Source organism: Urtica dioica, chromosome 8 (assembly GCF_054948205.1).
Source record: "Urtica dioica subsp. dioica isolate 48M chromosome 8, U.dioica_male_clone48M_v1_H2, whole genome shotgun sequence".
Taxonomy (NCBI): Eukaryota; Viridiplantae; Streptophyta; class Magnoliopsida; order Rosales; family Urticaceae; genus Urtica; species Urtica dioica.
The window spans coordinates 15,749,370-15,821,458 of record NC_142763.1 but is presented as its reverse complement, the minus strand read 5'-3'; the positions used below and the strand labels follow the sequence as shown (position 1 = coordinate 15,821,458).

At 38.7% G+C, this 72,089-nt stretch overlaps 5 protein-coding genes across 6 annotated transcripts; 4 read left to right on the top strand and 1 right to left on the bottom strand.

The window, feature by feature from the left end:
* Nucleotides 1–33,140: 33,140 nt before the first annotated feature.
* On the bottom strand, nt 33,141–34,554 carry LOC149388436 (uncharacterized). The gene has a single exon (XM_089622430.1). It carries the CDS (start codon nt 34,530–34,532, stop codon nt 33,141–33,143), a length of 1,392 nt encoding a protein of 463 aa, XP_089478556.1. The 5' UTR covers nt 34,533–34,554.
* Nucleotides 34,555–37,739: 3,185 nt separating this feature from the next.
* Nucleotides 37,740–38,575, top strand: LOC149388435 (uncharacterized). Its single transcript, XM_089624248.1, has 2 exons — nt 37,740–38,433; nt 38,541–38,575. The coding sequence occupies exons 1-2, from the start codon at nt 37,755–37,757 to the stop codon at nt 38,573–38,575; spliced, it is 714 nt and encodes a 237-aa protein (XP_089480374.1). The 5' UTR covers nt 37,740–37,754.
* Nucleotides 38,576–46,400: 7,825 nt separating this feature from the next.
* Nucleotides 46,401–47,503, top strand: LOC149388434 (putative pinoresinol-lariciresinol reductase 3). The gene is made up of 4 exons (XM_089623548.1): nt 46,401–46,664; nt 46,759–46,893; nt 47,072–47,309; nt 47,384–47,503. The coding sequence occupies exons 1-4, from the start codon at nt 46,479–46,481 to the stop codon at nt 47,401–47,403; spliced, it is 579 nt and encodes a 192-aa protein (XP_089479674.1). The 5' UTR covers nt 46,401–46,478; the 3' UTR covers nt 47,404–47,503.
* On the top strand, nt 47,425–49,053 carry LOC149388433 (putative pinoresinol-lariciresinol reductase 3). Of its 2 annotated transcripts, XR_016300725.1 has the most exons (3): nt 47,425–47,587; nt 47,674–47,908; nt 48,598–49,053. XR_016300725.1 is itself a non-coding variant. In XM_089623547.1 (2 exons), the coding sequence occupies exons 1-2, from the start codon at nt 47,425–47,427 to the stop codon at nt 47,838–47,840; spliced, it is 330 nt and encodes a 109-aa protein (XP_089479673.1). In that variant the 3' UTR covers nt 47,841–48,097. The 2 variants fall into 2 exon arrangements, 1 of the variants encoding a protein (XP_089479673.1); XM_089623547.1 differs by lacking the exon at nt 48,598–49,053 and having other exon boundaries at nt 47,674–48,097.
* Nucleotides 49,054–49,317: 264 nt separating this feature from the next.
* On the top strand, nt 49,318–59,803 carry LOC149388432 (ubiquitin C-terminal hydrolase 12-like). Its single transcript, XM_089621510.1, has 5 exons — nt 49,318–49,612; nt 49,697–49,866; nt 57,735–58,200; nt 58,293–58,462; nt 59,229–59,803. Exons 3-5 carry the CDS (start codon nt 58,082–58,084, stop codon nt 59,444–59,446), a joined length of 507 nt encoding a protein of 168 aa, XP_089477636.1. The 5' UTR covers nt 49,318–49,612; nt 49,697–49,866; nt 57,735–58,081; the 3' UTR covers nt 59,447–59,803.
* Nucleotides 59,804–72,089: the final 12,286 nt, after the last annotated feature.

The window sequence follows — 72,089 nt, the reverse complement described above, 5'->3', positions numbered from 1 at the left end:
CCGATTTCAGTGTACATTTTGGTAACAAACCATGAGGTTGCGACCTCCCATAGAAAGCCCCGTCACATACATAAACATATGAGGAACTCTATATGTGAGCCCGTAGTTCGCACTACTACAAATTAGCATATTGGGTGCGGAAGGGTATTAGGTGCGATATGTCGCACCTAAGCCCATATTAGGTGCGACATGTCGCACCGGATACTCATCCGGATGACTAAAAATTTCGCTAATGTTTAGTGCTATTCGGTGCGACATTGTCGCACCTAATATGAAAATGTCGCACCTAATACCTTTAGGTGCGACATGTGTCGCACCTAATACCTTTAGGTGCGACAAATGTCGCACCCAATGGGTTTCAAATTTAAACTTTTCAGCCGAATCCCGCCGATTTTTTTTTATCATATTGGGTGCGACATTGTCGCACCTAATATGATTATTAGGTGCGACAGTGTCGCACCCAATATGAATTAGGGTTTTTAAACCCAAACTTCCTTCTTTTTCACTCATTCTCGCTCACTTTCTCTCTCACTCGATCTGTCTCTCTCTCTGCTCCTCGCCGCCGTCCCTCCCCGGTACGTCTCTCTCTGTCACCGTCTCTCTCTCATACACTCTCTCTCTCTCTCTCACCGTCTCACACTTTCTCTGCCAGTCAGCCGTCCATCCCGCTGCCCCCTCCGCTGCTCCGCCCCACTGCCCCCTCCCGCGCACCTCTGCTCTGCCCCGCTGCCTCCTCTCGCGCCCCGCTGCTCCGCCCCGCTGCCCCCTCCCGCGCCCCGCTGCTCCGCCCCGCTGCCTCGCCCCGCTGCCCCGTCCCGCGCACCGCGGCCTCGCCCCGCTGCACGTCGCCGTCTAGCCCCGCTGCCCCGTCCCGCCCCGCTGCACGTCGCCGTCCTGCCCCGCTGCACGTCTCGCGTCCAGCCCCGCCAACCCCCGTCCCGCCCCGCTGCACGTCGTCGTCCAGCCGCTGCCCCGCCGTCCAGTTTTGTAATTTTTTTTTTAATTAAAAAAACGTATTAGGTGCGACATTGTCGCACCCGAAAATGTCGCACCTAAAGGTGTGACTATTAGGTGCGACATGTCGCACCTAATGCCTTTAGCGACGGGAGATTAGGTGCGACTTTGTCGCACCTAATGTCGCACCTAATAAACTATTAGGTGCGACTATTGGGCTATTAGGTGCGACATCCGTCGCACCCGATGACGATTTTTGTCCTAGTGTCGGCTCGAGAAATTCCTCTAGTTACCTCCGTAGTTCGAGGCGGTACGACTCTCTTGCTTACTTAACTTATCAACCGTGTATATTACGTTAAAATCATGAGCGACATAAGATAAAAACATACATGATAACATAGCTAGAAAGATAAGACGTGTTATAGATATTCTAATACACATCATAAGATAACATAACATATCGTCATATCATATCATACCAAGCACATTCCGAACAAACACACACACAAAAATTCACACCATACATAAATACTTCATATCACATAATACTTAATATATTTTTGAACTAATCCGTGTTGCAATGAGATTATTCTCACCTGGATATCGGAATTACGATCGAAGACCGTTGAAGGAAAAAGATGCTCTTAATGACTCGGAACCTAAACGGAAAAGGTTGACAATTACTTATCAGGTAAGAAAAGGATTTAATACATGACTTAGTTTCTGAAAATTTTCAGAAACGAGATCCGACGTGAAATTACTAAAATACCCTTGGCTATTAGGGTTTCGGGGAAAACTAAAACTCTGGAAAAACTTTTGTAAAAATTCCAATACGTATAAAATATAATTTTGAGCACTTTTTGTAAAGGCATCACGGACAAAATAAATTTTTAACTATTTATTAAAAATAAAATAAGATGCAACAATTTGGCTAAAAAAAGAACTTGTAAAAACCAATCTGTGCATCGTTTCCAAAATTCTTATACCGTAAAACTTTTTTATTGAAACTTAAAATAAATTACATATTTAGAAAAACGACACGTAGTACTAACCATTGCAAAAACTTTCGAATAAAAATAATTAACGGGCAATTCACACTAAGCGTCTGAAAAATAATTTCTAAAATTTGATCAAAACTGTAAAACTGGTACGCGCACTGATCGGAATTTAATCAGAACATATTTTGTGTTTCATAAAAAAATTAATCGATTTAACATTTAGATAGAAGAAACATAAACCTAATTTTTCCAAAAAGAATCGATGAAAAATAATTATTTTTGAAGCCAGGGTAAGCGTATGAAAATCAGTGTTTGATTAAATCCGAACCAGAAACCCTTTTTTTTTATCTAAAAACCTACTAAAAAAATCACAAACAATATAGAAATTAATTTGAGAAGACCACGAATTTCATACCTAACTTCTCAGATGGTTGTAAAAGAATTAGTCTTTAACGCTCATAGTGTGAGGAAAAGATCTATCTATTTGGTGGCTAGGGTTTTATGGTGGAGAAGAAAGGTGGGGAGAGGAAGATTGGTGGAATGGGAGTGTGAGGAAAAAAAAAAACAAAATCTTCCACGTTTTTCTTTATATAAGGACTTATTCTAACCCTAAAAAAAATCGTGTGATTTTTTTTTTATTATTTACTAATTACTGAATATAAGATAACGCTATAAAACAATATCTACAAAAATCACAGATTCTTTTCTTTTCGGTTACATCCACTAGCACTAGCTTTCCTATATATACTAAAAAGAATATAAATATGTATTATATTGTATAGGCGTAAACCAATATATAACCAAATGACTTTCTATATATAAATAAAACTATTATATATGTTTCTATCCTGATTGTGATTTTCTATCACAGTAGATAAAACAAAACAAAATTATTATTATTATAATTTTTTTTTTGCTTACGATGTATATTATAAATATATACACATGGTTATACATATATATACGTGTACATACTCTGCACTCATTCTTATATATATATATATATATATATATATATATAACTCTATTCACATAACCCCTATATGCACACACTACTACAAAAATAGGATTCTACAACACTTAAAAAACGTTGTAGAATGATTCTACAACGCTTCTTAAGCGTTGTAGAATCCTGCGTTGTAGAAGCTTCTACAACGCTTAAAAATCCGTTGTAGAATCCAACAGCTTTCTACAACGCTTAATTATCCGTTGTAGAAACTAAGCTTCTACAACGGATTCTTAAGCGTTGTAGAAGCTTCTACAACGGTCTAAATCCATTGTGTAATTTTTAAATATTTTCACACATGTCGCCGCGGCGACGTATATTTTTCGCCGCGGCGACAAGCTTCTACAACGGATTGATTTTCCGTTGTAGAAGCACGTCGCCGTGGCGAGAAATATACGTCGCCACGGCGAGTTATTTGCCGCGGCGAGGTACGTTCCGAGCCGCGGCGAGAACATTCTACAACGGATTTTGAATCCGTTGTAGAAGCATGTCGCCGCGGCGAGAAATATACTTCGCCGCGGCGAGAAATTCGCCGCGGCGACGTCAAATCTTAGCCGCGGCGAGATGATTCTACAACGGATATTATGCGTTGTAGGAAGGCGATGAATTTTTTTTAAAAAACTCGCCGCGGCGAGACTAAGATTTCTAATTTGCTTGCTCTCGGTATCTTGCCTCGCCGCGGCGAGAAGTATAGTTCGCCGCGGCGAGAATCATTTATTTTCAATCCACAATTTGTTTTTTACACGATACTAGCACCTGAAAATAATCTTCAATACAAAAAATATCTAATATATACATTCATCTCAAATATCCTCATCTTTAAAACATTCAAAATCTAATATATACATCTTCAAAAAAACTAGCTAATCATCACAGTTAATAAATGTTTGTACATAAGTTACCCATTCTTCCCTAACTCTCTCTAAATCCTCTTTTGTATAGGATTTCTTATTTTCTAATTTTCCTACACCTCCTACGACTATATCACGCATATAAGAAATGACAAAATACCCGCATTCCGTGTTTCCCGTTTGTCTCGGAGCGTCCCAAGCCTTGATGTACGTTGATTGCCCGTTACTTTGGGCGTTTTGATGCTCGAGCTTGAAATCAACAAGAACCCTATATAACACGGAGATTATAAGAGAAAAAACCACTAGAACGATTTATAATAAAAATTATTTAAGAAATCAAATTATTACCTTTTTATCAATCGATTTAAATCCGTTGGAATTTTATTTCTCAACGGGTCAAAGAACATAGCGCTATTTCTCCAAAGGTCGAGGACAACGAGCATCCAATGCGCACCTTTGTTATACGGCATCAAAACTAGTTCACCAAATTTGCAATGTCGTACCACGTTTCCAACGTCCTTGACTCGTTTTGACAAATAAGCCTCCTCGTCGTCATTTTGTATATACGAACTTAAGCTCGGATTTATAAAACAAAAATTTCGAGTCTTCTTCGCCTTTTCTAGCCTCGATCGTAGATAGCTATGACAAACAAATATTTAGTTGATCAAAACACTAAATATTGAATATTGATATTAAAAAACGCATATAAAGAAAACTCTTACTCCATATAAACCGTTATGCTCCCCGCGCCAATTTCCAAGTATTGCAAAAAATCGGAAATGTCTTCAAATGACACCGGAATCGGGATAGCCGCGAGACTTGGACTAACATTGACCATAATCACATCCCGTTCCGGTAACATTACTTTGTTGGCATGTTGAGCGAGCAATCGATACTTGGGATTAATCACCTTGTACGGAATCTTCTTAGCATCATCGATGCTAGCTTCACTCTCAAAACCGAGCTTTGAGAGTTGTTTGACAACCGGACCGCGACTCTCTATTCCCGAGTCCATTTCCATGAGTCTCTTCGGCCACGAGACAAACCCGCCTATAGCATCTTCAACGGTTTGAGCTTCTTCGGTGGGAATTGGCAATTTTGCTTTTTTAATCAAAACCCCCAAAACGGCCACGCGTAAATTTCCTTCCTCCAAAGGTGAGAAATGAACTACGCCTCCATTCATGTACGCTCGCCCATTTGCAACATGAATTGTGCCTCCGAACTCGGTGTCATCAATGAAAAGAAGACACTCGACGCTTTCATCCGAACTCGGTGTCACCGGCGTGGTTGGATTCAAAGAGCAACTAGCACGAACACTATTTGGTTTTTCCATAACAATAGGATCGATCTTCGGACGATCATCAACAATGATAGGATCAATCTTCGGACGATCATCAACATCGTCGTGTTCTAAGCGAATCAAGAATTTTATCAATAACTTAATACCAAAACATTTATCTTTAATAAATAGATAAAAAAAATTGAACATACCTAAAGAGACCGCTTCATTGACGTGTTCTTCAACATTTGCCATCTCTTTATCATCAACAACCTTCGCGTTGAGATTCTCTTTCACTTGCTCGACACTAGGCGACTCGACATTAATGCTACCATTTCCACCGAATGCCTTCATCACCAAAGACTTTAACTCGCTCATTTCCCGACGCATCTTCATTACTTCTTCGTTGGGCGTTGGAGGAACAAAGTACTTAAAACGCGACGTGTGTTTGGATTGACCGCAAACTCGCGACGTTCCCAAAGCTTCTTGCAAAACACTCTTTCCCGATTCCGGCAACCATGTCCCTTGCGATGCTTGTTGTGATAACGTTTTCTACACATAAAATTATTTGAAAATAAAATTACAAGGTTAATTGTTATAACAAAGGTAAAGAACTTACGATTTTTTCTCCCATCAATTTGTCTTTCTCATCCTTGTAGTTATCTACGTCTTTCATTCGCGAGTCAATCCAAAGTTCCTCTTTCGTAGGCCATTCCCCCGTTTCGTCATGCTAGTAAGAAGTAATTATATAATAAATTAAAAAATAATTGCAACATTTGAAATAACTAAAAGAAAAAAATGAATCTAACCTTTTCTTGATCAAGCTTTCGATATCCATTTCGGCCCGTTCGAGATTTGTACACACTTTTTCCGATATTTGATTTCCCATGTTCCGATGTTTGTTTGAACATTTCGGTTCGTCTATACTCAACAAATGCTATCCAATCTTCTTCGGTGATACTTGTATAGTATTTCAAAATACAAGCCGGTCTCTTTAAGGCGATTGGTTCGTTGATTATGTCTTTGAGTAGATCGTTGTATATCTCATGAAGAAATAACCTTGCGGCTTCTCCGACTCTCATAAGGCAATCGTGTTTTTGTTCGATAGGAATCGTAAATCCTTCTTGCATTTCGTTCCAAATCCGTTCTTTAATTTGGGCGTTGTCTTTACATCTCCAATCACGCATCGAAAGTGGAACGTGTTCTCTTGCTAACACGCCAAAGTAACTCGACAACTCATCACCCTCTTTACCGATTGGTTGCCCTTTATCATCAAATTGTACCGGGATTTTTTTACCAAGTGTTTTAGCCTTATTAACCCGACCCATAAGAGTGTTTCTTCGTTTTCCTTGTTCATCGGAGTTAAGCGCTAGTTGTCTTCTAATTTTTCTTTTACCACTACCGCTAGAAGTAGTAGTAGTGGACGACATTGAATCTAATAAACAAAATTCAAATCATAATTTCAATTTTCAACTCAAATGTTATCACAATTTCAACTCAAATGTAACAAAAATCAAATATAAAGTCAACTCTAATCACAATATAAACTCAAATCCAATCCGATTCTAAACAAAAGCACAATTTCAATCCCAATTCAATCTACTATCAAATATATTTCTCAAATCAAATCAATATCAAACTTCAATTCAATAAACTCAAATCCAATACAATATCTCCTAATTTCAAATCAATATCGAATTCACACTAAATAAGTCCATGTAAAAATGTTCAAAAACATTACCCGGAGTTGGACGAGCACAAGGGCGGCGAAGAAAAAAGGTGGTGAGGCGAGGTGAGGGCGCGCGGCGAGGGAGGGCGGCGTGGGCGCACGGCGAGGTGAGGGAGGGGGCTCAGCGAGAGGGCGGCGTGGGCGCGGCGCACGGCGAGGAGAGGGAGGTGAGGGTCGGAGAGAGGGAGAGAACGCGCGGGGCGAGGGCGCGGTGGCTCAGCGAGGTGAGGGACGGAGAGAGAGAGAGGGGCCGAGAGAGAGAGAGTGGTGGCCGGAGAGAGGGGCGGGGCGGCAAGAGAGTGGCGGAGAGAGAGAGGGACGAGAGAGATGTGAGTAATGGAGATGAGAAGAAATGAGAATGAGAAATGAGAGGGAAAAAAACGCTAAGTATATATATGAATGGGCGCGGGTAGTTAAAAAAATTTGAAACTTTCAGATTTTTTAACGCTCCTACAACGCTTATTCTAAGCGTTGTAGGAGCTCGCCGCGGCGAAGTGTATTTCTCGCCGCGGCGAGATGATTCTACAACGCTTAGAATAAGCGTTGTAGGAGCCTCGCCGCGGCGAAACCAAATTCTCGCTGCGGCGAGAGTTACCCAGAAACGTCTCGCCGCGGCGAAAATGTGCCATCGCCGCGGTGAGGTAACCCTAGATGTCCTCGCCGCGGCAGTATACAATTTTCGCCGCGGCGAGACCTTTCTACAACGCTTAAGTAAGCGTTGTAGCTAGAAGCGTCGCCGCGGCGAAGGAGAATTCCCGCCGCGGCGAGGAATACATTCGCCGCGGCGGGAATTGTATGATGCCGCGGCGAGAGTATATGTCTGGAACATGGTGCTCTCGGTAAGTTTTTCGCCGCAGCGACGACTTGTTCCCGCCGCGGCGCAGGACTCCTGCCGCGGCGGGATTTGTACCTCGCCGCGGCGTGATTTGTCGCCGCGGCGAACGCATATTTTTGCCGCGGTGATGACATTCTACAACGCTTATGATAAGCGTTGTAGAATGTCTCGCCGCGGCGAAGTAGAAATGTCGCCGCGACGAGTGACACGAGACTGGTGATATAAATTCTCATTTCTGGTCTTTTTCACTTTGAACTCTCTCATAACCTCACTCGAAAAAATTAGGGTAACCTCATTCTAGAGCGTCCTCGTTTACTAGTCTCATCTACACATTCAAATCTTGTAAGTTCTTCTTTAACTTGTTCTAATTGTTTTTCTCTTGATAGTTTACTAATTAGAATTGGGAATTTTTTGTATAATTAGGGTTTTTCTATGAATATGAGAAAGTGGATGTGGGAGAATAGATTGAATGAGATATATCGAAAAGGTGTAGATGAGTTTTGTGATTTTGCTAGAGAGAACATGGTAGATTTGAAATCTATTTGTTGTCCTTGTATTAAATGTGGAAATCATAGACATTTTTCGATTGATGTCGTTCGGACCCATTTGTTTGCATATGGAATAATGACCTCGTATCAAAGATGGTTCTACCATGGTGAGGTTTTTCGTTCTACGGCAAATGAGGATGATGTTGAAGATGATATTGATGATATGTGCGGAATGATGAATGATTTGGAGGACGATTTTGTTGAGCGACCGGAATTGTTTGAGTCCATGATGAATGATGCGGAGACACCATTATATGAAGGGTGTACAAGCTATTCGAAGTTGTCATTTTTAGTTACATTATTTCATTTGAAGACGTCGGGGGGTTGGACTAACACTAGTTTTACTCTATTGTTGGAAACACTGAAAGAAGCATTTCCGAAAGACAATAAAGTACCTTTAAGTATGTATGAAGCAAGGAAGACTTTGGGTACATTAGGCATGAAGTACGAGAAATTCCATGCGTGCCCAAATGATTGTGTTTTATATAGACACGAGTATGAAGATCTAGATGAATGTCCGACGTGCAAAGAGTCACGGTGGAAGAAGGGTAAAATTCCATGTAACGGGGTTAAAGGAGTTCCAGTTAAGGTACATACATTTTCATCACTTGATTAGGAAATACATGTAGCTCATATTCATTATTTATTACTGATTTTCGTTAAATATATTTCAGTCGTTATGGTACATTCCTCCAATGCCGCGCTTTCGTCGAATGTTTAATAGTGTCAAACACGCGAATAACATGGTTTGGCACTCCGAAAAGCGTATCGATGATGGTATGTTGAGACATCCTGCTGATGCTGCACAGTGGAAATCATTCGATTTAGAGTATAAGGATTTTAGTGTTGATACTCGAAATTTGCGCCTTGGTCTAGCTTCTGATGGAATGAACCCGTTCAGCATGATGAGCAGTAAATACGGTGTTTGGCCGGTTATACTTGTGAACTACAATCTCCCTCCAAAGCTATGTATGAAGAGAAAGTTCTTGATGTTAACGCTTTTGATTTCAGGACCGAATCAACCAGGAAATGATATTGATGTCTATTTGGCACCGTTGGTCGATGATTTGAAGATGTTATGGGAGAAAGAGATGGAAGTTAAAGATGCTTACCGTGGAGATTCGTTCAACTTAAGGGCAATGTTAATGTGGACTATTAACGATTTTCCGGCCTATGGAAACTTGTCAGGATACTCTGTGAAATGCTCGATTGGTTGTCCGATTTGCATGAAAGGCACATCTTCCATCCGTTTGAAGCATGGTAAGAAAACAGTTTTTCTGGGTCATAGAAGATTCTTACCAAGAGATCACTCGTATAGAAGATTGAAACAAGCGTTTGATGGAAATTCAGAAGAACGACCCCCTCCTAGAATTTTGTCTGGTGAAGATGTCTATGAGATGGTTAAAAACGTCAATGAAGTGCTTGGGAAAAGAAAGCGGAGTGCTAGTACTAAAGAATCGTTCAAAGAGAATCCTTGGAAGAAGAAATCGATTTTCTACGACCTTCCTTATTGGAAGACACACTACGTCCGGCATTGTCTGGATATTATGCACATCGAGAAAAATGTTTGCGAATCGCTTATTTGATCCAAATAAATCGAAAGACGGAATACAATCTCGATTGGATCTCAAAGAGATGAATATAAGAAGCATTTTGCATCCCGAGGAGGGGGGTGGGAAAAAAATAAAATTACCACCGGCAAAGTACACTCTAGATCGAAAAGAGAAAAAGAAATTGTGTAACTGGTTTGCTTCTATTAAAGTCCCCGAAGGTCATTCGTCAAACTATAAGAGGTTCGTGTCTTTGAAAGATTTGAGACTTACTGGAATGAAGACGCACGACTGTCATGTGCTGCTACAACAAATGTTGCCTCTTGCTTTGCGAGGAATTGTGCCAAAAGATGTGAGGTTTGCAATATCAAAGATATGTGTATTCTTTAACTCGATTTGCTCGAAGGTCATCGATCCAACTCGATTGGATTTAATGCAGTCAGAATTGGTGAAAACTCTGTGCTTGCTCGAAAAGATCTTTCCACCTTCGTTTTTCGACATAATGATCCACTTAACCGTCCACTTTGTACGTGAAGTGAAATTAGGAGGGCCCGTGTTTTTACGGTGGATGTATCCAATCGAACGTTATATGAAAGTGTTGAAAAGCTACGTGAAGAACTACAATAGGCCGGAAGGGAGCATAGTTGAAAATTACATAGCAGAAGAGTCGGTTGAGTTTTGTTCTGAGTATTTAGCTAAAACAGACGAAATTGGGTTACCCAAGAATACCAATTTTGATTCAAAAGCTCTATCTAAAGGTATTTTTTTAACACTTTATTTGTTTATTTAAATTATATATGAACATTATTTTTAAGTATTTGTTTCATTATATATAGGTACTTATTCGATCGTCAACCGAAAAGAATGGGAGCAAGCAAGTCTCCATGTGCTACACAACGTTTCCGAGGTCAAGCCATTTGTGGATATTCATTTGAATGAGTTGAGAGTGAATAATCCAAAGAAGGGTAGAAATGAAAAATGGTTGCAAGAAGAGCACAACCGTTTGTTTCAGAACTGGCTTGGAAAACGCATATTTATAGAGGCAGGACATTCATCTACGTTGAGTAAACTATCTGGCGGGCCGTCCTCAATGGTTACAAGGTACACTGCTTGGTCTGTTAATGGTTTTACATTTTACACAAGGGAACGAGACAACAAGCATCCCGTACAAAATAGCGGTGTTACATTGTTTGCTGAAGCTTTACATGTTTCGTCGGCAAAAGATAAGAATCCAAAACATGCTTTTATGAAGTATTACGGATACATTGAAGATATTTGGGAACTTGATTATTGCGGGTTGCGAGTCGCATTATTCAAGTGCAAATGGGCAGACAATAATCACGTTAAAGTTGATAATGAAGGAGTTACAATTGTCGACTTTAGACGGATTGGCTACGAGAATAACTAAAAATTAAGGAATTATTAACGGCGCGATTTATTATCATTTTTTGCGTGCCCCCGGAAATTAATAGTGGTTACAAATTCTCCAAATTTATGACCTACCATACGATCTGTTATATAAATAGGCAGATGTTCTTTTCCATTATGAACCGCAACAGTATGTCCTATCATTATCGGTATGATTCATTTATTTTGGCTTCGCAAGCAAGTCAAGTGTTTTATGTTTCAGATCCAGCAAATCCTGAGTTATCGTTAGTGGTTCATATGAAAGCGAGAAACGGTAACGAAGAAGAAGACGAAGACATGTCTAGCATTCCTCCGTTCACATCAGGATTACCGCCAATTGATCAAGAGGTGGATGATTTTAATGATGACGATGTTTCACATCTACTTCGTAAGGATATAGATCCTATTTTTGTTTGATATTGAACATTTAGATAATGTATTTTCATTTTGGATTTTATGTTATTCTCCTGTGGACAACGTTATTTTTCATTCAAAATTTCTCTATACAATGTCATTTACATTTCTCCAACATCGCCGCGGCTGAGTACATCTCTCGCGGTGGCAGGATAATCTCGCCGCGGCGAAATACAAATCCTGCCGCGGCGAGGGACCTTCTACAACGCTTTAACAAGCGTTGTAGAAACCTCGCCGCGGCAACGTATATTCCATGCCGCGGCGAGGTCATTACGCCGCGGCTGGAATATCACCACGCCGCGGCGAGACAAGTTCTTAAAAAACACAGACTCTCGGTATAAAAATATCAAACTCTCGCCGCGGCGAGGACCCTTCAACAACGCTTAAAAAAGCGTTGTAGAAACCTCGCCGCGGCAACGTAGAGTCCATGCCGCGGCGAGGTCATTACGCCGCGGCGGGAATATCAACTCGCCGCGACGAGGATATGTTCTCAAATATGAAGGCTCTCGGTAAGTTTCTCGCCGCGGCTATGTTGTATTTGCGCCGCGGCGACACGTTTTCGCCGCAGCGAGAAGACTACGCCGCCGCGGCGAGATTATGTTTTAAAAAATGCATGCTCTCGGTAAGTTTCACGCCGCGGCGAGTGTAAGTTTCGCCGCGGCGAAGACTTTCTACAACGCTTTTGAAAGCGTTGTAGAATATCTCGCCGTGGCGAGGTAGAAAACACGCCGCGGCGAGAGTTATACGCCGCGGCAAAATTTCTAAGTCGCCGCGGCGAGATTAGAATAGACTCACCTCACCCTACACATTTTTACTTTCTTTCCCATTTTAAACTTGGTTTTCAACAGAAAAATTATCATTCAAATAAAAAACCATCACACATTCAGATTTCACAATTTTTAAATATTAATCAAGTCTCAAACACACATTAACTAAAACACGAGTCTTAAACATAAACAAACCATGCGAGTCTTAATTTAAATTTAAAATGAAGCTTAAACAAACCAAACGAGTCTTGAATTTAAAATTTAAAGTTGGTGTTGTTGGTTTAGTCGTCATTCGGTGGTGGTGGTGGTGGTGAGTGCGCCGGATATTGAGGAGGTGCCATATGCGGTGGCCACTGTGGTGGTGGGTACGGATAATCGGAGTATTGAGGATATGGAGGAAATAACACCTGGTTCTCTTGGTTGATGTCCCACCGAGAGTAGAGATCGTTCAGTTGGTTGATGTGAGAGGCGCCATACTCCGCTTGTTGGTGCATGTACTGTTGCGTGTGTTGGAACCCGCCGACGAGATAGTTGGAGCATTGAGCTATGTAGTCGATGGTGGCGGGGTCGACTACCGGAGGTGCTGGTAAGAACAATCGAGGCTCGTTGACTGGTGGTCCCTCTTCCCCTTCCTCCTCCTCATCCTCCGCTTCCTCCTCTTGTGGTTCCTCCCTAATCTTGTAGCGATCGATGATGTTATTCGTAATAGGCCCCATAGGACCCTTGATCGTATCCCTTTTCGAGCGTCCTACCCCCGCATTTGTACAAAGGCCGGTAATGATCGACGGATATGGCAAACCGTGGCGTTCATTAGTATAGTCTAGACTCTTCATCCAATTGTAGATGAATCGACCGACGTTGATAGAATGAACCTTTATGATGCAGAACAACACCTGGATACGGTCCTCGTCAAGAGTGGTGAAGTGCTTGATCGGATAGAGGCGAGCGCAAACAAAGTAAATCCAAGCTTTAGCAATCCTGGTGAGTTGGTCACGCTTGAGTACCCTTTTCCCTTTTTCAAGGACCCAATCCTCTCCTGGAATGCACAGCAACCTCGCCATCTCTTCGTGGCTGCAAGTTCTCAACCATTCCCGATAGCCTTCATTCTCGAAAGGCACATCTGGGGTCCCAAGCAAATCGTTGATCGCTTCGATGCTCACATCGACCTTTTTACCTCGGACCGTCACAACATCTCCATTGTGATCCGGTAAGTTTGCGTAGAATTCGTACACAAAGTTTAAGTTCGTCTCGAACTCGGGAACGGCACAATACTTCACCCATTCATGACCAAGAATACTGTTGCGGATTGACACTCCTATCTCGGTGTTAGAGCTCACATTGAATCCCCGCTCAGGGATCACACTGCGCGACGAGATTTTGTCGTAACGATCCTCCGCGGCCTTGCTGGTGAAGATATTCGTGTTATAATCTGCTTCAGGGGACGATTGACGAGCTCGCTTACTTTTACTTTTACTAGGACCTTTGGAAGTGCTCGGAGCCGTGGCGCCCGCCGGATTTTTTGTTCGAACCATTTTTCACCTTCACAAAGCATAATCATAAAAAATTCAATCTCGACATCTACAATCAACATAACCATTTTAAATACTAACAATGTCACAACAATCACAAATTCTATATCAATTCCAACTTCATTTAAACATAACAATATCAAATTCATAAACAATTCCATTCTAACACAAATTCTAACTCAAATTCATTCTAACACAAATTCTAACTCTAATTCATTCTAACACAAATTCTAACGTCTCAAATTCATTCTAACACAAATTCTAACTCAAATTCATTCTAACACAAATTCTAACTCAAATTCATTCATAATAAAATAACAAACCCTAATTTTGTTAAATCAATAACCACCTTAAATCAATAACCCTAATTTTGTTAAATCAATAACCACAACATGCAACTCGGGGAAATAACATGAAATCCATATTCAAAAACACGAAATCCATATCAACAACACGAAATTAAATCAATAACCAACTTAAAAACTTAGAAAATCATACCTTTAAAAAGAGAGTGAGAGGCGGTGAGAGAGAGAGAGGCGCGAGAGAGTTGGGAGGCGAGGACGTGGCGAGCGAGAATGGCGGCGAGGATGTGGCGAGCGAGAATGGCGGCAAGGACAAGGCGACGGCGAGAAATCGGGGCGGCGAGGACGTGGCGAGGGAATTTGGAAGAAAAAATGAAGACAGAGTCGGCCGAAATAGTTTGTCTCGCGTTTGTATTTTGAGGAAAATGAGAAAAAAAACTGAAAACTGGTTTATATAGTGAAAACCTAAAAACCTCGCCGCGGCGAGAATATGTCTTCGCCGCGGCGAGAAGATCCTACAACGGATATTCTAACCGTTGTAGGATCATCTCGCCGCGGCGGGAGTCCTACATCGCCGCGACGAGGCAGTTTTCATAGAAAACTGCTAGGCCACGGTATCCTTCTCGCCGCGGCGGAGTATATTTCCAGCCGCGGCGACATAATCTCGCCGCGGCGAGGGAGGACCATCGCCGCGGCGACTCTATTCTACAACCCTTTAAAAAAACCGTTGTAGAATTCGTCGCCGCGGCGAGGTTTAAATCGTGCCGCGGCGAGGTCCATCCTTCTACAACGCTTTGAACTTGCGTTGTAGAAAGTTTTCGCCGCGGCGAAAATCACATGGTGCCGCGGCGAAGGTTCTACTACGGGTTGTTTTAACGTTGTGGGAAATCTGAAATTTAAGTTCTTCTACAACGCTTTACAAAAGCGTTGTAGAATCACCCAGATTCTACAACGCTTATCCATAAGCGTTGTAGAAACACCCAGATTCTACAACGCTTATCCATAAGCGTTGTAGAATCACCCAGATTCTACAACGCTTATGTTAAGCGTTGTAGAAAGTCCGTTGTAGAATCTCATATTTGTAGTAGTGACACTAATTATTTCCAAGTCTAAATTACGTAATATCTATTTATATGTATAAATACCAAAAAAAAATATATCATATCACAAGCCAAATATCATATATATATATATATATATATAATATATATATATATATATTTATATAAAAAAAATCCTACTCTTTGGATTTAAAAAAATTCATAACATAAATTAGGAATCTTTTAGTAAGGTATAAACATTTTTTTTCCGGTGTTTCACAATTAACATCGCGTCGGTTTAACCAAAGTATGACCGGTTAAATTTAACTGCACCGTTATGTTTAGCTGTCAATCATGGTTAAATATATAATCAGCTAACTTTATTTGATCGTGGTGGTATATTATTAATCGGCTAATTAGCCACCTTCCTTCTACCGACCCACTTGATCATACATAAAGTTGGTCATATGGAATCAATGAAATAGGATCCCCAAGTCCATATCATAGTTTGCGGAAAATGAAACCCCCAAAATCGTAAAAAAGGTATCGAGACCATTTTACACGGAATAAAAAATTTCTTGTACCATATTTTACGATTCTATAGTCCCATACTTTTATTTTCTTTTAGTTTGTTATTAATTAATTCAATTTTAATGTATTTTATATAAGCAAAAACCATAAACTACTTGGAAAAACACTACAACATTACGAAATGGGACCGAATGATGATCTCAGTTCCGTCTCAATTTCAACAAGATGGAAAAAAAATCCCGATATCATTGTTTAGAATATTAGTTTATTTTTTAGATGGTACCAATGATACAATAAATGCGTCCACATGATCCCATATGAGATCCGGCACGACTCGTATCTTCTTCCATCGCATCTTTTGTCGCTCGTCCCTTTGGCAGGAATTCCCCCGCCACGTCTTGGCTGTGCCTCCTCGTATAAATTATTTAAAAAAATTCATCAGGTTTTTTCGTCATTTTCTCCCACCGTAATTGTGGCCGTTATGTGGTCGCCGCATTCTCTTTAATCCGTAGATTTAATTTTGTTATTTATGACTGACTGTTCCAAACAGCACTCTACAGTCTACATCAAAATATATTTATATGCCAATTTGCGATCTATAAATGAATACTGACGTAGTTTGTTATTTTCCACTAAGCTTTAATGCATATTTTATATTAAGAAACTAATATGTATTGTCATCACTTTTGACTATTTAATAGTGAAATGAATTGACCAATGATATAACAATGAATATGTGTTAACATTGAACATGCATATAAATACAGTGTATTACATTGCAAACCCTTTTCTACTTAATCTTTCTCTTCCCGTTATATGCTATGAATTGTGTTGGAATCGATCTAGGGTTTGAGAAAAAGTTTAACGCTTCGTTAAGCGGCGGAATTTTAAAAATTTTCTTTTTAAGTAAAACTAGTTTTTACTAACCTAGACAAGAGCATATGCATGTAAATAAAAACTAATATGAGCTATAAAAGTTACTAACCTTTTTGATGCTTGAACGTTGATGAGCCTTTGGAAGGTTGGCAACGTTCGTCTCCCCTCGCAGCACGTCTCTCTTTTCTTTCCTCGGGAACTCGAGCAACCACGATAGTTTCTATCACTAAATCACTCAAAAAGAAGGAATCAGTGAGTGGGCACTTTTAAACACTACGACTTAAGAACGAGTCTCAAAGTCGCAGAGCTAAAGACTAGGTCGAGTGAGGACCTAGGTGCCAAGACAAAAGAAAACCGAAAATAAACTAGAGAGAGAGAGAAGAGGACTTCGGCCAAGTTCTAGAGAGAGAGTCTCTCAAATCTCTTAAACTTGGATGAATGAATTGTGAGGAAATGAGGCTCCTATTTATAGGAGAGGTCTCACCTTCAATAAGGTAGTTTCCTCTTCTATAGAATATCACATATTCATGAGCAAAATAACCCTTATTTCCCATTCCTCTTAGGCGCCCAAGGCAGCCTTCTAGAAGGCTAGGATTTGTTTCCTTTTTTGTTCCTTGGCTTGCCTATTGCTCTCTTGGCCGAAATTCCCATGCTTGTGTGGGAAATTTGTTTCCTCTTTTTCTTTTGGCAAGTATCTAAATACATTTATGCACAAAATAAACTCTCTATCTTGGGTATTATGGGCGCCCAACATGTTCTAGAAAAGGCTTCTAGAATTTTCTTCACTTGTTCATGACAACATAAGAAAAGGCCCATTTAGAATTTTCAAATAAAATTCTCATGAAATGAAATTAATTCACAAGGCCCAATGATCAAGTCATGGCCGAGTGAAACATGTCATAAAATGACCTTGTCAAAAATTTATTGACATTCATTTCATCGTTTGTCTCAAAAGACAAAAATACCCTTTTAACTATTTTCGTTCTTGTTTTGGCTTAGCTTCCAGTTTAACTATTCCTATCGATGTGATTCGTGACAGTGACCTCATGGACCCAAATGAACAAAGCTTTAGCTAAACACTTGGACTCAAAAGTTCACAAACCTTTTCCAAGTTTAGCTTAATGCCAACTGACTCCACTAAAGAGCTGACACTGAAAATCTCTCGGTTCAAATGAATTTATTTTCTACTCAAGAATTCGACCTAATTATGATGAGCGGATCCACTGAATATTATCTATGTTTACCCTTCATGAATGTCATCAGCTAGTCGGGATTTACTAAATTACTATTTTACCCTTCTAGCTGTTATTTCCTCAACTCCTTTGTCGCTTGTGAATAAGTTAGAAACAATGTATTGACGAGGAGCTAACAAGTCACATTGTTTCATCCAAAAGAGTCAAGACTCAATTTGGACACTGGCCAGTTCATTTATTCACACTCCAAGGAACAAAGCATGAGGTGACATACATTGCATTTCAGCAATCTTGTACATGAATTCCATATCTATGAGAACTTCACAAAGTTACTCATGACAGACTCACAACTTAGTACTTCACCAATAGGCCTTGTTCGGAATCACATAGTGAGTCCGAACTTTGACTTTCTCAAATGAGAATACTAAGGTGTGAAATGGCATGTCTCATTTCAGGATTAAGGTAAGCATGATGCAATTCATACATAGTGACTTCGAGACATAAGAGGTTAAATGGTTTGTTCTTATCTTGTCTCTAGAAGTGCACTGGTCAATTCAGTACCTTCGGAAGATACCTAGAAGAACTATAGAGTTCCTAACTCTCAATGCCTCATAACCAGACATCATAGATTCTTCTAACAATCATACTGAGGTCAATAGTCCTTTGACCCTAAGATTGCGAATATATCGTTTTAAGCAAACTACGAAGAGTTTGTTCATGCAAATCTACATTTGTCTCTTCGTAAGTTGTTAAGTTTGTTTATGGACTAAAAGACTATGGTTTTATCATAAAGCTTCAGACAAGGAAGATTGAATGAACGTTTCAACTTTATTAATGAATGAATAGGCAATTACAAGCAAGAGTCTTCATGAGACTTTATTACATCAAATGTTCAAAATAAAGACTACAACTCTTCTTGTGGGCACCATTGACAACAAACTCCCACTTGACTCAAAGAAGGTGTGTGTAGTCCTTCATGCCTAATCCCTCACGATGTTGGTCGAAGACCTTGTTCGCTAGGGCCTTGGTGAATGGATCTGCGAGGTTGTCCACCGTTGAGATCTTCTTCACTTCCACGTCTCCGCGTTGCGCGATCTCTCGAATCAAATGGTATTTCCTCTCAATATGCTTAGAACGCTTATGGCTTCTAGGTTCCTTTGAGTTAGCGACAGCCCCACTATTATCACAATAAAGGGTCATGGGCTCGTCGACGTTTGGAACAACTTCCAAATACTTTAGGAACTTTCTAAGCCATACAGCCTCTTTGGATGCTTCACAAGCAGCCACATATTCTGCTTCCATTGTGGAGTCAGCAATGCAAGATTGCTTAATACTTCTCCACACAACAGCTCCACCATTAAGGATGAACACAGATCCCGAAGTGGATTTCCTGGAATCCTTATCCGCTTGAAAATCGGAGTCGGTATATCCCGTCATAGTCAGGTCAGTACCTGAGTATGTAAGCATCAAGTTCCTAGTTCTTCGAAGATACTTAAGAACATGCTTAACAGCAATCCAGTGCTCGGGTCCAGGGTTGGATTGGAAACGACTAACTACGCCAACGGCGAAACATATATCAGGTCGGGTGCAAAGCATAGCATACATGAGGCTTCCTACGGCAGAGGCGTAAGGAATTTTCCTCATGTCTTCAATCTCTTGTGCAGTCTTGGGAGACTGGTCCTTAGAGAGTGAAACTCCATGCCTAAAGGGTGTTTGACCCCTCTTGCAGTCTTGCATCGAGAAGCGATCCATCACCTTATCAATATAAGATGCTTGAGAGAGCGACAGGGTCCGGTTTTTCCTATCTCGAAAGATTTGGATTCCCAGAATGTACGCGGCTTCTCCTAGATCCTTCATATCGAATTGCTTTGCTAGCCAGACCTTAAACTCAGATAACTTACCCACGTCATTACCAATGAGTAGTATATCATCGACATATAGTACCAGAAACACAACTTTGCCTTCGTGTATTAACTTGTAAACACAAGGCTCATCTATTGACTGTTCAAAGCCGAAGCTCTTTACAGTTTCATCGAATCTAATATTCCATGATCTAGATGCTTGCTTTAGTCCATAAATGGATTTAAGCAACTCACAAACCTTGGTCTCTTGACCTTTATCCACGAAACCGTCTGGTTGAGCCATGTAAATGCGCTCGTCAAGATTTCCATTCAGAAAGGCTGTCTTGACATCCATTTGCCAGATCTCATAGTCGAGAGCTGCAGCTATGGATAGGAGTATGCGGATGGATTTAAGCATCGCGACTGGCAAGAAGGTTTCTTCATAGTCAATCCCTTCTTGTTGGGTATAACCCTTTGCCACAAGTCGTGCTTTGAACGTCTCGACGTTCCCATCAGGACCCTTTTTCTTCTTGTATATCCACTTACACCCTACGGGTTTAATCCCTTCAGGAAGGTCTACAAGTTTCCAGACTTTGTTGACATACATCGAGTGCATTTCAACTTTCATGGCGTCAAGCCAAAGGTTTGATTCAGAACAAGCCATCGCTTGGCTATAGGAAACAGGGTCATCCATGTCGGAGACGGCTACAAGAGAGTCTCCATAAGACATGTACCTGTCAGGCTTTTGAGTAGCCCTCCCACTACGTCTAAGTACTACTTGACGAGATTCTGATGAGTTAGGTTGTGTTTCAGTTGGGGTAAGAACAGTTCTTACAGATGAGGTAGAAGCTTCCTCACCCAACTTTTCTTCAAGCACAATTTTGCTTCTAGGTTTCGCATCCTTCATAAAGTCCTCCTCAAGGAAACGAGCATTTGTGCTAACGAAAGTCTTATCGTCCTCGGGACTATAGAAAGTAAAACCTTTGGTTTCCTTCGGATATCCTACAAACAGGCACAATTCTGACCTACTAGCCAACTTGCTAGTCTTTTGCCTCAGCACGTGTGCAGGGCAACCCCAAATTCGGATGCGGCCAAGATTCACTTTACGGCCAGTCCATCGTTCATAAGGAGTACCAGGAACCGTTTTGGACGGAACTTGGTTCAGAATGTAGGCGGCTGTTTCGAGGGCATATCCCCAAAAGGAAAGCGGGAGTGATGAGTAACTCATCATCGATCTAACCATCTCCATAAGAGTTCGGTTTCTTCTCTCTGACACTCCGTTTTGTTGAGGTGTGCCAGGTGCGGTAAGCTGAGAAGCGATACCTTCTTCTTTAAGAAAGTCATCGAACTCTCCAGACATATACTCACCACCTCGATCAGATCGAAGGGTTTTGATCACTTTGCCAGCTTGCTTTTCCACTAAAGCCCTAAAGACCTTAAATACGTTAAAGGTCTCGGATTTGTGTTTAAGCAAATAGACAAACCCATATCTTGAGTAATCATCAGTAAAGGTAACGAAGTATTCGTATCCTCCACGTGCCTGTTGGTTGAGCGAACCACATACATCAGAATGTATTAGTTCCAGCAACTCAGTGGCTCTTCGACCCTTATCGGAGAAAGGTCGCTTAGTCATTTTTCCTTCTATGCAGGATTCACAAGTAGGTAGTGAACCTATTGCAGAGGCTTGGAGTGGACCATCCCTCACAAGTCTCTTAATCCTATCTAGACTGATATGACCAAGTCTTAAGTGCCAGAGGTATGTTGATTTTGTTAGATCGGAGGATTCAGAAAGTTTGATCCTCTTTGGCTCCCTAATTAGATCATTATCTATTTCGGTGTCTGAAAGAGAAGGTTGAGTGGGATAGATGTAGAAAAGAGCATTCTTCATACATGCATCAGTGACAAAAGAATTATCAGGAAACGAAATACGAATTCCATTTTTAATGAACTTTAAACAATAATCTTGCTCACGAAGACGAGCAACGGATATTAAGTTCTTCCCAAAGGTAGGAACAAAATAAACATTATTCAAGTTTAAAGTGCGGTCTTCAAAAGACAGCGTCACGGATCCCACAGCCTTCGCGGACACCAGGCTCCCATCACCCCATTTGAAACAGAACTCGCCTTCCTCTAAGCTTTTGGTTTTCTTGAAACCATTCAAGGAACAACAAATATGGTTAGTAGCAGCGGAGTCAAGAATCCACGTTGATACATTATCAGCTACTAAGCATGCTTTGGTAACTAGTACAATACTATGTTCCTTTGCTTTGAGATAGGCAGGACAGTTCTTTTTATCGGCCTTGTAAGGTCTCTTCTTAGTTCCAGAGGCGGAGGCTTTTTGCTCAGTAGCATGTGCCTCTCCTTGATTCCTCTTTCTCTTAGTAAGACCTACAACAGTGTGAAGTTCCTCCATAAGCTTGGTAACAGTGTACTCTAGCTTGTTAATGGAGTAGTTCATCTTGGAGGTATCAAGAGATGCGGGGAGAGTTTCTAAGATCACATCTATGATATTCTTCCCATCAATCTCAGATCCTAGGATTTCCATTTTATTTAGAAAACTAATGATCAGTATCATAAAGTCTCTAACAGGAGTCCTAGCCCTCATATGACAGTTCATAAACTGTCGGACTGCTTGTTGCCTTGTTTGACGCCTTTGCCTTCCAAACATCTCAAGGAGATTGTAGAGCATGTCAGCGGCAGTCTCGAAGTCACGATGTTGCTCTTTCAGCATATTGTTCATAGATGCCAAGATATAGCACCTCACAATCTCATCGGATCGAAGCCAGGCCGCTAAGGCGTCATTGTCCTCTTGAGTTGAATCATCATTCGTCAGAGGAGGACACGGGGTGGTGAGTACCCATTTGTGCTTGTTAACGGTAGGTATTATGTCGAGGTTACGTTTCGAATCTACGTAGTTTTCGTTTTCGAGTTTGTTCGAGGAAAGAAAGATTGAGAGAGGGTTGAGAGACATGTTGCTTATTTAAGTTGAAACAAGTTTATGATTAGTCTTTGGTTTAGGATTTAAGTTTCATTAAGACTTTTGTAAAATCCAAAGGTGTTATGAACGAAATGACACTTTACTCCTTCGAGGGAAGGCCGCAACGAGTCTCCTTTCATAAGTAAATGACTCATCATTAATGCATAGCCAAGATGTCAATACATCAACTTTGACTAGCCACCTTGTAAATTGGTTTGATCACTCACATCCTTTCGCAGGGCCTCGAGGGAGGATTACTAGGGATTGAGTCTAAGTGTGTAACCAACCACTTAGTCCAAAAGATTGACTTTGAAAAACAATCCGCCGAGGGGAGGTCTTGTCATCATCGTCTCACTCTCGGACGTAGCTCATTGAGCAATGATCAGAGCAAAGCGCCCTTGAGTACTCTCATTTAAGAGAGGGCCACGAGGGTGACTCTTAGTCCGGCGACACTTGCACTTTTCATTAGTGTTGGGGATCGTGGGTTACAAACAACAAGTATAACCCTCCCACTTAGTTTTTGGAGTTGGTTCATCGACTCTTTTAAGTTCGGAAACAAATTTCCTAGTTAGAGAGCGACAGAGCGGACAACTAGAAGAGAATCCTAGATCGACATGTTCAGAGCAGTATTAGTGCATAAAGGCACAAGGGACATACTCGATCTTTTCCTATTTTCTATTTCGGGAAAGTGCGTGAGGGAAGTGTGAACTTCAACTCACTCGAACACTTGAAAGTTTGAGATTACACATCTTTTTATTTTTCGGCTTTGTCTACTAAGAGACCTCCCACTCAAAATTTCAAGAGCATATAGATTTTGAACATATGTGATATAGATATAGTTTTGAAAACATTTTGAAAACTTATTTGATTTGGATGACAAAATATTTTCAAGTTTGAAAGTGAAAACGGTTTTTCAAAATTCAAACTAGTTTTGTAAAAAATTCAATTTCAATTAAACTTTCAAAATCAAAACATTTTAATCTTACACATCATGTTTATAATCATATGAAAAACATTTTTGCTCAAGAAAGTTTTCTTATTAGAGTTCTATAACTCATGGTAGTGGGGTTTGAAAATCCGGATTTCTAAAAAACTGGAGTTTCAGACAGCCGCGCACCTCAGAGTAAAATCGCCATAACTGGCGGCTCCGATGTCCTTTTGAGCCGAAACCGGTGGCATTGGACAGAGGACAGACAGAGCTTTAATTTGATTCAAGAATCATTAAATTTCGATTTCTGAGCAGAGAGTTATGCCGCTTTTAATGCGGGTTTACATTCCAGCTCGAAGAAAAAGAAATAAATTAAAGCTTCGTCCTTTTAGGTGCGAAAAAGAATCGAGTGTAACAGAACGTTTTAAGATGTTGTTTAAAGCTTTTATTTGTGTTTTATTAGCAGGGTAATAACATAGAATAAAAGAAATAACAACATGCATAAAACGATTCAAGTAAATAAACGAAACTAGGAAGAAAATAAAACTAGTCACAAAATTTACTCGAAAAATCTCAAACCTTTAAAACACGTTTTTCAATATAAAAAATTAAAAACTTTTAGAACTGATTCTAATGTGTTTTAACATCATCCCAAACTCATAGAAAATCAACATGGTTTTTAATTTAGAGACAAGAGCAATAAATTAAAAATAATCTAAGATTACAATTCTAACTTGTCACAAAATTAGTAAACTTTCGAAAACGATTTTCAAGCTCATAATTTAAAAACATGCACATGCATTCCTTTGACCATAGCTCTGATACCATTTGTTGGAATCGATCTAGGGTTTGAGAAAAAGTTTAACGCTTCGTTAAGCGGCGGAATTTTAAAAATTTTCTTTTTAAGTAAAACTAGTTTTTACTAACCTAGACAAGAGCATATGCATGTAAATAAAAACTAATATGAGCTATAAAAGTTACTAACCTTTTTGATGCTTGAACGTTGATGAGCCTTTGGAAGGTTGGCAACGTTCGTCTCCCCTCGCAGCACGTCTCTCTTTTCTTTCCTCGGGAACTCGAGCAACCACGATAGTTTCTATCACTAAATCACTCGAAAAGAAGGAATCAGTGAGTGGGCACTTTTAAACACTACGACTTAAGAACGAGTCTCAAAGTCGCAGAGCTAAAGACTAGGTCGAGTGAGGACCTAGGTGCCAAGACAAAAGAAAACCGAAAATAAACTAGAGAGAGAGAGAAGAGGACTTCGGCCAAGTTCTAGAGAGAGAGTCTCTCAAATCTCTTAAACTTGGATGAATGAATTGTGAGGAAATGAGGCTCCTATTTATAGGAGAGGTCTCACCTTCAATAAGGTAGTTTCCTCTTCTATAGAATATCACATATTCATGAGCAAAATAACCCTTATTTCCCATTCCTCTTAGGCGCCCAAGGCAGCCTTCTAGAAGGCTAGGATTTGTTTCCTTTTTTGTTCCTTGGCTTGCCTATTGCTCTCTTGGCCGAAATTCCCATGCTTGTGTGGGAAATTTGTTTCCTCTTTTTCTTTTGGCAAATATCTAAATACATTTATGCACAAAATAAACTCTCTATCTTGGGTATTATGGGCGCCCAACATGTTCTAGAAAAGGCTTCTAGAATTTTCTTCACTTGTTCATGACAACATAAGAAAAGGCCCATTTAGAATTTTCAAATAAAATTCTCATGAAATGAAATTAATTCACAAGGCCCAATGATCAAGTCATGGCCGAGTGAAACATGTCATAAAATGACCTTGTCAAAAATTTATTGACATTCATTTCATCGTTTGTCTCAAAAGACAAAAATACCCTTTTAACTATTTTCGTTCTTGTTTTGGCTTAGCTTCCAGTTTAACTATTCCTATCGATGTGATTCGTGACAGTGACCTCATGGACCCAAATGAACAAAGCTTTAGCTAAACACTTGGACTCAAAAGTTCACAAACCTTTTCCAAGTTTAGCTTAATGCCAACTGACTCCACTAAAGAGCTGACACTGAAAATCTCTCGGTTCAAATGAATTTATTTTCTACTCAAGAATTCGACCTAATTATGATGAGCGGATCCACTGAATATTATCTATGTTTACCCTTCATGAATGTCATCAGCTAGTCGGGATTTACTAAATTACCATTTTACCCTTCTAGCTGTTATTTCCTCAACTCCTTTGTCGCTTGTGAATAAGTTAGAAACAATGTATTGACGAGGAGCTAACAAGTCACATTGTTTCATCCAAAAGAGTCAAGACTCAATTTGGACACTGGCCAGTTCATTTATTCACACTCCAAGGAACAAAGCATGAGGTGACATACATTGCATTTCAGCAATCTTGTACATGAATTCCATATCTATGAGAACTTCACAAAGTTACTCATGACAGACTCACAACTTAGTACTTCACCAATAGGCCTTGTTCGGAATCACATAGTGAGTCCGAACTTTGACTTTCTCAAATGAGAATACTAAGGTGTGAAATGGCATGTCTCATTTCAGGATTAAGGTAAGCATGATGCAATTCATACATAGTGACTTCGAGACATAAGAGGTTAAATGGTTTGTTCTTATCTTGTCTCTAGAAGTGCACTGGTCAATTCAGTACCTTCGGAAGATACCTAGAAGAACTATAGAGTTCCTAACTCTCAATGCCTCATAACCAGACATCATAGATTCTTCTAACAATCATACTGAGGTCAATAGTCCTTTGACCCTAAGATTGCGAATATATCGTTTTAAGCAAACTACGAAGAGTTTGTTCATGCAAATCTACATTTGTCTCTTCGTAAGTTGTTAAGTTTGTTTATGGACTAAAAGACTATGGTTTTATCATAAAGCTTCAGACAAGGAAGATTGAATGAACGTTTCAACTTTATTAATGAATGAATAGGCAATTACAAGCAAGAGTCTTCATGAGACTTTATTACATCAAATGTTCAAAATAAAGACTACAACTCTTCTTGTGGGCACCATTGACAACAAATTGTTGTATTATGGTGAAACCTTATCACTTCATCAATATGGGAAATAAATGTCCATTGAATGGAAATACACACAATATTAATTAATACCTACAAAGGCATATATTTCTTAACTCATTTTATAGTTATCTAGCTATGGCTGAGGCTGGCAGATACACACCAAACATAATATAAATAAGTGAGAGAAATGGCTTTTCAGTGTTTTATTTAGATAACAACATGGACTATAAATGAAAACTATAGTTTTGTTGGTCGTTTTTGCTTCTCTTTAAGAAGCCATGAATGTAGTGCAGCTCCGAAAATGAGGAGAAATTATGTCAAGGCCGTTCAGGTATAACTATAGTTTTTTTCTTTTCTTCCTTTTTTATATTTATATTATTTTTTTTATTTACTGGTAAAGTAATGAAGTACTTGCACTTTTTTTCTTTTGTAACTTGTAAGTCTTGTAAGTGATGAGTACGAATAGTTTAGATTATGCTAAAGAAACTAATAGATCCTGAAAAGATGTGATTTAAAGAGTAAAATAAATCTGGATATAAAATCATCTAGATACTTTTATTTGTGTCGCCATCATTTGTATTTTGACACTTGAGTGTAGAAGTATTTTATTTTCTTTGAACAATTGATCTCTTTAAGTTCGTATTGATTTTGACGAATCAGTTCATTTATCTGAAAATTGAAATTAAATGCAAACGATTTGGCCATGCTTCTCTATATGGTCCAGGTCCTCCATTGCCCTTGTTCTCATCAAAATTCTAGAAGAAATTGGACCGGTGGTTGGTTTTAATTTTACTGTTTTGAAAAAATACCTAAAATGTTATTTTTTTTTTTTGAGCAAAAGAATCAGACTTTCATTAATTTGGCATATCAGCCTTAAGATCAGCGTACAACCAGGGAGGGGCTTCATTGCACCACATAACATCAGAATTAAAATTGAGAGAGTATCTAGCAAGTTTATGGGCAGGAGTGATACAATCGCGGTTCAAAAAAGAGAAGTGGGTCCCTTCAAAGCTATCACGAAGGAACATGATTTCCTCGATCAACATACCAAGCTCGGTTGCTGGAGGAAGATTTTGCTGAAGCATGGATATGACGCGATGACAATCGGATTGGATTTCGATCTTGCGGAGTTGAAGGGCCGCAGCAGCTCGGAGACCAAAAATGATTGCCTTTGCTTCCGCTTCCGAAGGGCTGATGCGCTGGCTAGTCACTGCAATCCCCGCAGCGATGAGGTGACCACGGTGATCTCTGACAACATATCCCGCGCCGGATTTTCTCGTCTCCGAGCTGATAGCTGCATCCACCGTCACAGCAGTAATTCCTTGAATCGGAGGCCGCCAATTCAACGACCGGGCTGTCATATTATTGTTCTGCTTGGCTTGCTTTGAGGAAGAGGTGAATTCGCGGAAAAAGTGGTCAGACCAATCCACTGAAGATTTAGGGATTCAGAGAAAAAGAGGAAGTCTGAATTGATGAATTACATAATAGAATAGTCTGGGTATATATAACCCTAATACAACCAAAAAAGGAAATAAAGAAAAAGGGAAATAATCATAAATACAATAATAATAATAATGACTAATATATTATATATATACGCTAATATCCCCCCTCAAACTCACGATGCTACAGCAATAAGCATTGAGAGTTTGTCAACTAAGAAGCGGAAGCGCGAAGTGGAATGAGCCTTCGTGAATAAATCGGCAATCTGAAGTGAAGAGGGAACATATGGCAATGTGATTGTACCAAGCTGTAGATGATGGCGGGTGTAATGACAATCAATCTCAATATGTTTGGTTCGTTCATGAAAGACCGAGTTACGAGCAATCTGAATGGAACTCTGATTATCACAGTATAACGGCGTAGGATGATGAAGAGTGACACCCAGATCAGCAAGTAACCAGCGTAACCAAACAATCTCACATGTAGTCGTAGCCATAGCGCGATACTCAGCTTCAGTGGAAGAGCGAGAAATAACATCCTGCTTCTTGCTCTTCCAAGAGATGAGTGAATCTCCAAGGAAAACACAGAATCCAGTGGTGGACTTGCGATCCGTAAGATCACCAGCCCAATCAGCATCAGAGTAAGCGCGCAACTCCAATGAGGACGAGGAGGGAAATAATAGACTCTGAAACTGAGTACCACGAAGATACCTGAGAATGCGCAGAACAGCAGCCCAATGAACTGTGGTAGGAGCAGTGACAAACTGACTGACAATATGAACAGCATGCGCAATATCAGGACGAGTAACCGTGAGATAAACCAAGCTTCCAACCATCGTGCGGTATAGACTGGGATCGGGCAGAGGAGACCCATCAGATGGAGAGTAGCGTGCATTGGTTTCAAGAGGAGTATCAACGATTCTGTTGTCAGTGAGACGAGCGCGCTCAAAGAGATTTGATATATACTTTGACTGAGATAAAAGGTAGCCCTTCGGAGAAAAAGCCACCTCTATACCCAGAAAGTAACGCAACGAACCCAGATCTTTCATAGCAAAACACCGAGCCAAGTCAGACTTCAACGATTCAATCCCATCATAATCATCGCCGGTAATAATCATGTCATCAACATACAAGGACAAGAGGATACGACCTGTACTTGTATGCTTGACGAACAAAGCGGAGTCGTGCTGACTAGGAATGAAACCAAGGGAGGTGATCACAGTGGAGAACTTCTCAAACCAAGCTCGAGGAGCTTGTTTGAGACCATAAAGGGCTTTGCGCAGCTTGCACACATGACCGGGCTGATGCGCGACACCAGGAGGGGGTGTCATGTAGACCTCCTCGTGAAGATCACCATACAAGAAGGCATTCTTCACATCCATCTGAGATATCTGCCAACGATGTACGGAAGCCACAGCGATCAGAGCGCGGATCGTCGTCATCTTTGCGACTGGTGCAAAAGTCTCTTCGTAATCCATACCTTACTCCTGAGAATAGCCTTTAGCAACAAGACGGGCCTTGTACCGCTCCACGGACCCATCTGATTTGGTCTTGATCTTATAGACCCAACGAGAACCGATGGCCCGCTTCCCTGACGGCAACGGTACGAAGTCCCAAGTGTGGGTTTGATGCAGAGCAGTAAGTTCCTCAGCCATAGCAGTCTGCCAAAGGGGGTCAACAACAGCCTCTCTATAGGACAAAGGCTCAGACAAAGAGTGAAGAGACACGAGAAAGGAAACAAAAGATGTAGAGTATGACGAATAGGCAAAATTGGGAAGTTTAGTGGACTTACGAGGACGGGTGGACTGACGCAGAGGAGGATGATCCGCAATTTCAAGTGATGGCTGAGCAGTCGTAGCAGGAGGAGTCAGAGGCGTGCGTGTCTCAGGAACCAAAGTATCAGTGTGTACAACTTCATCGGTGTCAATATCAAAAGGATCAATGCGAATAAGATCATTCTGAGTCATGTTATGAGAACTAGCGGGAACAGAGAAGAAAGGAATATGCTCTAAAAACACAACATGACGAGAGACATACAATTTCTGACTGACCGGATCAAAACAACGATATCCCTTTTGACCAACACCATATCCCAAAAAGACACACAAGGCAGACTTAGGAGACAATTTATCGCGCTCGACGTGAGGTCGGAGAACGAAACAAGTGGAACCAAAAACACGCAAACAGGCATAATCAGGGACTTTTCCAAACAACTTTTCGAAAGGGGACAAACCTGAATTATGAGAGGTTGGGATTTTGTTTATGACATAGGCAGCGGTATGGATAGCTTCCCCCCAAAAAATACTAGGAACCTCGGCAGACAGGAGAAATGAGCGAGCAGTCTCAACAAGGTGACGATGTTTCCTTTCAGCTACACCGTTTTGTTGAGGTGTGTCGGTACATGAGGTTTGACGGATAGTCCCATCGGAAGCAAGTAACTGGCAAAAATCGTTAGAAGTATATTCACCCCCTAAATCGCAACGAAAACATTTAATGACAGCAAAATGTTGTGTTTTTATGAGGGCTCTAAAATCACGGTAAATGCTCAAAAAATCAGATCTACGCTTCATTAAATAAACCCAAGTGTAACGAGTGAAATCATCAACAAAAGAAACGTAGTATCTAGAACCACCCTTAGTAGACACGGGAGCAGGTCCCCACACATCAGAATGCACAAGATCAAACGGAGCAAGAGAAGACGAAACACTTTTATGAAAAGGTAAAGCTGAAAATTTTGCAAGTTTACAACCACTGCAATCAGAAATATCCTGGGAGTTCAAATTTCCTAAAACTCCCGTAGAAACCAAAAAACGCAAACGAGACGCTGAAACATGACCCAAACGAGAATGCCACAAATAAAAGTCAGACGACAGATGACTCAAACGAAAAGAAGATAAATCCACACTAGAGGCAGCCACATCCGTTACTTTAAGTTCATCCAAGACATAGAGCCCCCCCTGCTTACGGCATGTCCCAATCTGTTGTCAATGGTGCCCACAAGAAGAGTTGTAGTCTTTATTTTGAACATTTGATGTAATAAAGTCTCATGAAGACTCTTGCTTGTAATTGCCTATCTATTCATTAATAAAGTTGAAACGTTCATTCAATCTTCCTTGTCTGAAGCTTTATGATAAAACCATAGTCTGTTAGTCCATAAACAAACTAAACAACTTACGAAGAGACAAATGTAGATTTGCATGAACAAACTCTTCGTAGTTTGCTTAAAACGATATATTCGCAATCTTAGGGTCAAAGGACTATTGACCTCAGTATGATTGTTAGAAGAATCTATGATGTCTGGTTATGAGGCATTGAGAGTTGGGGACTCTATAGTTCTTCTAGGTATCTTCCGAAGGTACTGAATTGACCAGTGCACTTCTAGAGACAATATAAGAACAAACCATTTAACCTCTTATGTCTCGAAGTCACTATGTATGAATTGCGTCATGCTTACCTTAATCCTGAAATGAGACATGGCATTTCACACCTTAGTATTCTCATTTGAGAAAGTCAAAGTTCGGACTCACTATGTGACTCCGAACAAGGCCTATTGGTGAAGTACTAAGTTGTGAGTCTGTCATGAGTAACTTTGTGAAGTTCTCATAGATATGGAATTCATGTACAAGATTGCTGAAATGCAATGTATGTCACCTCATGCTTTGTTCCTTGGAGTGTGAATAAATGAACTGGCCAGTGTCCAAATTGAGTCCTGACTCTTTTGGATGAAACAATGTGACTTGTTAGCTCCTCGTCAATACATTGTTTCTAACTTATTCACAAGCGACAAAGGAGTTGAGGAAATAACAGCTAGAAGGGTAAAATGGTAATTTAGTAAATCCCGACTAGCTGATGACATTCATGAAGGGTAAACATAGATAATATTCAGTGGATCCGCTCATCATAATTAGGTCGAATTCTTGAGTAGAAAATAAATTCATTTGAACCGAGAGATTTTCAGTGTCAGCTCTTTAGTGGAGTCAGTTGGCATTAAGCTAAACTTGGAAAAGGTTTGTGAACTTTTGAGTCCAAGTGTTTAGCTAAAGCTTTGTTCATTTGGGTCCATGAGGTCACTGTCACGAATCACATCGATAGGAATAGTTAAACTGGAAGCTAAGTCAAAACAAGAACGAAAATAGTGAAAAGGGTATTTTTGTCTTTTGAGACAAACGATGAAATGAATGCCAATAAATTTTTGACAAGGTCATTTTATGACATGTTTCACTCGGCCATGACTTGATCATTGGGCCTTGTGAATTAATTTCATTTCATAAGAATTTTATTGAAAATTCTTATTGGGCCTTTTTCATGTTGTCATGAACAAATGGAAAAGCTTCTAGAAGCCCATTCTAGAAGGACATAGGCGCCCAACATACCCAACCAAGAGAGAATATTTTGTGCATAAATGTATCAAGATACTTGCCAAAAGAAAAAGAGGAAACAAATTTGCATGAGGATGTTTTAGGGTAATCGGCCAAGTGAGAGACAAGGCAAGGCCTTGAACAAAATTGGAAACAAATCAAGGCTTCTAGAAGCCTTGAGTTGGCCGAGTGTCTCAAAGGGAAAAAAGAGGAAATTGCTCATGAATATGTGATATTCTATAGAAGAGGAAACTACCTTATTGAAGGTGAGACCTCTCCTATAAATAGGAGTCTCATTTCCTCACATTTCATTCATCCAAGTTTAAGAGATTTGAGAGACTCTCTCTCTAGAACTTGGCCGAAAATCCTCTCTCTCTCTCTCTAGTTTATTTTCGATTATTTCTTGTCTTGGCACCTAGGTCCTCACTCGACCTAGTGTTTAGCTCTGCGACTTCGAGACTCGTTCTCAAGTCGTAGTGTTTAAAAGTGCCCACTCACTGATTCCTTCTTTTCGAGTGATTTAGTGATAGAAACTTTCGTGGTTGCTCGAGGTGCCGAGGAAAGAAAGAGAGACGTGCTGCGAGGGGAGACGAGCGTTGCAACTTTCCAAAAGCTTCTACAAGGTTCAAGCTTCAAGAAAGGTTAGTAACTTTAATAGCTCATATTAGTTTTTATTTACATGTACATGCTCTTGTCTAGGTTAGTAAAAACTAGTTTTACTTAAAAAGAAAATTTTAAAATTCCGCCGCTTAACGAAGCGTTAAACTTTTTCTTAAACCCTAGATCGATTCCAACACAATCACCATCTGAGATCGCGGATCCTGAACACAACAAGATGAAGAAGAAAAAGTGACTACGAAACCAGAATCGGTCAATTGACTAACAGACACAAGATTTAAATCAAGACTAGGAATATAGTAGACATCGGGAATGGAAATATGAGATGTAACAACAGAACCAAAACCCTCTGATGGCATAGGGGTGCCATCGGCGGTCATAATGGGTATGGATGAGTGAGGGGACAAAGACACAAAAGATGAAAAATGAGGGGACATATGGTTAGAAGCACCCGAATCAAGTATCCAAATGGAGGATGGTATACCTGGGACTGACGATGAAGACAAACCTTTAGAGGAAGAGGCTGACATGGCATGAGGCTGAGAGGCAAGGAACTGCTGGAACTGCTCAAACATGTATGGGTCCACAGATGGGGCAGCAACGTCGTTGGTGGGCGGAGGTGTCCACGGAGGTGTCGGACGAGGTGCCCACGGAGCTGGTGCACGAGGTGCCCACGGAGCCGTTGGACGGGGTGCCCACGGAGCCGTCGGGCGAGACTGAGGCTGGGTTGGGCGTTGTTGCTGCTGCTGCTGCGGCTGTGCTCTGTCCCTGCCTAACTTCGGACACTGAGCCTTCCAATGTCCTTTCTCTTTACAGAAGGCACATTTATCCAGAGGGAGTGATGACCTGGACGTACTACCAGCAGGAGAACGGTACGGGGTAGCAAGGACAGCAGGCACTGCGGGTGATGGACTCTCCTTGTCGATCTTGGACTTGAGACGAACCTCTTCGGCCAGCAGCTCGTTGACCACAGAATCAACAGAAGGAAGAGGACTGCGGTGAAGAATCGCACCACGCAATCCCTCAAAGTCGTCACGAAGGGCCATCAGGAACTGAACCAATCGCTGCTCTTCACGCCGAGAGATGTAAGCCGCCACTGCCCTCAATTCAGCCGACTCAGTCAATGCCAATTGATCCCACAATGAGGACATGGCAGAATAGAACTCTTGAATACTCAAACCGTTTTGCCGAAGCGCACGAATATCCATCTCCAACTGATACTGTTTGGCAAAATTAGACTGAGTATAGAGTCTCTCTAGATGTCCCCAGACCTCCTTCGCAGTCTCGTACTTCGCCAACTGAGCACCGATCGAGTGGGTAACAGAATTGTTAATCCACGTGATAATTTTCGCGTTGTCAGACTCCCAAACATCAATCGAAGTTGCAAAATCTTCAGCCTTCTCATCGGTAGGCTTACGACGCACACCCGTCACATAACTCCACATCGATTTTCCACGCAAAAAATTCCTCATAACATAACTCCAATATGAGTAATTTTTGCCATCCAGTTGAACACCAATTGCCTGAAGGGAATCATCTCTACGACCCGCCATATCGAAAAAGCACAAATCCAAACACTCCAAAAACAACGAAATCCAAACAAGCAGATAGAAACCCCCAAATCGAAACCCGAAAAACGAAATCAACAACGCATCCAAACAGCACCAAACCGGTGAACAGGACAATCACTCAACCAATTACGACATCCACAAATCAAGAAAAGGAGGCGAAAATACCAACGGTACGGACGAAAAACGTAGCTTGACTCGCCAAATCAACATCGTGCTTGGTATATTAACTTTCTTCAATCAATTAACAAAAGCCATGAATGGAGAAGATGGCTCTGATACCATGAAGATTTAGGGATTCAGAGAAAAAGAGGAAGTCTGAATTGATGAATTACATAATAGAATAGTCTGGGTATATATAACCCTAATACAACCAAAAAAGGAAATAAAGAAAAAGGGAAATAATCATAAATACAATAATAATAATAATGACTAATATATTATATATATACGCTAATATCCACCACCATTTTCGCTGGACGACTTCGACCCTGCATAACCCAATCATTACGTGTATTCCAAGCTTGCCATACGAGAGTGAGTAGCCATTCCATGTCATCTTGCTTCAATTCTTTGGAGAGTCTAGCGAGGCCTCCGGCAATGTCGTTGGCTTCTTCGGGGGACATGGTATTAGTAATTCCAGCGGCTTTCCAGAGCTTCCTTGCTTCTCGGCACCCCCAGATGGCATGGTAGCTCGTCTCCCTCTCCTTTCCACACCTGCTACAACAATCAGAGGGTATGGGATCGCAGGCAAGAATTTGTAGGAAGCCAGTGATTACAGAGCTTCCATACAAACATTTTGATTTTCGGTGGAAGTCTTGTGCTCCAAAGAAACCGCCACCACGTCTCGCTGTCGCTGGGATTTGATCCGCTTGCTTCATCCCTCCAGTCCCGAGCTAAGCGATAGCCACTCTTCACACTATATTCGCCATTGTTGGTGAAATGCCATATAAGACGGTCCTTGATTGGAATATTGCAGCATGGTATCGAGAGAATATGCTCAGCGTCTTCCGGAGAGAACATAGCAGTGATCAGATTGATATTCCAAGCCCCGGAGTGATGTTTCAGCTCAGCGACACTCAATTCACATGGAAGAGTTGGCGGCTCGATCAGCTTGAATAACCGCGGTCTCGGGATCCACCTATCATGTAGTACGTCTACTTGTTCGCCGTCACCAATACGCCATCGGGATCCCTTGGCAATTAGTTCTCGTCCCCACAAGATTCCTTTCCAAATTTGAGAGCTACCAGCCATATCATTAGCTTCAAGAAAGTCAGAGTTCGGAAAGTAGCTCATCTTGAGAACTTGATTCACTAGGCTGCTCGGATCTCTAATGATGTTCCAAGTGACGGAAGCCGAGACCTCCTTTGGCCTTATGATCACACTGTAAGTTTTTCATAACGCATATAGAGTATCAATACATTAATTAACGTATAATGGATATCTATTATATTAAGCAAGAGCGTTATGACAAATCTCGTTTTTATGGTCCATTAAATCTCATAATTTCAGCCACGAATTAATACCATAATGGCTCTCATTTCCGCTTTTCTTTGATGGAAGAATAATGGTTATAAATTGAGAGGTTGAGTTTTGGTCCCTAAGCCGATAATCTCATTCATAAAACACACACCATCTAGTTTCGAGATTACCACGGTTTAGAAGAGCAAAACGTCGTTCTGTGAAACGCCGGGGAGTCGTTCCGAGTCTCCGTTAAAGCTCCGACGATTTTCCGATAACAATGGCCGGAGGTAAACGCTTGATCCATTTCGCTTCCGCTTTTGGGTTCATGTTTCTAATCACATATGCTCGGATTAGAGACTATTAAATCTTACATTTGGTATCAGAGCCCCACATAACCTCTACCTTGTTTTTGAAAATTTCCATATTCTTGTGTGTTTATGTTTTGCGTTTTTTTTTACGTCAAAATGTTAATATTATTATGGAAATCTTTTTGAGAAAATTGTTTTGTGATTCTTTTGGCTTTTGAATCACTCAATTCGGTGCTAAAATGAGGGAAAACCAGTCGGATCTTGAAACGGGTCTCAACCGGGTCGAAAATAACCCATCTAGAGGTTGAAGACGATTGAAAATGACATGTCGTTTTTGTTGTGACAATTTTGTGTCGTTTTAATATAACTGTCGTTTTACTTCTCTGTCTTTATTTATTTATTTTTCTGGGCCTTTTATCAAGTTTAGTTTTGGGCCTTTATTTCAGATAGTTAAATGGATTATACTGATGCTTTGGTTTCTAACGTGCATATGCATATGCGATATCACTTTTCTTTGGCTGTGGCATATATATTGGGCCCACAGATTCTTATTTTGTTTTAAAATTTGAATATGTTTATATAAAACAATGGTTTCCACTCTCTTTCTATTGTAGTGCGTATATATATATATATATATATATGTGTATTGGCTGTGGTATATATAAGGTATATATATATTTATTTAGAATATACCTTATGAGAATATTTTTTGGGAGAATAGAATAAATAATCTTGATATATGCTATTCAATTTTTATTTGCATTATAAAGGTATTTTGTGCAAGTATTAAGTTTAATTTATATTGTGTTTGTATGTCATTTATTTAGAAATTATATGATGTATAATTTTATTATTATTTGAGACACACATATAATATTTAGCAATGACTAGCACAATATTATTTATTTAGTCTTTATTTTATTGTTTGTGATTGATATGATCTTAATTAATTAAAGAATAGCCACAGCATCTTTAATTAATTTAGATTGTATATTTAGAATTAATATCACAAAAAAAACAATAATTGTGGTTAATCATATGCTATATTATGAAATCTACCCACAGGAATTTTATAATATTTGTATGATTAATTAGGATAAAATATCAAATTATATTTCCTAATTAACCCACAGGTATTAGGAAAAGGAACATAATTTGACAGTTTTATCATAATCGTGTGAATCTAATTGAATTAGAACTTTAGCCCACAGGCAAGTTTTATGTCTCTAGATTCATTGAGTAACACATGTTTTGCATTGGTAAATCATGATATAGTTATTTTTCTTCAAAAACATATTTTAATAAGCATGTTTAATTTCTGTAAATTGCAGCTAGTCAAACTGTAGGTTACTCTGATGTTAAGTGCGATGTTCCCGAACTCAAAGGGGACAATTTTAAGGTCTGGAAAGAAAGAGTTCTCCTTCAACTAGGATGGATGGATATTGACTATGCCATAAGGAAACCTGAACCTCCCTCAATTACTGAGGAGAGTACCCCAGATCAGGTTGATCTTTATGAAAAGTGGGAGCGATCTAATCGCCTATGCGTTATGTTCATAAAGACCAAAGTATCTGCTGGGATTAGGGGTTCAATTGAGCAATATGACAAAGTTCGTCTCTTAATGAAAGCAATAGACGATCAATTTGTCACTTCAGATAAGGCTTTGGCAAGTACTCTTATCATGCAGTTCTCATCCATGAAGCTCACTGGAGTAGGAGGTATGCGTGGTTATATCATGCGCATGAGGGATATTGCGGCCCAATTAAAGACGTTGGAAGTTGAAATGTCTGAAACCTTTCTGGTTCACTTCATTCTGTGCACTCTGCCCCAGCAATATGGCCCATTTAAGATTTCTTATAACACACATAAAGATAAATGGTCAATTAATGAACTTATGACCATGTGTGTTCAAGAAGAACATAGGCTGGCTATGGAAGTGGGTGAGAAAGTGAATCTGACTTTCACTGAAAGGAAGAAGAAAGATCGTGCCAAAGACAAAGGCAAGATCCCTGTCAAACCGGACATAAAGAAAGAGTCAAAGTGTTTCTTTTGCAAGAAGAAAGGACACATGAAGAAAGAATGCTCTAAGTTCAAAAATTGGCTTGACAAGAAAGGTATTCAACTTTCGTTTGTATGTTATGAATCAAATCTAACTGATGTTGGTCATAATACTTGGTGGATTGACTCTGGTTCTTCAATCCATGTTTTAAATACCTTGCAGGGTATGCAAAACCTACGGAAGCCAGTGGGAAGTGAGCACTACATCCTTTCAGGAGGTAGGATGAGCTCGCATGTGGAGGCTGTCGGTTCTTTCGATTTGGTGTTAAGTAGTGGCTTTATTTTGCATTTAGAAAAGACCGTTTATGTTCCTATTTTTCAAGGAATTTAATTTCAGTTTCAAGACTTGTACCTCTTGGTTTTGGCTTTAACTTTTCGGATAATGGTTTTACATTATTAAATAAATCCGAAATTGTTGGTTATGGTACACTGTCTGGTGGTCTTTATTCAATTACACTGCAAAATGATGTTGCTAATAACTCCTTAAACGTTACTGCTGGGTTGAAGCGTTGTATTATGAATGAAAATTCTTCTCTATTGTGGCACCGGAGATTGGGACATATCTCCATTTTAAGAATTAAAAGGTTAGTGAATGAGGGAGTACTTAGTGCTCTTGATTTTACCGACTTTGAGACCTGTGTGGATTGCATTAAGGGAAAGCAAACCAACAAGTCTAAAAAGGGTGCAAAGAGAAGTGCTGAATTGTTAGAAATCATACATATAGACATTTGTTGTCCTGACATGGATGCAAGTAATCCAAAATACTTTATCACTTTCATAGATGATTTCTCACGATATATGTATCTCTATTTACTTCGTTCTAAGGATGAAGCTTTAGACGCCTTTAAAGTTTTCAAGCCTGAAGTAGAGAAACAATGTGGTAAACAAATTAAGATTGTGAGATCAGATAGAGGTGGTGAGTATTATGGTAGATATACTGAGAATGGACAAGCACCTGGGCCATTTGCGAAGTTTCTTCAAGAACATGGGATTGTTGCCCAGTACACTCTGCCCGGTACTCCGGACCAGAATGGTGTTTCAGAAAGAAGAAACCGAACTTTAATGGACATGGTGAGAAGTATGAGGAGTAAAAAAAAACTTCCTCAATTCTTGTGGACTGAAGCACTAAAAACGGCTGTGTATATATTAAACCGAGTTCCAACCAAGGCTGTTTTAAAAACGCCATTTGAGTTATTCAAAGGTTGGAAACCCAGTTTGCGACATATACGCGTTTGGGGATGCCCGTCTGAAGTGAGAATTTATAATCCACAAGAAAAGAAACTGGACCCTAGGACTATAAGTGGGTATTTCATTGGATATGCCGAGAAGTCTAAAGGTTATAGATTCTACTGTCCATCTCACAATACTAGGATTGTGGAATCAAGAAACGCAAAATTTCTTGAGAATGACTTGATTAGTGGGAGTGACCAATTGCATGACTCAGTGTCTGCATTAGATCACAATGAAGCTGAACCTTCTAGTTCAAGTGATAGACTGATTATCGTACACACTCCTCTAGCTCAATCGTGTGTAAGACAACCAGCTATTGAGATTCCACAAGTTAATAATGCTGATCCTTTAGATCAAGTTGCTGATCAAGATCATGTTGAACAACCAATCGAACATCCGATTGTACAACAAGATCCTCAAGAGAATAATGAAGCAACATTAAGAAGATCTACTAGAGTTAGAAGATCAGCAATTCCTAGTGATTATGAAGTATATCTACAAGAGACGGACTACAACATTGGAGCCGAGAATGATCCTGAAACGTTTTCACAAGCTGTAAGTTCTAAAGAATCTAACTTATGGCACAAAGCTATGATTGAGGAGATGAACTCTATGGCAATTAATCAAGTCTGGGATCTCGTCGAGTTGCCTGATGGTTTAAAAGCCATTGGATGCAAATGGGTCTTTAAAACAAAGAAAGACTCACAAGGCAACATCGAGAGACATAAGGCAAGACTTGTAGCCAAAGGGTTTACTCAAAGAGAAGGAATCGATTACATAGATACATTTTCTCCTGTTTCAAAGAAAGATTCCCTTCGCACAATTATGGCATTAGTAGCCCATTTTGATTTTGAGTTACAGCAAATGGATGTGAAAACAGCCTTCCTTAACGGAGATCTAGAGGAAGAGGTTTACATGAAACAACCTGAAGGATTCTCTTCTAGTGATGGTGAGCATTTAGTCTGCAAGCTTAATAAATCCATTTACGGTTTGAAACAAGCCTCCCGCCAATGGTATTTAAAGTTTCATGATGTCATCACTTCATTCGGCTTTGAAGAGAACGTCATGGATCAATGTATATACCAAAAGGTTAGTGGGAGTAAGATATGTTTTCTTGTTTTATATGTGGATGATATTCTGCTAGCGACTAATGATAATGGAATGCTGTATGAGGTGAAACAATTTCTTTCAAAGAACTTTGATATGAAAGATATGGGTGAGGCATCTTATGTTATTGGCATTAAGATCCATAGGGAAAGATCACGAGGCATTTTGGGTTTGTCTCAAGAGACCTATATCAATAAAGTTCTTGAGAGATTTCGGATGAAAGATTGTTCACCAAGTGTAGCACCCATTGTGAAGGGTGATAAATTCAGTTTGGACCAATGTCCGAAAAATGACCTTGAGAGGGAACAAATGAAGAATATTCCATACGCTTCCGCTGTAGGAAGCCTTATGTATGCTCAGGTTTGTACCAGACCTGACATTGCATATGTTGTTGGAGTATTGGGTAGATATCAGAGTAACCCAGGTCTTGACCATTGGAAAGCTGCAAAGAAGGTTATGAGATACCTTCAAGGAACAAAGGATTACATGCTTATGTTCAGACGGACCGATGAATTGGAAGTGGTTGGCTACTCTGACGCTGACTACGCTGGCTGCATTGATTCAAGAAAATCCACTTCAGGATATGTTTTTATGCTAGCTGGCAGAGCCGTGTCTTGGAGAAGTACAAAGCAGACATTGACTGCTACTTCCACTATGGAGGCTGAGTTCGTATCGTGTTTTGAAGCTACATCGCATGGTGTTTGGTTGAAGAGTTTCATATCTGGGCTTAGAGTTGTAGACTCTATTTCTAGGCCTATTAAGATGTACTGTGACAACTCGGCTGCTGTCTTTATGGCTAAGAATAACAAAAGTGGAAGTCGAAGTAAGCATATCGACATCAAATATCTAGCCATAAGAGAACGTGTTAAAGATGATAAAGTGGTCATCCAACACATTAGCACCGAGTTGATGATTGCTGATCCTTTGACTAAAGGCATGCCACCAAAGAAATTTAAGGATCATGTGGAAAGCATGGGACTTGGTTCCATGATGTAATTTTCATTGTACGCTACATTTCTATTTATGAAACTCGTATTCAGTTCGATATTTCTCATATGGTTTGTGCACATACATTTTTTTATTGATTTGAGAAATATTTTCTTATGTTCGGACCTAGAATAAACATATGGTTTATTCATTATGTGTGATGGGGTATTATTGGAAAAATAATATATGTGATACATGGAAGATAATACTCATTCATAGAGGACCTATCGCCTTGATCCATATATTAATTTTCTTGTGACATATATTGGATTTTATAGACCAAGTGGGAGAATGTAAGTTTTTCATAACGCATATAGAGTATCAATACATTAATTAACGTATAATGGATATCTATTATATTAAGCAAGAGCGTTATGACAAATCTCTTTTTTATGGTCCATTAAATCTCATAATTTCAGCCACGAATTAATACCATAATGGCTCTCATTTCCGCTTTTCTTTGATGGAAGAATAATGGTTATAAATTGAGAGGTTGAGTTTTGGTCCCTAAGCCGATAATCTCATTCATAAAACACACACCATCTAGTTTCGAGATTACCACGGTTTAGAAGAGCAAAACGTCGTTCTGTGAAACGCCGGGGAGTCGTTCCGAGTCTCCGTTAAAGCTCCGACGATTTTCCGATAACAATGGCCGGAGGTAAACGCTTGATCCATTTCGCTTCCGCTTTTGGGTTCATGTTTCTAATCACATATGCTCGGATTAGAGACTATTAAATCTTACACACACAGCCTCTCCCATTTAGCCCAGTGGGTTTTCTTCTTCTCCAACGTGCTACCCCACCAAAAGGCATTCATAATTTTGTGCATTTTTCCGATTAAGCCCTTAGACAGTCTAAAGCAGCTCATGGCGTGGCTAGGAATCGCCTGGACAATAGCTTTTAAAAGGATCTCCTTACCGGCTTGCGAGAAGAGACCACATTTCCAACTTCTAATTTTTGTTCCACACCTTGTCGAGAACAAAGGTGAAACCTTCTAATTTTTAGATATATATTGATAGTCAATTGTAATTTGACTATTAATTTATAAAAATGTCAAAGGCTTTCTTTCATAGAATATTTATTGATAGTCTTCAATATTTCTATTCAGATATTGACATTGTCCATACTTCATATAGTAAAAAATCACTAAGGATAAATAGATATTATTTCAGTAAATTATGATCGGTATTTGAATAACTATGAAATACTGATAGTGTCAGCGGTAGCCGATATCTCAACAGATACCGGTACTTATATGGTAAATGTCAATAATATATTATCGTCATTAACCGATCACTTTTATTTTTCTCTAAAACTGATGAAGGAAATTGATGATCACTTTTATTTTTCTCTATGATAAAGAGGAATGAAGGAAAAATAATCGACTGCGTGGACGTCTATAATCAGCCTTCACTTAGTCATCCTTTACTCAAAAATCACAAAATTCAGGTATTGATCAATTTACTTTACAGTCAGCTGGGATTCAATAGTACTTTTATTTAGTATAGTGACTAGAACAAAATAGATCACTAAACGCGATTATTTTGTTAACCCTCCTTTATTAATTTTTTTTTTTGCTGCAGCTAAAACCAAGTGCTAATTTTCCTCAAAATATTGATCGTGCGAAAAATTCACTCGGTTCAAACACGCCATCATCGGAAGCTGGATTCTCGAGGAACGAGATTTGCCCTGAAGGAACAGTTCCGATATACCGAACAACAAAGGAGGAAAGAATTAGGGCAAGAAACATAACAAGACAATTGTTTCGCAAGATTGGTCAAAACCCTAATAGTGTCGGTCCGAATGACCATGTAATCAATCGGCACTTATATATCCACCTACATAATTTCATATTTATTTTCTTTTTAATGTCCTCGTTAATTAATTTTTTTCAGGAAGTAATGATCAAAATAAAGAAAGACGTAAAATTGAAGTATTTCGGAGCCCTTGGATCGACTTCGATATATAATCTCAGCCTTATACCACATCACATCAGGTACTTCGAATATTTGGGTTGAGGCTGGTCCTGTGGACCGGGTTAATTCTCTCATTGCTGGAACAATCGTAATATATAGATATCTATCTTCTCATTTGTTTTAATTAATTCGATTTTTTTTTATCATTATATATTAATAATATGTTACATGTTTTAAAATATGATTATATGACATGCAGTTTTTTTTTTTAGGTTTCATCAACACTAAACGGTGATAGCAAACCTAGATTGTTTGTATATATTGGACGGTAATTCAGTATACTTTATATTTTTTATTTATTAATCCTAATGATCTACAATTTGTAATAAATTTATGTGAATTTATTTAGGCAGATAATAATAAAAGGACTGGGTGCTTCAACTTCGTGTGTAAGGGCTTCATCCAAGTTAGCCAAAAAATAGCTCCGAAAACCGCAGTTGAGCCTGTCTCCACAATCGGCGGAGAAACTTTTAAAATTAAATATAACATCTACCAAGTAATTAGTGTTATTATTAGTTTTCAGGCCATCTAACAAAATATCTATTTTTTCATAAAATAATTTTATACGTACGATGCATGGATTCTTCAAGAACAAGAACCATGCATGTCTTCACAAGTTTCTTGAAAATGTTATTAAAAAAAAGATTCTTTAAAATGCAACTATAGTGATTTTTATTCTAATAATAAAAGGTCATTTTAAGTGTGGCTATGTATGTTAGAATTCGAATGTCAAGACTTTTTTTTAATATAATAAATACGAGATTTTAGCTATTTTTAACAACAAAAAAGGTAGTTAGACAACTAAAATTACCTGATGATGTAGCTAAATAGGCAATTTAAAGTTATGAATTTACAAAATAGCCAAAGTTTGTCTTAATTTAGTGAAATAGCCAAAATGTGCAGTATGTTGGTTTCAAAAAAAAAATTTGAACCCAAGATTAATTTTTTTGAAAGTGATAAATTGCTTATAATAATCTTCAAAAAAATTAATCTTGACTGTCAATTTTTTTTTTAAACGTAAATTTGGCTACTTTGCTGAAAAGTTGAAATATTGACTATTTTGCTAATCAATAAATTTCAAATGACTATTTTGTACAATTTTTCCTTTTATTATTCTAGTTTATAGAACCCAATAACGAATATAACATACAAAAAGACCAAAATTTAAGAATTTTTTTTTCTTTTCTTTTCATGTTGTTCCATTATCATGCAGTTCATTATCTCATATTCACCACAATAGCTCTTACAATAAATTCCCATTAATTAACACCACAAATTAAATCAGCATTTTTTTTTCTTCTCCTAGAAGTTAAGTACCAAAATACATAGGAATCAATTCAGGGTCTAAGGTAACCTTCAATGAGTTTTTATTTATTGGCCGAAAGGATTTTTTGGACTGATTTGCGTTCCGTTTCGACTATTAATTTTGTGGTTCGTGGCGCTGGAGCAAAACGTCATGATAGGATATTGGCCGAAGGAGATAGTGCCTGATTTGGCCCACGGAGCGGACGAAGTGTCGAGGGGCGATTCCCGGACGGGTTCTATGACGCCGCGGCTTATTTCAGAAACTTGCATTTTGCTTTGGATGGCCTTAAACAATTTGCGCCTCTAAACAATGACCCCAATGTTCAAGAGCTTATTATGGGCACGTCTAAGTGTTTTAAATTGAAAAATGATAGGCTCACATCGTCTTACTTTTGGGGCTATAGATTTCTTTACGGAGGACCCGGTGGTTCTAATTGCGCTCATTAGCTTATATATGTATTTGAGTAATAATAATAATTATAATAATTTCCATTGATTTTCTTGTATTTTGTTTTGTTATAAAAAGCTTGAACCGATTTATTTTTTTCCTGGGTGAATTTTCTAATCTTGATAATGTTTTTATTTTTTATAGTAGAATGCTTGCCTGTAGGGTCTTTGAATCTGACGAGTTTTGATGTTTGGGTAGATAACTTATTTTTTTTAATTAGACCTTTTTAATGGAATTCTAAGTGGCATTTGATATTAGATTTGAATACGGTATTTCTGTTTTTTAACTTTAATTTGACCGGTTATCTAATCATTCTTACCACGAGCGCAGCTAACTTATTCCAAACTTAATAGCACACCTGAATTCAGTTATTAAACATGATAAGCTTAGATAAATATGTTATTGTAAGAAAGATGACGATAATTATAAGCGAGACTCACTAGTGTATATAATTAGGTTAGATAAATGGAATTTTATACTAAAAATATTGAAAAGATGACGATAATTATAAGGTCCCTTATGATAGATGTTTTTATTTGGACATAATTGCCTCACTCTATTCAGTTGTAGGGTTTAAAATTAGTTTACAAATTAATACTTATAAAATATAGGGTATTACTAGAAGAATAAAAAATGTAAAAGGACATAAAAGTCTACCATCTTAAAAGGAACGCATTTAAGAAAAAATGGCATTAATTAACCTATAATAATTTTTTATGTCCTTTTATATTTGTTAATGCATCATATTTTGTATATATTTTAGAGAAAATGATATTTATTGCGTCCCTATTTTGAGATCGGTAAACTTTTATGCCATTTTTTATTTTAAAAATAACTTATATTTGCATAAAATTTTACATTAAAAAAAAGAGACGAATTTTGTAATAAATGTGAAATGAGACACAAAAAAAAAAATCCAATTTTAAAGGATACTTATTCAAAACTTAGATCGTCATTTTTCACTCGCATGTCGTTTTATTTGTATTTACGTCGTTTTGGCACACGACTTGCGAGCATAGCTTACTGAGAGCCACCATTGACAGCCGAAAATGGAGGAGCAGAAGCAGAAGAATAGAATTCTGATCGTCGGAGCGACGGGGCGTCTGGGAAGGCATTTGGCCGAGTTCAGCCTCCGATCATCTCATCCCACCTTCGCTCTCGGTAGGTCATCTTCCTTCTCCCTCGCCGCCGATTCACTCCGATCCCTCTCCGCCGCCGGACTTACCATCCTCAAGGTCACTACCTCTCTCTTTCTCTCCTCTCTCTCTCTCTATATATATGTATTATTTGGAAGCATTTTGGCTATCTCGCTCACTATGTATCGGTCAGGGTTCTCTGGAGGACGAGCAGAGTCTGGTCGAGGCCGTGAAGCAAGTGGATGTCGTAATCTCCGCAGTACCGAGCAAGGAAGCTCTCTCTCAGAAGCTTCTGATCAAAGTCATCAACCAATCTGGTTCGATCAAGGTCAGTTTCGCTTTTCTCTTTCTCTTCTATCTCAGTCGTGATTAATTATGAGAATTTCAGTTCCACGGATTTTCCCTTATGTTAAAGGTGAATCGAATTGTGAATGATTGACAGATTTTGGGTCCTAGGTGAAGTGAACTTTGTTTGATTAGTCTTCATTGTTTTTGTAATTTGATAGAGGTTTATTCCGTCTGAATTCGGAGTTGATCCAGATCGGGCTCGAGTTTCCGATATTGATGGCGGTTTCTACTCGAGAAAAGCCAAGATTCGCCGCCTGATCGAATCCCTGGGAATTCCCTACACTTATATATGCTGCAACTACTTCATGAGGATGTTCCTTCCCTCGCTCGTCCAGCCCGGTCTGAGCTCTCCTCCGAGGGACTGTGTCACTATCTTTGGCGACGGAACCGCCAAAGGTGATAGCACGGAAAGCCTGTGGATTCAGTTGAATGACTGTTTTATGATTAACGGTGTTTTTTTTCCTTGGCAGGCGTGTTTGTGAGCGAGTGAGACGTGGCTGCATTCACGATAATGGCGGTGGACGACCCGCGAGCGTTGAACAAGGTGGTGTATTTGAGGCCTCCGGGGAATGTGTATTCGATGAACGAGCTGGTCGGGATTTGGGAGGGCAAGATTGGGAAGAAGCTTGAAAAGGTTTTCGTTTCGGAGCAAGAGCTTCTTCGGAGGATTCACGGTAATGAAAATTTGGAATTTTTTTTATTTTAATTTTCAGTGGGTGTTTCTATGACAATGTGAATCAATTTTGAGGGTTATATGCAGAGACCCAATATCCTCAGAAAATGGAGATGGTTTTTGTGTACTCGGCTTTCGTGAAAGGAGACCAAACATACTTTGAAATCGAGGCCTTTGGCGGGGTAGATGGGACCAAGCTGTACCCAGAAGTGAGGCACACAACCATAAGTGAATTTTTAGACACGCTTGTGTGAGCAAGTTCTTAGCGGAACGATTTTTTGTGGTACAAAGTGGCCGAGTTGTAGAAAACACACCGATTATGGTTAGTCAACTTTGTTGTATTTTTTTTTTGGTGAGGCGTTGGCTCTTTTCCTTCTATGCAGCAATGGAATTTTCTCTATTCCGTCTCCTGCCTCCGGGCGGGAGTGAGATATTAATAAGAAATTTAAGTTTCTTTATAAAAAAAAAATGAATTCAACTGTGTTCTTGATGACATGATGTGGTGATTTAATTCAACAGTATCTTTTTTTTATATATCTTTTATTTATTTATTATCAATATTTCTTATGTATATTATATATAATACAAATAGATAGATAGATAGATATATATATATATATATATATATATATATATATATATATATAAAGCTTTGAATATACATATATATATATGCATATAACTTATCATAATTTTTTATTTTTAAAATATATTAGGATTTGGAGACTTATATATATTTTGAGTTTTTTCAATTATATTATGTTATAAAATTTCTGTCGAGATATCAATCGGTTCGGTATAATCGGTAATCGGTAATCGGTAATGAAATTGTTATAGGATATCCATCGATATATCCGTCGGTAGTCGATATATCAAAAAAATCAAAACTCGATATATCAAAAAAATCAAAACCTCGGTATCGATATATTAATCCTTGGGCCGAACAATTTAACCCTACAGTAAATAATAAAAGGCCCAAGGATATTAAGGTCTTATCGGCCGTCCCTGCAGGGTCAGCCTGTGACCGGACCATCGCATACGTCGTCCTCTTCTTCGTGGACAAGATCTATTCCGTGACTGGGAGCTTGTGGGACAACTGCCAAGTGGACCGATTCGTCCTCGGTGTGACGTGTGCGAGCTTGAGTGGGACCCGCGAATCTGTGCATACTGTTGCAAGGAGTGTAAATTCATTGCCCATGTTCATTGGTTTTCCCGAGGTATGCTGTGTGTATGAATTTCCTTCCATAACTTTTTTCTTATTATTCTTTATGAATTATAAATGGATGTTTACATGTCCTGATGATGATGCTCTTGGTAAAAAATTGCTTTCCTTTTCTCATGTCTTGGTAATTTTGGCTCCAAAATGTTCATTTAATACGTGGCTCGTGAGATAGTCCAGAACTATAGATGTTTTTGTTAGGACTGGAAATATAATTTATATGTTGATTGTTACTTGGTTCATAAATAGAGGTTAGAATTAATCATTTACCTTTGTGCAAGGCTTAGCCTCTGAGAGAGTTTGGGGTCTCTCGAATTCCTTGATTATCTTGTATTTAGTACCATTCTATTGAATATATTATCTTCAAGGTTCTTATCAGCTTTTTTTTCTTCAAGGTTCTTATCAGCTTTTTTTTCTTCTTCTGGTGAATATATTATTTAGTACCATTCTATTGAATATATTATCTAGTGATTCCGTAATAATAATGTAATCTCGTTGCGGTGATGAAGATGCTGAACATCCCGTGAGCCGGTTCAACCGGCTTCAGACCAAATTGGGAATCGCAAAAGCGTTTCCGCTGGAGATTCTCGAGGATCCTTGTAAAGGCTACATTTCACATTTAGGCGGGTGCGTATTCAGGGTTGAAATCTTTGTTATCGAGTACAGCGGCAGAGTAGAGAGCGTTTCGATCCTCACGGGCAGAGAAATAACCAACCGAATCTTCACTTGGGTGATCAATAGCTTCTCCAAGCTGGGGAACGAATCGCACGAGTCCGAAGTTTTCGCTTCGGACAAAACGAATAAGTGGTGCGTGATTTGTCCTGTTTTTCCCTGTTTTTTTTTTGTTTTTTTATGTATAATTATTAGTGTTGTTGTGCCGGGTTTCTGTAGGGTGTTTACGATTCTTCCGACAGTCGTTCCGGAAGGAAGTATGAGAGTTATAAGATCAATGGTGTTGGAGTTATCTCCGGTGACATTTGGTGAAATTTGCGGGTCGGTTTACGCAGAGTATAAGCTGAGAGTGCTCGATCAAATCAATGGCAAACACTTTGAGCGCACAGGTATGTCCACCCTTTTTTTTTTGTTGCAATTGTTACCAAATTTGCCTACTAAGAGCATGTCCAATGTAGTGTTAAAAAAATCGAGCTAAATGTATAATTTGATGCACAATACCAAACGATCCAATTGAGTGCTATAATTTGTGTCTAAAATTGTAAAACAAAAGAAATCCATTTTACTATTGATCCCAAGGATTTAGACTAGCGGGCTTAATTAGTTGGGTAAAATCAGATACTCACAGTTAAAAAAAATAAGGAAAATTTCACACATATCGTTTAAAGATGATAAGTCACTGAATACCTCAATTATTGAATATTCTATAAAAACCTCTTTTTTTTAGTTTTCAGATGATTTAATAGTTACATGAAATTAGACGGTAAAAACAACGAAGAAAAAGTTAAAGGAAACGGTAAACAATAAAAAAAGTCAACTATTCTATATGTTGTACTAATTTTGTCTGTCAATATGTACACAGCCAATAAAAGATTGAAATACCAGTCGAATTATGAAGTGATTATAAATTAAAAATAAAAATGATTTTTTTTTGTTCAGTTCAACAACACTGCTAATAGGTTCAGTACTTCTCATAAAAAAAATTGACTTGCCTTGATTAAATCTAGAATTAAATGTCTGTGCTATGAAGCTTCGAGCTTGTGAGTTTCCGGCGTTTTCCTCAAGAAGTTGAGACTAAGTTGTGTTGTTCGCCACCCATAACAAAAGAGAGGAAAAACATTAAGCAAAATGTCACATTTATATAAAATAAAATAAAAACACCTTTAGCGCTATTTTGTTAAAATAAAAATCAGAGAGAGTATAAATATTATTTTGTTAAAAATCTGAAATTCTGAATACCATCTCTTTCAATTTCAAAATCTTCTTTTAGCGCCAATTTTTTTTTTTTCAACTCCAATCACAACACTAAATTTCACACTAAAAATACTATCCTTCATTACTATATTATTAAAATCAATAAAATAGTAAAATAAAGTTGGTTTGGTAGTGAAATTGATAATCAACTAAAACTAAAATATATATTTTTTTTTTTGGTCGTGTGATATAGTAACACACCAAATTTGGCCTGATACTATACATATTGTATTTACAGTGTGATTCGAGAAGATTTTGCACTATACTTGATGATATACCGTGTGGGAGGAGTTGGTTTGAATCAATGTCATATCAACATAACGGCTAAAAAAAATATATATAAAACGTATGCTACATTAAAATCCTTAAGTGTAAACAGACTTAATTAGTTATAAATCTCTTTGTCTTTCATGTTTAGGTATCGCCGCATATTTTACATTATTCAACGACAATGTTGCTGAAGAGATATTCATTAAATTGTTCTAGCGGCATTGTTGTCAAAGATAGTTAAATAATCAAAATAAATGACACGAATATTTGGCTTATTTATTCGCAAAAACATCTGTGACAACACTGTCATCGAGATTCAATTAATTTAAAAAAATGTTTCGGCTAAATTTTAAGCTGTTAATTTTTCTTCTCTAACCATTTCGGAAAAATGAATCTCAGCCAAATAGGAGATACCCGTTCATATTTTTAAGGTAAAGCATGTCCATTTTCTGTAGTTGTTGCAACCGACTATGCATATTAAGCAAGCAAAGAATGGAGTCTAAAAACTAGAAAGTGAAGTTACATGTCAAGTGATCAATCTTTGACCAAGTTTTGAATACAGAGCTAGTAAAGCAAAACAAAATAATAAGAAATTTAAAATTTCAATTACATATATGGCATAGCATAGCCAATGTTTTTTTGTCTTTACTTTCACTATCTTTTTTTAATACCATATATTCATACATTCCCTTCGTACGGTACAGTCTAACTAATTATCGTAACATTGCACTGTACATCTTTTAAACTTAAGTTTTTATTCAAGAATTAAACAGTAAGTCCTTATCAGTGTATATATTGCTTTGAAGCTAGCTATGGTAATGTAACCTCTCTAGAGAAAGAAAAAAAAAAACTTCACCTAATTCACCAACACATAGCCAGCCTTTTAAGTTCTAACAAACTATATACTTTAAACTGAGACATTTTAATTTGAATACATACACATACATGAAGCCCTATAAAACAAGTGTGAAACCCCACGCTTTTGTCTCATTCAGAAAAGAAACATATTTTTTATTATTACTACCCTCTAAAGCTCAAACACATTCTTCTTCAATAATTACTATCAGTTATAACTATGATGAAGATAGCCAAAAGAAACAACTCATTTGATCATCACTTCACTATATTGCTAATATGTCTCTGCTAAGAAAGATTTGGGTTGATTTTATTATAATTGCGCTCAGACACACTTTGAAAACTAATATTTGGACATTAATTGTTTTTTATATATATATATTTATGTACATATATATACAAGTATATAATTACAACTTAACAAGCATACCAGTTTCTCTGCTCTTGCATTGAATGATCTTTTACCAATGAAACACAGATACACAGATGAGCATTAACTCTTCAAGTGCTTTGATTCGTGACACAATCAATTGGTCGCAAAAAAGCTATAAAACAAATAATAATACAAAATATGGACCCACTTTCGTGGATTATTTTCTATTGATTTTGGTAATTTGAACTTTAATTAATTCGTGGATTGTGACGATGGATGGAGAAATTAACGGAAAACAAAAGGATAGTTTTTGCTTGGAAAAATTAAAAAGGTTGTTACTCTTGTTCTTGTTGGAATTTTGTGATGTTGTAGAGATTCTATACACACCTGTTTTCCATTTCCAATACCAATTTTTTTTATGCGAGACAAATTTCCAATATTTGACCATCTGAAAAAAAAAGTTCTAAGAAATGTTTGTTTGAAAGTACTGTTGGAATTTTTTTTTATGAATTGCTTTTCTCCCTTTAATGCATCATCACATGCTTGTAAAATATATTTGAATTTGAAACTTCCATACTAAAAATAAAATAAAATAGACAAGTCTAAATATCAATTTCTGATAGCCCTCATCAACATATGAAAGAAAATGCTGATAGCTACACTTCAGGGAATAAACTATAGCCTTTAAAACATTGAGGAGGTTATTCATATGCATTAAAGTGAGATGAAAATAAAAGAAGAAAACAACCTTTTGTTTGTTTTAGCTTTTAGTACGGGAAGAAAAGAGGATGTGTTGAATTCTCTTCCAACAAACAAAGAACTTTAGCTTTCAAAAAATAAAAATGAAAATAACGACACTATTAGATAAGATAAAAATATATTATAAAAAGTCATATAAAAAGAAAGATAACGAAAAAATTGATAAATGTTGTGAAAAAACTCCCAAAATAATTCCTCACTTTTACTCATTACCACATATTTTTCTTGGTCAACACAAAATAGAATACAAGTTTCAAATTTTAGCAATGAAAAATGTTACAATGGTAGATAATTTGAACCAAAGAGCCTTAGTCAACTCTATATACATCTGCTAAAAAGGTTCAAATCGAGAGATCGATGATCATTTATAACAATGAACGCATTGAATTCATAAGCTAACGAAAACCACTGAGTAATCAAACAAATACCAGAATGTGGTCGCGAACTTCTAAACTAATCGTCCAAGCCCCAGAATGGTCAGGTCTATCTCTCTCTCTCTCTCCTCTCTCTCCCTCTTCTCACTTCGTCTCTCTCCTCTCCCCTCTCTCATCTTCTTCTTCCTCATTTTGCTTCCGCCATTTTTTTTCCAGAATGAGTTTATAGTTTCAAGCCGAAAACGACATAACATGGACAAACGGCATGTCATTTTCAGAGAAAATCAAACGAAATAACATGGAAAAACGACTTTCATGAGTTCGTCGGCCGTTTTCCCGACGAAAACGACACCGCCGGCGAAAATCGGAGAATTTCGGCGACATTTAAATCCATGTTTGCAAGTATATCCCTTGATAAAAAGGCATCATAAAAAGTTATATCCCTCAAAAACACTCTCACAGAAAGATAAAGACTTAAAAAAACATCTTAATTTGCATTCAGTCCCATATACATTCTTCCAATTTGTCGTATAATGTTTGTGGCGACATTAACTGTAATCGTCCAAAGTTACAATAGCTGGTAAGATTATTGAAGAATGATATTGGCTTTCACCAAATAAGACACACTTGATTTCATCACATCGTTCCTACAAAAGGGTTTTTCCGGTCACCACCATTCCAAAAGGGCTTTTCGGTCACCACCGTTCTCCAATTCTAGGGTTTTGAATCTGCAGAAATTACATATAATCCATACATAGATATATATATTATTTTGCTTATATTCTGTTTTTTGTTATATATAGCTAATAATGTAGGTTTAGGGTTTGCAATAAACTGGAAGTTATTTTTGCTTCTAATAAATAAAAAATGTACATAATGAGACTTCAAATTTCTTCTTCTTCTTTTTAATAATTATGACATCAGACATCAAAACACCCTTTTTCGATAAAACGTGACGAAACACTTGCCACTAAATAGATTCCAAACATTCCAATGTATGCACACTGATACAGATGATATTGAAAAGAACATCTCAAAATTACATATACAACACTTAAACTAAGCCAAACAAAGCTTTTGTTTTGTAGTAGCTAAAAAAAATACTAGTTCATAACAGAACTCATGTTATTTGTATGGGTGAATTATTTCTTCTGATATATCTTAACAGTTGAATAAATATACGGATTGCAATAATCTGTCAGGATAAAGTAAAATAAAAAGGTATTCAAAACATTAAATGGAAAGAGTGGATTTTCAAAACTAGCTTTCAGTAGGAAAATCACGCATCAGAAATACGAAATGAACTTGATCATTGATACACTCGTAATCAAATGAGAATCTGTAAATTGTATGCCACGCTGAAATTAGAGGTCAGCCCTAGAAATATACATATACAAATGAAAACCCTAGAGATGTATGTAGATCGGCAAAATTTTAAAATCAATGCGTCTGTATTAAAAGCAAAAGATTAACTCTACTACCATAAAAATACCCCACGAACAATATAACACAGTAGATAAAAAAAATAAAGAAAATTTAGATTAAAAAACACCTAGTTATACCAGAGGGACTTTAGGTGATAATGTTGTATATCAAAGTGACGACGACAGAAAGATAGAGAGTACGAATGAGTGAGATGCTATAGCTTCCATGCATTTCAAATCATCTGTGCTCTCTATCTTCTGTCAGCATCTATAAACATACACCACCATGTCTCCTCTAATTAACACAAACATAAATATAATAAATATGTATGTATATATATATATATATATATATATATATATAAATATACATCAAGCGAGAGGGAGAGAGAGTAGCGGTAATATTTTTTTTAAATGCTTCTAGCCGTGATATTAACTTTTTGTGGTTGATACTTGATATAGGCAAATTTAGAGAGAGGGAGAGATAGGAAGAGAGAGAGAGAGAGAGAGAGAGAGAGAGAGAGAGAGAGAGAGAGAGAGATGAGAAGCGCAGTGATGTTGTTGAGACTTGAGAGATATGAAAACTTGTTGTGGATGAAGTCTATTTATAGGGAAACTTGTGGTTATGCAATCATTATTTTAAATTGTCTTTTATTACTTGTTAATTCGTGAGAAACAATAAGCTTATATTAAAAAAAAAAAAAAAAAAAAAAAAAAACTGTGAGCCTATACACGCAAAACAATAAATATGGAGAGCAAGTTGAGCAAACGAAAAGCTGATCATGCTCGAGTAGAAGCATAGACAACTCACACATTTACAGTTAAAAATATGTCCTATTGGGACTTTTGTCTTCATCTATGAATCTGCTTTTAAATTTTGATATATATATATATATATATATATAATTTAAACTAATAATTTGAGTTCATGGCTGAAACAAAAAATAATTCGTTGAATGTTCTGCATCCCACTTATACTGGCAATCATGCATGGTGTCCTTTTTGTGCTTTGAAACTTGTTATTTAGGAAAGAGAGAAATTTTGTATTAAGAGTAAGACTAAAACACAATTACACATAGGTTTGTCTGGACCTTTTTATTTTTTCCTTTCAAGAACCAGTAAACTGGCTGATATTTGATATTAGGATTTTGAGGGTAATGGTCACACATTAAAGTTTAAATACACTTCTAATGGTGTTAGATATCGATATCAGCACGATTTTTCAGTTTTAGTTCATATACATAGAAATTTTACACAAAGAATAGTGCATATAATAATAATAAACTCTACACAATTTTTTAATGGTTTGGTTTATAATAACACAAATACATATATAATACCATACATAAATTCCATAGACATACATATATCTTATATGTTTACACATTACAAGTATATACTTATAATCATATTTTTTAATCAAGTGAACAATTAAATGAGTTGAAATAATTAAGCATATGATAAAATAATTATTTTAATTTAATATAATGTTTCATGCGTAAACATGGCTTTTTGAATAGAAAGTGGATATTTATTTTAGTTCACATTCATGTGTCTTGAAACTTCACAGTGGCACTTGCATGGTTAATTCTATTCGAATTTCGAACCATTAGTTGTTTGGTTAGAGTGAAATGTCATTTAATGTTATGTATGTCCAACAAAATAACTAATAAAACGAGGTGGGACATGAATGAAATGTAAAAAATTTCGGTTGGCAGAAGATAAAAGCATTGGGGTAAGCAAAAAAAAAAAAAGGCTGCAGGAGATAAGTTTTTTTTTTTCAGAAAGAGATAAGGTTAATAATTAATGTTACAATGACAACACTCACGTTGCCAAGAGATGTATGAGAACACAAAAGATGTATGACAACACAAAAGAGAATCCCTAGTCACACATGTCATATCTCTAGCTTGTAGTCTCATTGATTCACACACATAGGGGTTGAAAAAAAAAGAGAGTATATATATATATATATATATATATATATTGTTGTCGTATTATATATAATGTTTCATGCGTAAACATGGCTTTTTGAATAGAAAGTGGATATTTATTTTAGTTCACATTCATCTGTCTTGAAACTTCACAGTGGCACTTGCATGGTTAATTCTATTCGAACCATTAGTTGTTTGGTTAGAGTGAAATGTCATTTAATGTTATGTCCAACAAAATAACTAATAAAACGAGGTGGGACATGAATGAAATGTAAAAAAATTTCAGTTGGCAGAAGATAAAAGCATTGGGGTAAGCGAAAAAAAAAAGGCTGCAAAAGATAAGTTTTTTTTTTTTTTTTTTTCAGAAAGAGATAAGGTTAATAATTATGTGATAAGGTTATGTTACAATGACAACACTCACGTTGCCAAGAGATGTATGACAACACAAAAGATGTATGACAACACAAAAGAAAATTGCTTTCCTTTTCTCATGTCTTGGTAATTTTGGCTCCAAAATGTTCATTTAATACGTGGTTCGTGAGATAGTCCAGAACTATAGATGTTTTTGTTAGGACTGGAAATATAATTTATATGTTGATTGTCACTTAGTCTATAAATAGAGGTTAGAAATAATCATTTACCGCTACCCTTCTGAGAGAGTTTGGGGTCTCTCGAATTCCTTGATTATCTTGTATTCAGTACCATTCTATTGAAATCTTCAAGGTTCATATATCAGCTTTCTTTCTTCTGGTGAAATCGAAAAACACATATAAAATGATCCACTATTTAGAGCACTTACAGAATTTTGTCTAAATGATGGTATTCATGTTGATCGAAGATGATCTCCATTCTCGTGCCACTAAACTATAAGCCTAAATCCAAAAGAAGGGACAAAATATTAAAAGTTAATTTATCGTTCACAATGTGATTTCAGTGTTCAACAATAATTAAAGTGAATCAGAAGAAGAATGTTTCGCTGACTTGATCATAATTTTTTTTTTGTTGGTATACTAGATTCAAAAGATACCGACAATAGAGTTGAAAGACGTTGAACTCAAGCCCGTGGGAGAAAATCCATGGGATTCCGAGGACGAACCGAACACAAACGAAATAGGAGAAACCGAGGAAGATGCTGTATCTAGTGATTCCGTAATAATAATGTATCTCGTTGTGGTGATGAAGATGCTGACCATCCCGTGAGCCGGTTCAACCGGCTTCAGACCAAATCGGGAATTGCAAAAGCGTTTCCGCTGGAGATTCTCGAGGATCCTTGTAAAGGCTACATTTCACATCTAGGCGAGTGCGTATTCGGGGTTGAAATCTTTGTTATCGAGTACAGAGGCAAAGTAGAGAGCGTTTCGATGCTCACGGGCAGAGAAATAACCAACCGAATCTTCACTTGGGTGATCAAGGACTTCTCCAAGCTGGGGAACGAATCGCACAAGTCCGAAGTTTTCGCTTCGGACAAAACGAATAAGTGGTGCGTGATTTGTCTTGTTTTTCTCTGGTGTTTGCGTTTTTTTTTTTTTTTTTTGGTATAATTATTAGTGTTGTTGTGCCGGGTTTCTGTAGGGTGTTTACGATTCTTCCGACAGTCGTTCCGGAAGGAAGTATGAGAGTTATAAGATCAATGGTATTGGAGCTATCTCCGGTGACATTTGGTGAAATTCGCGGGTCGGTTTACGCAGAGTATAAGCTGAGAGTGCTCGATCAAATCAATGGCAAACACTTTGAGCGCACAGGTATGTCCACCCTTTTTTTTTGTTGCAATTGTTACCAAATTTGCCTACTAAGAGCATGTCCAATGTAGTGTTAAAAAAATCGAGCTAAATGTATAATTTGATGCACAATACCAAACAATCCAATTGAGTGCTATAATTTGTGTCTAAAATTGTAAAACAAAAGAAATGCATTTTACTATTGATCCCAAGGATTTAGACTAGCGGGCTTAGTTGGGTAAAATCAGATACTCACAGTTAAAAAAAAATAAGGAAAATTTCACACATATATCGTTTAAAGATGATAAGTCACTGAATACCTCAATTATTGAATATTCTATAAAAACCTCATTTTTTTTTTAGTTTTCAGATGATTTAATAGTTATATGAAATTAGACGGTAAACAACCAAGAAAAAGTTAAAGGAAACGGTAAACAATAAAAAAAAGTCAAATATAACAGGAAAAGCTTTAAAAAAATATCCTTGGAATAATAATGAGACATGAGATATTCTCGAAAAAAAAAAAAAATTAACCCGGTAGTCGAATAATTTCCTTAAAAAATAATAAGCATTTTTTTATATTTGGCGTTAGACCATTGCTAATCACACCACTCTAATTATGTAGTAGAGGTCCCAATTTTATAAGGAAGTAGCATTTACAATAGAATTCTACATCGGAGCATACGCGTAACCACATATTGTAAGATACTGGGCGTTTAGCAATGTGAAACGTTTAAATTGGTTATTTAGCATTACATATTCTAATGGATCCTTTTTTTATATGCTGCAGAGAGCTCATGTTTTGAACCCCCGAACAAAAGTCCGTGCAGCCACTTCACTCAGCTTATGCCGTTGGAGGATCTTCACGATGAGTCAAATGGATTTATCGTGAACGATACCCTGATTTTCCAAGCGGAATTTCTTGCTGTCTCTAAAACCATGATGTGTGGCCAAAAAAGAGAGAAAAGTGGAGGCGACAAACGAGAGCGAGTGAATGCCAGCTCTTAAAAAAAAAAAAAAATATGTTCATGGGGTTTTTGTATATGGTGTCCATAATGTTCAAATGTCAACTTTCCATAACTGGGGCTTGATTTTTCATTATCTTGCAGGGGAGTAGCAAGTGACGGTTTTTTTTATCTTGGAGCGGAGTCTCAATCAAAAGAAGCAGATTGCTAAGTTTTGTTGATAATTATTTTTTTTTAAATCAATTTTTTTGATGCTATGCTTCTTTTTTTTTTCTTTTTTTTTTCCTACTAAGATGTTATGCTTCTGAGGGGACTTAGTTTTTATAGTGTATAAGAAGTATTTGCATGTGCTAAGTTAAAGTTATCAAATCATGAGTTTTTATAAGCCATGTGATATGATTGTAAAAGAATTCTCAACTTTAGTATGGAAGAGGGTATTATTTTGCAGGAATTTAAAATGTTCGGGTATTATTTTGCACAATTGAAAAGTGAGGGTATTATTTTGCAGAAAAAATGAAATGGGAAGGGTTTAATATGTAGATTACTCAAATTAATTTAATTACAAGAGTACCATATGTTATCTATGTCCTTAAGAAAATCTCACAGATGCAAGTTTGAAGATTTAATGGACAAGTTTCCTTTTTTAGTTCATAGATTTATCCGTTTTTTCATCAATTTATAAACAATTTTATTGGCACTCTAACAAAGTAGCCAAATTGAAATGCTGCAATTTCAATTTGGTCAACCTTTTGAAAGTTTTAGTTAAATAATGATGTTATTAACTGCTAGCCTTTTACCCAAATACCATTCTTTTGTTTAATTTCATAAATAATAATAATAAAAAAGCCAAGATAATTAAAATCCCACAATTTATGTAACTACTTGCCTAATACACGAATATCAATTAATTCTCGTTTTAAAATAATCGCTACTCTTCAATAGAAAGAAGAAAAAAAACCTCGAAAACCATGCAAGTCTAGCAAACTATTAACATAAATGAACACAAATTTGCTATGATGAACCATACAAGATTCATCAAACCGACCCGAGTTAGAGTTATTCTTACATTGGCTCTTACCCAAGGCTGGCGTATCTCACAGTTGGATGTCGTTTACGCATTCCTAAATGGTGAAATCACAGAAGAGGTTTACATGGCTAATCTTCAAAAGTTTAAAAAATTTGGCTCGCTGCACCAAATTTGTAAGGTGGAAAAGGCTCTCTACAGTCTTAAGCAGACTCCAAGAGTCTGGTTTGATAGGCTTCAAAAGGCATTGCAGTCTTTTGGCTTCACTAATGCCAAGTCAGACTAGTCTTTGTTCAGCAACTCAATGATTCCTTTACCTTAAAGGATCTCCGCGAGCCTGACTGCTTCCTTGGGATTCAAGCCACTTACACCATCAATGGCGTTTTGCTCACTCAAAGCTAGTACATCGGTGATCTTCTCAAAAAAGCCAATATGTCCACAACAAAGAGCATGCATACACCAATGTATGCAATATGTTATCATAACTCGCCCTGAACTCTCTTACCATATTAAATAGAGCCTTTTCACTTCATTTAATGTACCCGTGAAGAGCATTGGGATGTAAAATTTGCGAATCCTGAGATATCTCAAAGGCACACAAAAATTTGGTCTGCAGTGATTTGATGCCGACTAGGCGTCTGACCATGATGATCGCAGGTCAACGTCAAAGTCACAATCTCATCACATGGCGATCCAAGAAACAACAAACCATGTTGCGATCAAGCGTAGAGGTTTGACAGAACTTCGAGTCCCAATGTCCAAGCCTCCTATAGTATGGTGCGACAACCTTATTAGCACTGTGATGCTAGCGAAGCACATCGAACGGAAACTCTTTTTTGTCAGAGAGACAAGGTGGTCGCGAAGGAAATCCAAGTCCGGCACAATCCTATAAGACCAATGGAATAAAGCTACGTGGCAGATTAGTTAGAAGAGTTAAATAGAACTACTGGGCAATGTTAGAATGGTTTAACTACTCTATACTCTGTAATTGCAATCATTTCAATCAATGAGAAAATATGTTTGCTTTCTCAACACTTTTCTCTCTCTTCAGGATCCTATGTATTATGGTTTGAGGATTATCTTTCTCATAAACGATCAGAATGTGTTCGTCTCCGTATGATCAAACTTCAAACATATTTTATCATAATTATTTTGGAGGTTACACTACTACAAATGTTGGATTATACAACCCACTTTCTACAACGCTTAACATAAGCGTTGTAGAAACTAGGGATTCTACAACGCTTAACATAAGCGTTGTAGAAACATAGTGTTTCTACAACGCTTATGGCTAAGCGTTGTAGAATCTCGGTGTTTCTACAACGCTTATGGATAAGCGTTGTAGGATATGATAATTTCTACAACGCTTTAAGCTAAGCGTTGTAGAAGTACATAAATTTCAGATTTTCCACAACGTTTACACTATCCGTTGTAGAATCCTCGCCGCGGCACCACGTGATTTATGCCTCGGCGAGAACTTTCTACAACGCTTTGTAAAAGCGTTGTAGAAGGATTGGTCTCGCCGCGGCACAATTTAAACATCGCTGCGGCGACTAGTTCTACAACGCTTGTTACAAGCGTTGTAGATTCATGTCGCCGCGGCGAGAAGTATTTCTCGCCGCGGCGAGTTAATTTCGCCGCGGCTAGAAATATCCTCCGCCGCGGCGAGGTGGATACCGTGGCCAAGCAGTTTTTTAAGAAACTGTCTCGCCGCGGCGAGTGAGGTATCTCGCCGCGGCGACATGTTCCTACAACGGATATTGAAACCGTTGTAGGACCGTCTCGCCGCGGCGAAGACATATTTTCGCCGCGGCGAGAGTTTTTAGGTTTTCACTATAAAAGGCCGTTTTCAGTTTTTTTCTCATTTTTTCCAATACCCACACACGAGACAACCATTTTCGGCCGCTTCTCTCCAGTTTTTTTCTTTCAAAATCCCTCGCCACGTCCTCGCCGCCCCAAAATCTCGCCGTCGCCTCGTCCTCGCCGCCAACTCTCTCTCGCCTCGTCCTCGCCGTCACTTTTCTCTCGCCGAGTCCTCGCCGTGCTTCCTCTCGCGCCTCTCTCTCTCTTGCCGTGTCATTGTAAGGTATGATTTTAAAAGTTTCTTAAGGTGTATATTGATTTAATTTGGTGTTGTTGATATGGATTTCTTGTTGTTTACCCGAATTGCATATAGTTTGATTTTTTGAATTCACAAATTTAGGGTTTTGTTTGATTTTCTCTTATTAGAACAAGAAATTAGGGTTTGGGTTAGTGGAATTTGAATGAGTGAATTTAGGTTAGTGGAATTTGAGTGAGTGAATTTGAATGAGAATTTGAGTTAAATTGAAATGTCCGGATTGTGTTTGACATATTGTTACATAGGTTAGTGGTTAAAATGGTTATGTATATTAATGTTGAGATTGAATTGTTTATGAATTTGTGATTGATCGAATTGTTCATGAATTTGTGATTGGTCGAATTGTTTATGAATTATTTGTGATTGTTGGAATTGTTTTAATTTGTCATGTACTTAAATATATATTCTTGGAATTGATATATAATTTGTTATATGTTAATTGTATAATTGTTTATGATTATGTTTTGTAGGAGCTTGAAAATGCCTCGAACTAAAAACACGGCCTCCAAGGCTCCGAGCTCTTCCAGAGGTCAGAGAAAAGTAAAAAGCAAGCGACCTCGTCAACAGTCTCCCGAAGAGGAATACAACTCGAGTATCTTTACTAGCAAGGTCGCAGAGGAACGCTACGACAAAATCTTGCCGCGTAACATTATCCATGAGAGAGGATTCAATGTAAGCAATACGTCGGATATAGGAAAGCAAATCCGCAACAGCATAGTTGGTCATGATTGGGGGAGGTATTGTGCTGTACCCGAGTTCGATTCGAACGTCAACTTCGTGTACGAATTCTACGCAAACTTGCCGGACTCCCAAGCTGATGTTGTGACGGTCCGTGGGAAACCGGTCGATATGAGTATCGAAGCTATCAACGATCTTCTTGGGACCCCAGATGTGCCTTTCGAGAACGAGGGCTATCGAGAATGGCTAAGAAGTTGCAGCCATGAGGAGATATCACGGGTGTTGTGCATTCCGGGAGAGGATTGGGTCACTGAAAAAGGAAAAAGGGTACTCAAGCGTGACCAACTCACCAGGATCGCTAAAGCGTGGATATACTTTGTTTGCGCTCGTCTCTATCCAATCAAGCACTTCACCACTCTCGACAAGGATCGTATCCAGGTGTTGTTCTGCATTGTTAAAGGCCTTTCCATTAACGTCGGTCGATTCATCTATAATTGGATGAAGAAACTCGACTATACTAATGAACGACACGGTTTGCCATATCCGGCGATCATTACCGGCCTTTGTACAAATGCGGGGGTACCACGCTCGAAAAGGGATACGATACACAGTTCAATGGGGCCTATTACGGATTCCATTATCGAGCGGTACAAGATTAGGGAGGATCCACAAGCGGAGGAAGAGGAAGAAGCGGAGGAAGAGGGTGAAGAGGGGGAAGCGGAGCCCCTATTGCGCTTACCAGCGCCTCCGGTAATCGACCCCGCCACCATCGACTACATTGCTCATTGCTCCAACTCTCTCGTCGGCGGGTTCCAACACACGCAACAGTACATGCACCAACAAGCGGAGTATGGCGCCTCTCACATCAATCAGTTGAACGATCTCTACTCTCGGTGGGACATCAACCAAGAGAATCAGGTGTTATTTCTTCCATATCCTCAGTACTTCGACTATCCGTACGCACCACCACAGTGGCCACCGCATATGGCACCTCCTCAATATCCGGCGAACCCACCACCACCACCACCGAATGACGAGTAAATTTCAAGAACCAACAACACCAACTCTTCCATATAAATTTCAAACTCTTTTTAAATTTAAGTTTCAGTTTAAGACTCGCTTGGTGTGTTTTATTTGTGTGTTTGAGACTCGTTTGGTTTGTTTTATTTGTGTGTTTGAGACTCGTTTGGTTTGTTTTATTTATTGTAGAAATTTTAATGGAATGATCATTTTTAGTTGGAGAATTGGTTAAACATTGCAAAAAAGTGAATGAGTACCTGGTAGAGTGCTTCTTCGCCGCGGCTAGGTACCTTTCTCGCCGCGGCGTGACTATTCTCGCCGCGGCACAGTATATTTTCCGCCGCGGCGAGTGATCTACGCCGCGGCTAAAATATCACCTCGCCGCGGCGAGAGTTTGATTTTTTTTATACCGAGAGTCTGTATTTTTTAAGAACTTGTCTCGCCGCGGCGAGTTGATATTTCCGCCGCGGCGGAATGACCTCGCCGCGGCATGGAATATACGTTGCCGCGGCGAGGTTTCTACAACGCCTCTTTAAGCGTTGTAGAAGGGTCCTCGCCGCGGCAGGATTTGTATTTTGCCGCGGCGAGATTTTCATTTTTTTATACCGAGAGTCTGTGTTTTTTAAGATCTAGTCTCGCCGCGGCGAGGTAATATTCCCGCCGCGGCGTGATATCCTCGCCGCGGCATGGAATATACGTTGCCGCGGCGAGGTTTCTACAACGCTTGTTAAAGCGTTGTAGAAGGGTCCTCGCCGCGGCAGGATTTGTATTTCGCCGCGGCGAGATGATCCTGCCACGGCGAGAATTGTACTCAGCCGCGGCGATGTCGGAGAAATGTAATGTTAATGTAAATGACATTGTATAGAGAAATTTTGAATGAAAAATAACGTTGTCCACAGGAGAATAACATAAAATCCAAAATGAAAATACATTATCTAAATGTTCAATATCAAACAAAAGTAGGATCTATATCCTTACGAAGTAGATGTGAAACATCGTCATCATTAAAATCATCCACCTCTTGATCAATTGGCGGTAATCCTGATGTGAACGGAGGAATGCTAGACATGTCTTCGTCTTCTTCTTCGTTACCGTTTCTCGCTTTCATATGAACCACTAACGATAACTCAGGATTTGCTGGATCTGAAACATAAAACACTTGACTTGCTTGCGAAGCCAAAATAAATGAATCATTCTCGTAGCCAATCCGTCTAAAGTCGACAATTGTAACTCCTTCATTATCAACTTTAACGTGATTATTGTCTGCCCATTTGCACTTGAATAATGCGACTCGCAACCCGCAATAATCAAGTTCCCAAATATCTTCAATGTATCCGTAATACTTCATAAAAGCATGTTTTGGATTCTTATCTTTTGCCGACGAAACATGTAAAGCTTCAGCAAATAATGTAACACCGCTATTTTGTACGGGATGCTTGTTGTCTCGTTCCCTTGTGTAAAATGTAAAACCATTAACAGACCAAGTAGTGTACCTTGTAACCATTGAGGACGGCCCGCCAGATAGTTTACTCAACGTAGATGAATGTCCTGCCTCTATAAATATGCGTTTTCCAAGCCAGTTCTGAAACAAACGGTTGTGCTCTTCTTGCAACCATTTTTCATTTCTACCCTTCTTTGGATTATTCACTCTCAACTCATTCAAATGAATATCCACAAATGGCTTGACCTCGGAAACGTTGTGTAGCACATGGAGACTTGCTTTTGAATAAATAAAGTGTTAAATAATGTTCATATATAATTTAAATAAACAAATAAAGTGTTAAAAAAAATACCTTTAGATAGAGCTTTTGAATCAAAATTGGTATTCTTGGGTAACCCAATTTCGTCTGTTTTAGCTAAATACTCAGAACAAAACTCAACCGACTCTTCTGCTATGTAATTTTCAACTATGCTCCCTTCCGGCCTATTGTAGTTCTTCACGTAGCTTTTCAACACTTTCATATAACGTTCGATTGGATACATCCACCGTAAAAACACGGGCCCTCCTAATTTCACTTCACGTACCAAGTGGACGGTTAAGTGGATCATTATGTCGAAAAACGAAGGTGGAAAGATCTTTTCGAGCAAGCACAGAGTTTTCACCAATTCTGACTGCATTAAATCCAATCGAGTTGGATCGATGACCTTCGAGCAAATCGAGTTAAAGAATACACATATCTTTGATATTGCAAACCTCACATCTTTTGGCACAATTCCTCGTAAAGCAAGAGGCAACATTTGTTGTAGCAGCACATGACAGTCGTGCGTCTTCATTCCAGTAAGTCTCAAATCTTTCAAAGACACGAACCTCTTATAGTTTGACGAATGACCTTCGGGGACTTTAATAGAAGCAAACCAGTTACACAATTTCTTTTTCTCCTTTCGATCTAGAGTGTACTTTGCCGGTGGTAATTTTGTTTTTTTCCCACCCCCCTCCTCGGGATGCAAAATGCTTCTTATATTCATCTCTTTGAGATCCAATCGAGATTGTATTCCGTCTTTCGATTTATTTGGATCATCAAGAAGTGTACCAATAAGCGATTCGCAAACATTTTTCTCGATGTGCATAACATCCAGACAATGCCGGACGTAGTGTGTCTTCCAATAAGGAAGGTCGTAGAAAATCGATTTCTTCTTCCAAGGATTCTCTTTGAACGATTCTTTAGTACTAGCACTCCGCTTTCTTTTCCCAAGCACTTCATTGACGTTTTTAACCATCTCATAGACATCTTCACCAGACAAAATTCTAGGAGGGGGTCGTTCTTCTGAATTTCCATCAAACGCTTGTTTCAATCTTCTATACGAGTGATCTCTTGGTAAGAATCTTCTATGACCCAGAAAAACAGTTTTCTTACCATGCTTCAAACGGATGGAAGATGTGTCTTTCATGCAAATCGGACAACCAATCGAGCATTTCACAGAGTATCCTGACAAGTTTCCATAGGCCGGAAAATCGTTAATAGTCCACATTAACATTGCCCTTAAGTTGAACGAATCTCCACGGTAAGCGTCTTTGACTTCCATCCCTTTCTCCCATAACATCTTCAAATCATCGACCAACGGTGCCAAATAGACATCAATATCATTTCCTGGTTGATTCGGTCCTGAAATCAAAAGCGTTAACATCAAGAACTTTCTCTTCATACATAGCTTTGGAGGGAGATTGTAGTTCACAAGTATAACCGGCCAAACACTGTATTTACTGCTCATCATGCTGAACGGGTTCATTCCATCAGAAGCTAGACCAAGGCGCAAATTTCGAGTATCAACACTGAAATCCTTATACTCTAAATCGAATGATTTCCACTGTGCAGCATCAGCAGGATGTCTCAACATACCATCATCGATACGCTTTTCGGAGTGCCAAACCATGTTATTCGCGTGTTTGACACTATTAAACATTCGACGAAAGCGCGGCATTGGAGGAATGTACCATAACGACTGAAATATATTTAACGAAAATCAGTAATAAATAATGAATATGAGCTACATGTATTTCCTAATCAAGTGATGAAAATTTATGTACCTTAACTGGAACTCCTTTAACCCCGTTACATGGAATTTTACCCTTCTTCCACCGTGACTCTTTGCACGTCGGACATTCATCTAGATCTTCATACTCGTGTCTATATAAAACACAATCATTTGGGCACGCATGGAATTTCTCGTACTTCATGCCTAATGTACCCAAAGTCTTCCTTGCTTCATACATACTTAAAGGTACTTTATTGTCTTTCGGAAATGCTTCTTTCAGTGTTTCCAACAATAGAGTAAAACTAGTGTTAGTCCAACCCCCCGACGCCTTCAAATGAAATAATGTAACTAAAAATGACAACTTCGAATAGCTTGTACACCCTTCATATAATGGTGTCTCCGCATCATTCATCATGGACTCAAACAATTCCGGTCGCTCAACAAAATCGTCCTCCAAATCATTCATCATGCCGCACATATCATCAATATCATCTTCAACATCATCCTCATTTGCCGTAGAACGAAAAACCTCACCATGGTAGAACCATCTTTGATACGAGGTCATTATTCCATATGCAAACAAATGGGTCCGAACGACATCAATCGAAAAATGTCTATGATTTCCACATTTAATACAAGGACAACGAATAGATTTCAAATCTACCATGTTCTCTCTAGCAAAATCACAAAACTCATCTACACCTTTCCGATATATCTCATTCAATCTATTCTCCCACATCCACTTCCTCATATTCATAGAAAAACCCTAATTATACAAAAAATTACCAATTCTAATTAGTATAAACTATCAAGAGAACAACAATTAGAAGAAGTTAAAGAAGAACTTACAAGATTTGAATGTGTAGATGAGACTAGTAAACGAGGACGCTCTAGAATGAGTAGAAAAGGTACTGGAAATATTTTTTCGAGTGAGGTTATGAGAGAGTTCAAAGTGAAAAAGACCAGAAATGAGAATTTATATCACCAGTCTCGTGTCACTCGCCGCGGCGAACTTTCTACTTCGCCGCGGCGAGACATTCTACAACGCTTACCAGAAGCGTTGTAGAATGTCCTCGCCGCGGCAAAAATATGCGTTCGCCGCGGCGACATATCACGCCGCGGCGAGGTACAAATCCCGCCGCGGCAAGAGTCCTGCGCCGCGGCGGGAACAGGTCGTCGCCGCGGCGAAAAACTTACCGAGAGCACCATGTTCCAGACATATACTCTCGCCGCGGCATCATACAATTCCCGCCGCGGTGAATGTATTCCTCGCCGCGGCGGGAATTAGCCTTCGCCGCGGCGAGGCTTCTACAACGCTTACTTAAGCGTTGTAGAAAGGTCTCGCCGCGGCGGAAATTGTATATTGCCGCGGCGAGGACATCTAGGGTTACCTCGCCGCGGCGATGACACATTTTCGCCGCGGCGAGACGTTTCTGGGTAACTCTCGCCGCAGCGAGAATTTGGTTTCGCCGCGGCGAGGCTCCTACAACGCTTATTCTAAGCGTTGTAGAATCATCTCGCCGCGGCGAGAAAGACACTTCGCCGCGGCGAGCTCCTACAACGCTTAGAATAAGCGTTGTAGGAGCGTTAAAAAATCTGAAATTTTCAAATTTTTTTAACTACCCGCGCCCATTCATATCTATACTTAGCGTTTTTTTTTCCTCTCATTTCTTCTCATCTCCACTACTATCTCTCTCGTCCTTCTCTCTCTCCGCCCGTCCCTCTCTCTCTCCGCCACTCTCTTGCCGCCCGTCCCTCTCTCTCTCCGCCACGCTCTCTCTCTCGGCCCCTCTCTCTCTCTCCGTCCCTCACTTCGCTGAACTACCGCGCCCTCCCGCGCGTTCTCTCCGACCCTCAACTCCCTCTCCTCGCCGTGCGCCGCGCCCACGCCGCCCTCTCTCACCTCGCCGTGCGCCCACGCCGCCCTCCCTCGCCGCGCGCCCTCACCTTGCTCGTGCCCACCCTCGCCGCGCGCCCTCACCTCGCCTCACCACCTTCTCTTCGCCGCCCTTTTGCTCGTCCAACTCCGGGTAATGTTTTTGAACATTTTTACATGAACTTATTTAGTGTGAATTCGATATTGATTTGAAATTAGGAGATATTGTATTGGATTTGAGTTTATTGAATTGAAGTTTGATATTGATTTGATTTGAGAAATATATTTGATAGTAGATTGAATTGGGATTGAAATTGTGTTTTTGTTTAGAATCGGATTGGATTTGAGTTTATATTGTGATTAGAGTTGAGTTTATATTTGATTTTTGTTACATTTGAGTTGAAATTTTGATAACATTTGAGTTGAAAATTGAAATTATGATTTGAATTTTGTTTATTAGATTCAATGTCGTCCACTACTACTACTTCTAGCGGTAGTGGTAAAAGAAAAATTAGAAGACAACTAGCGCTTAACTCCGATGAACAAGGAAAACGAAGAAACACTCTTATGGGTCGGGTTAATAAGGCTAAAACACTTGGTAAAAAAATCCCGGTACAATTTGATGATAAAAGGCAACCAATCGGTAAAGAGGGTGATGAGTTGTCGAGTTACTTTGGCGTGTTAGCATGAGAACACGTTCCACTTTCGATGCGTGATTGGAGATGTAAAGACAACGCCCAAATTAAAGAACGGATTTGGAACCAAATGCAAGAAGGATTTACGATTCCTATCGAACAAAAACACGATTGCCTTATGAGAGTCGGAGAAGCCGCAAGGTTATTTCGTCATGAGATATACAACGATCTACTCAAAGACATAATCAACGAACCAATCGCCTTAAAGAGACCGGCTTGTATTTTGAAATACTATACAAGTATCACCGAAGAAGATTGGATAGCATTTGTTGAGTATAGACGAACCGAAATGTTCAAACAAACATCGGAACATGGGAAATCAAATATCGGAAAAAGTGTGTACAAATCTCGAACGGGCCGAAATGGATATCGAAAGCTTGATCAAGAAAAGGTTAGATTCATTTTTTCTTTTAGTTATTTCAAATGTTGCAATTATTTTTTAATTTATTATATAATTACTTCTTACTAGCATGACGAAACGGGGGAATGGCCTACGAAAGAGGAACTTTGGATTGACTCGCGAATGAAAGACATAGATAACTACAAGGATGAGAAAGACAAATTGATGGGAGACAAAATCGTAAGTTCTTTACCTTTGTTATAACAATTAACCTTGTAATTTTATTTTCAAATAATTTTATGTGTAGAAAACGTTATCACAACAAGCATCGCAAGGGACATGGTTGCCGGAATCGGGAAAGAGTGTTTTGCAAGAAGCTTTGGGAACGTCGCGAGTTTGCGGTCAATCCAAACACACGTCGCGTTTTAAGTACTTTGTTCCTCCAACGCCCAACGAAGAAGTAATGAAGATGCGTCGGGAAATGAGCGAGTTAAAGTCTTTGGTGATGAAGGCATTCGGTGGAAATGGTAGCATTAATGTCGAGTCGCCTAGTGTCGAGCAAGTGAAAGAGAATCTCAACGCGAAGGTTGTTGATGATAAAGAGATGGCAAATGTTGAAGAACACGTCAATGAAGCGGTCTCTTTAGGTATGTTCAATTTTTTTTTATCTATTTATTAAAGATAAATGTTTTGGTATTAAGTTATTGATAAAATTCTTGATTCGCTTAGAACACGACGATGTTGACGATCGTCCGAAGATCGATCCTATCATTGTTGATGATCGTCCGAAGATCGATCCTATTGTTGTGGAAAAACCAAATAGTGTCTGTGCTAGTTGCTCTTTGAATCCAACCACGCCGGTGACACCGAGTTCGGATGAAAGCGTCGAGTGTCTTCTTTTCATTGATGACACCGAGTTCGGAGGCACAATTCATGTTGCAAATGGGCGAGCGTACATGAATGGAGGCGTAGTTCATTTCTCACCTTTGGAGGAAGGAAATTTACGCGTGGCCGTTTTGGGGGTTTTGATTAAAAAAGCAAAATTGCCAATTCCAACCAAAGAAGCTCAAACCGTTGAAGATGCTATAGGCGGGTTTGTCTCGTGGCCGAAGAGACTCATGGAAATGGACTCGGGAATAGAGAGTCGCGGTCCGGTTGTCAAACAACTCTCAAAGCTCGGTTTTGAGAGTGAAGCTAGCATCGATGATGCTAAGAAGATTCCGTACAAGGTGATTAATCCAAAGTATCGATTGCTCGCTCAACATGCCAACAAAGTAATGTTACCGGAAGGGGATGTGATTATGGTCAATGTTAGTCCAAGTCTCGCGGCTATCCCGATTCCGGTGTCATTTGAAGACATTTCCGATTTTTTGCAATACTTGGAAATTGGCGCGGGGAGCATAACGGTTTATATGGAGTAAGAGTTTTCTTTATATGCGTTTTTTAATATCAATATTCAA

Excerpts from the sequence above, each read along its gene's own strand:
- LOC149388436 (XM_089622430.1), bottom strand. The coding sequence starts at position 34,532 with ATGGCGGGTCGTAGAGATGATTCCCTTCAGGCAATTGGTGTTCAACTG.
- LOC149388435 (XM_089624248.1), top strand. The coding sequence starts at position 37,755 with ATGGATATTGACTATGCCATAAGGAAACCTGAACCTCCCTCAATTACT. Across the intron at positions 38,434-38,540 it reads AAATTGGCTTGACAAGAAAG|GGTATGCAAAACCTACGGAA; the intron begins GTATTCAACTTT and ends AATACCTTGCAG.
- LOC149388434 (XM_089623548.1), top strand. The coding sequence starts at position 46,479 with ATGGAGGAGCAGAAGCAGAAGAATAGAATTCTGATCGTCGGAGCGACG. Across the intron at positions 46,665-46,758 it reads CCGGACTTACCATCCTCAAG|GGTTCTCTGGAGGACGAGCA; the intron begins GTCACTACCTCT and ends TGTATCGGTCAG. Across the intron at positions 47,310-47,383 it reads TGGCGACGGAACCGCCAAAG|GCGTGTTTGTGAGCGAGTGA; the intron begins GTGATAGCACGG and ends TTTCCTTGGCAG.
- LOC149388433 (XM_089623547.1), top strand. The coding sequence starts at position 47,425 with ATGGCGGTGGACGACCCGCGAGCGTTGAACAAGGTGGTGTATTTGAGG. Across the intron at positions 47,588-47,673 it reads GCTTCTTCGGAGGATTCACG|AGACCCAATATCCTCAGAAA; the intron begins GTAATGAAAATT and ends GGTTATATGCAG.
- LOC149388432 (XM_089621510.1), top strand. The coding sequence starts at position 58,082 with ATGCTCACGGGCAGAGAAATAACCAACCGAATCTTCACTTGGGTGATC. Across the intron at positions 58,201-58,292 it reads TCGGACAAAACGAATAAGTG|GGTGTTTACGATTCTTCCGA; the intron begins GTGCGTGATTTG and ends GGGTTTCTGTAG. Across the intron at positions 58,463-59,228 it reads CAAACACTTTGAGCGCACAG|AGAGCTCATGTTTTGAACCC; the intron begins GTATGTCCACCC and ends TATATGCTGCAG.